General features: G+C 40.2%; 2 protein-coding genes across 2 annotated transcripts; one reads left to right on the top strand and one right to left on the bottom strand.

Annotated features, from left to right (window-relative positions):
• Positions 1–6,512: 6,512 nt before the first annotated feature.
• On the bottom strand, positions 6,513–11,030 carry LOC147619116 (pentatricopeptide repeat-containing protein At3g09040, mitochondrial-like). Its single transcript, XM_086774305.1, has one exon. The coding sequence runs from the start codon at positions 10,588–10,590 to the stop codon at positions 8,140–8,142; it is 2,451 nt and encodes an 816-aa protein (XP_086630431.1). The 5' UTR covers positions 10,591–11,030; the 3' UTR covers positions 6,513–8,139.
• Positions 11,031–49,451: 38,421 nt separating this feature from the next.
• On the top strand, positions 49,452–52,577 carry LOC147619115 (pentatricopeptide repeat-containing protein At4g13650-like). Its single transcript, XM_086774304.1, has one exon. It carries the CDS (start codon positions 49,680–49,682, stop codon positions 51,978–51,980), a length of 2,301 nt encoding a protein of 766 aa, XP_086630430.1. The 5' UTR covers positions 49,452–49,679; the 3' UTR covers positions 51,981–52,577.
• Positions 52,578–72,089: the final 19,512 nt, after the last annotated feature.

Below are 72,089 nucleotides of genomic sequence, written 5' to 3'. Positions count from 1 at the left end.
CCATCTGTTGGCCATTTACGTGTTTTTGGTTGCCTGGCATATGCATTAGTGCCTGTGCAACATCGCAGAAAATTGGATGACAAAGCTGTCAAATGTATTTTTGTTGGATATAGTGCTGAGAGCAAAGGCTATCGTTTGTATCATCCACAGACAAAGCGCATTTTGGTTAGCCGTGATGTTGTATTTGTGGAAGATGCTGTTCAGCCCTTGGTTTCATGTACTAAGGAGACAGATATCAGCTCACGTGATGTCTATGATACATTGTTGCCTCTTTTCAGTGGTGCACAGTCAAGTGCAATACCTCATGAGGCAGTTTTTCAGCCTATGCAGGTTTTAAATGATGGCACAGATCAGCCTATATCTGATGCAGATGTGCATGATGCACTTGAGGATGAGAGACAAGAGATTGAGGGCTCTAGGAATATGCCTAGATGGCTGGTGCAGACTTTGCGTGACAGCAAGTTGGATGCCCCTTTGTCTAGTCGCACTCGTTCTGGCTCTCATAGTGCCTCTTATGCGTCAGATTGTTATGCATTGGCTGTTTCTAGTATGTGCGATGAAAGTGAGCCTGTTTCATTTGATGAGGCACAAAGTTCAGAAAATTGGATGGCTGCTATGCAAGCAGAATACGATGCTATTATGAAGAATGGTACATGGTCTTTATGTGACTTGCCCCCTGGCAAGAAGGCCATTGGCACTAAGTGGGTATACAAATTGAAGCGTAAGCCTGATGGCACAGTGGATCGCCATAAGGCTAGGCTTGTTGCAAAAGGTTATGCTCAAGAGAAGGGCATTGATTTTGATGAGACTTTTGCTCCCACATGTCGTATGACCACTGTTCGTAGCATCTGTGCATTAGCAGCTCATAATGGTTGGAATGTACATCAGCTGGACATAAAGACTGCGTTCTTAAATGGAGATTTGCATGAGGAGGTGTATGTATCGCAGCCTCGTGGTTTTGTTCAAAGAGGGCAGGAAAACAAAGTGTGCAGGTTAAAAAAGGCTTTATATGGTTTAAAGCAAGCTCCACGAGCTTGGTATGAAAAAATACATGCATATTTGACTGCACATGGGTTTCAGAATAGTCCAACAGAAAGCACTTTGTATGCTAAACGTGTGGATGGTGTACATCTAATCATTGCTCTCTATGTCGATGACATGCTGCTCACAGGACCAAATGAGAGTCATATTGCTGATTTTAAGGCTGATTTGAATGCCTCTTTTGAGATGTCAGATTTGGGGCATTTGCATCATTATTTGGGGATACAATTTAAGCAGTGTGATGGAGGTATTGCTTTGTGTCAAACAAAGTATATTGAAACATTGTTGCGGAGATTTGGCCTTGAAGACTGCAAGCCTATTGCTACTCCAATGGAGACAGGTTTGAAGTTGAGTCTTCATGATGCTGGAGATCACTTTGATGTCACACTCTATCAGACAGCTGTTGGTTGCCTCATTTATGTATGCATTACGAGGCCAGACATTCAGTTTGCAGTCTCACAGGTGAGCAGATTTATGCATAGCCCAGGCATTAAGCATTGGCAGGCAGTGAAGCGTATCTTTCGCTATTTGAGTGGTACTCGGCATCTTGGGTTGTTTTATCCCAAGGGGGGATCATTGCCGCCAGATTTACATGCTTTTTCAGATTCTGACTGGGCTGGTTGTTATGACACACGCGTGTCCACGAGTGGTTTTTGCTTCATGCTTGGAAGCTCATGCATATCATGGTTGAGCAAGAAGCAGCCTACTGTGGCCACTTCTAGTTGTGAAGCTGAGTACAGGGCAGCTTTCACAGCTACGGTTGAGTGTGTGTGGCTCAGACGCCTTATGGCTGATTTGGGTGTTGGGCAGCCATCTGCCACCACCATCTTCACTGACAGTCAGAGCGCATTGGCAGTTGCGCGGAACCCAGTGTTCCATGCTCGTACGAAGCACATTGAGGTGCACTACCATTATGTCAGGGAGAGACTCTCTGCAGGAGAGATCAGTTTGGCTTATGTGCCAACACAGGATAACCTTGTAGACCTTTTCACAAAGGCTCTGCCTCGTGAGAAGTTCGAAGCTTTTCGCAAAGCTTTGGGCTTACTCCCTTTTGTGGATTCGTCCACATAGCTAGACACTTCCCTATACATGAGTGCTAGCTCTTGTTCACCGCATCACTCCAGGGGGGATTTGTTACCATATTATAGTAGTGATGTGTGTGAACACACTTAGGACCGCCGGGGCACTTTTTCCCTCACTAGGAGGTTTTTTCCCCCGTGCATTGTATATACGCCCATTATCTTCTAGGGCTTGTTATCTTTCATTTTTGGCACTCATAATACACTACTGTGTTGTGCTCAAGCTTCCTCATCTTCTTGAAGTTGTGTGTGCATTCCTGCAACCCTAATTCCAACAGTGATCCCCACCATCGCTTTCTGACCTTGCAGATTCTTTATCCGCGATATGAACTGTTTTGCAGCTTGTCCTTCATAATGGCTTTCTGTTGCTTATCCTTCAAATGCCTTTCTGTTGCAAGCTGCTCTCAAGGTTTTGAACCCTTGTCTGATTAAATTACCATGCTTTAGAAGCTATGGCAACTTGATGAGTCAAGTTCGTCATCGAATCAGTGACACTAATGACAATGGCACATATCGTATCTGCATTCCTTTTCCTCCACACCAAAGTCAGAGTAGGATCTAGCAGTATGGTCTATAGTAGATCTCCTGGATTTAGAGTAGGACCCGACTTTGCATTAATCCCTCTTATGGTTTCCCATAACTCATATAAATAAAAAAATAGACCTAATCTTAAACCTCTAAAGAGTGTAATTTTTCCATCCAACTTTCCAAGGTGGAGGACGGGCACGAGCAGCTGTGTTATTTGCAAGATGGAAATCTCTCCAAATAGGTCTTCAAATAGCAAATTGTCAACATAAGATTTGTCTAGAGCCTATGCTCGGATACCATGTAAGAATAAACAATAGCAAAATTAGGGTCAACACTATACAAAGCACTAGATTACAAAAACAAGTGGAGAGTAAACAATATTACTATTTGCAAACTTTGACTACAAAACTGATAAACCGTGTGCTCCGAGTGAGAGTTTCGAAGGAAATCTAGAGAGACTCTGGACACAGAATTCCTTGCTTACAAGAGTGCTTGAACAAAATGAAGCCAATGATGACTAGGGCTAGTAAACTAGTCTATACATAGTACCCAGGATTGGCATGGACATAGGTCGACTGCATCAACCATGGTCCAAAGTGATCAACCAACCATATCATCTGATTGGAACCACATTAGACTACAACATAGACCAAAGGTACTCCATACAGGTCCCACGGCCATCTGAGACTGTCTAGATTCTCAAATGGGCCCCATAACTCGACACTGAGGAAAGCAGATGAATGATGATTTGGCTACCCACATATATATATGCACCAACGCTCCTAGTTGCTCAGTAGTAATGATGTTGGTCAATTATACCCGACTGTCATGCCATCAATGCCACATTATCAGTGCCATGTCACCACTATCATGTCATCATTGCCACATGTCACTTGCACTATTTGAACCTACCGTTAGATATCCGATGTCTGGCTTTGTCCTGCATACTCGTCGGTCTGTCACATTCTCTACTTGTATTGTAGTTGTTCTTAGATGCATGATGTCCATATAAAGTGCCCTTCCATATAAAAGGAAAAGATCTAAGAAAATCTTATCCAAGATACTCAAGATCCCGAACACTGCGAGACCACTTTGCGTCCACTACTGTGAAGACTTATATTCCATACTTACAATGACAGCACAAAGACCTGTATAATGAAACCTATGGTGGATGACCAACTTCCACTTGATCGAGCACTCTGCGTATGTCCAACCATCCATGAAAAATGTAAACCTCTGATGAGTATCCTCCAGTATCCCAAGAGAAGGACACTCTAGATAATGGTCACGCAAAACTTTGCAATCTAAACTCCAGCCACTAATGCATCAGCTTAAATGGAGCAGTAGAATTGCTTGCATCAATTGCAATGCACCCTGAAGGAAGAAAGCAAAACCAAGAATAACACTCCTAAAAAAAGTTGCACCAAATATGTATCCATTAGCACTGCGCTCGGCAACAGTACGTCTAAACCACCCATGTCCTATTGAACATATTCCAAGTAATACAACCCTTGATACACCAAAGTTACAATCTCCAAGAAATTTATGTACTGTGAAGATACACCAACTACCCTATCCTCTTAGGACGAAGACATATCTGATGATATGTCCTTCTATGGTGTCTCCATGACATCAAACATTGAAGATACTCCACCCAATGCAAACAACAAGTGAGAAAAGTCCTGAAAACCCTCAGAAACTGAAGCAATCACCACTGGAACCAAATATTCTCCACTGAGTGCAAACGGCAACTATGTAGACTCTCTCTCAAAGACGGCTGAAAACTTCCTCTATTTATACTTGTGTCCCGATGCCATGAAGCACCCTAGGTGTGTGCTCGACTTGAGAAATGAAAAAAGCTGAGGTGCACACACATGCATCTCCTTCACACTCATCCTCCATTACTTCTCCTCTCCTTCGGTTCTAACAAAGCGTCCTCCTTGTATTGCTCATCCAAGGTCCTTAGACAATCCTTTGTGATGTACTCGGTGGAGTCACAATAAAAGTATTGTCTAGCAGCCATCTTGGCGCAACGCTCTTCAAGGGTGAGGCGAGTCACTGAGGCTCCCCCGCTTGCCTTGTACTACCCTTGTCTTTGTCTTTCTAGTACCCTAGTTGTTGAGTCCTAGAGTTGGAACTCTCCTACATCTTCAAGGTTGTAGCAAGACAAACTGCATCTGAAAGATCATGGGGTAGATGTACACGAATATCTGCATGCAAAAACGGTTTCAAACCATCCACAAATCGCTTAACATGTTCGGGCCATAATCCTTGGGAGCATTAGAAGATCTTCTAGAAATGAACGAGATAGTTGGTTATCAATTCACCACGTTTCAGTAGAAAACGCTCTCACTGTTTCTTCAATTCACACTCATAATCTAGAGGAATAAACTGCTTCAAGATCACCTTGTGATAGTTATCTCAACAAGACATGGAATGGTGCCTAAGGTGGTCTTCCCACCATAAAAGAGCCGCACCCATCAAATCCGTACATACCAAATGGAGCTGAACAATATATGAACCACATGTTGCTGCCAACGTGGCAGCCATCTCGTGGATCCAATTGGTGAAGACTGTTTTACATAAACCGCTAGTCCCCCAATGTCAAGCCAGTGAAGGCGAGCAGGAACTATCCAAAAATTCCGATGGAGAGGGACTCCATGAACGAGACTGATGGTGATGCGTATGGTGTCTCTCTTATCAACTATGCATAGCTATAGAAGAATGATTACCAAACTAGGAGCGAAGCTCATCCACTATATCCTTGCTTGCATCCAAAGGAGTGAAAAATCATGCCCTTGTATTACTAATCTGTAGATTTTAGATTAGTAATACTAGGTGCTTGAGGTGGCAACTCCATCCCGTTGAGCCAGACAGATATAGCCTCCATTTAACCGCATGCACATCTATGGATGCCTTCATGCTAAGAAACAAGTCAATGAGTTGTGAATCCATGACAAATATCAAGTGATCAAGGACCGAGTGAGGGATTTCAACCCTACACAATGAGGTAAGGGTTTGGTAGGATAGGGAAGCACAATATACCCCAATTGACTCGGGTGCCCAATTTTATTTTTGTATTAATTCATTAGTCAGGGGAGGGTTTTAATCGTATGGAGCCTTAGGAAATGGCAAGGTTTAGGTGTGAGACTGTCAACTTTAGTATTAAAAAAAAGAGAGTTTTCCATCGCCTTCGAGATTTTTCCACCGCCCTTCTTGCTGGTCGAAGGCAATTGATTAGATAATCTCTCTCTCTCTCTCATTTTCTTAGTCCTCGCTTGTAGACCAAGCCACTCTCGACCGCTTGTAGCTCAAGGGTGGGTGGCGCTCTCTCTCTCTCTCTCTCTCTCTCTCTATCTATCGGTCACTTGTAGACCAGGCCACTCTTGGTTGTTAATCATTGTAGGCTAGAGCAGCACCTCTGTCTCGCTGTAGGATGTGACCTCTCTCTCTCTCTCTCTCTCTCTCTCTCTCGGTCACTTGTAGACCAGGCCACTCTTGGTTGTTAATTGTTGTAGGCTAGAGCAGCACCTCTGTCTCTCTCCGTGGTGGTGGTCATCTCTCTCTCTCGCTAGTTGCCATCTCTGTAGTTGCAGAGCCGTACGCTGAAATATGCAACGAAGAGGCTAAAAGGTGCCTAACCTTAGCATATGTTAAGGTTAGGCATTAATTTATTAATGCCCACAAGGAATTAATAAATTAATGTCAAGCACAGACTGAATATGTCACCATAGAATATTCACTTTCCTCAAACCCAAACTTAGTGTACTCTTGGAATCTAGGTTCTCTACCCAATCCAAGTAGTCAACAAACCAAAGTGCCAAAAAAGAAAAGAAATTTGTAGGTAGGCTTTGATACCAATTGTAGAACACTTGTGCCTATGTGCAAGGGTTTTCCAAAGATAGAAAGAAGAGCTATTGCTCTATATTATGTACAAGAAAGAAGTAACACAACTGAAATTCAACTACAAGATGTAGCTAATAATAAAGGCATCAAATCACAACCTTGTGACCTACTGTACATTGTTGGTTCTAGCACTTCGCCTATAGAGAAACGCTCTATGAAGTCCAACACTTGAATATGATGTTTTGGCCACCCACATATATATATACGCACCAATGCTCCTAGTCAACTAGTAGTAATGTTATCGACCAACTGTACCCGATTACCACATCATCAATACCATGTCATCACTGCCACATCTGTACTGCCACATCATCATTGCCATGTGATAGTGCCGCTTGTCACCTGCATTGTTTGACCTTGTCTATTTGGGCTGTTATATGATGTCTAGCTCTACCCTACATAGTCATAGGTGTGTCGCATTATCTTGGGCGTAGACTCGATGAACTACAAACTACTATGCAGTTGCTCCACATTCCCCCACCTCCCATAGTTATCCAGGCTCAGCTTGGGCCTTGTTCGGATCCCGTGATGTCAGGACAAGGTGTCCAAGAGTGAAGTCTACCTATTCCATGTGTGGACCATTATGAGATAAGGGTCCAATGTAGCATCACGTAGGCGATATACATTCCTCCCTCACAACCCATGCCAGGTGACTCCCCAACAGCCAGATTTTCAATAATTCCTTCATGCAAGCACAAGCCACTTTCCTTTTGAAACAAGCTGATTGGAAACACCAAAGCTTTGCTTGGTTGTATGCTTTTTTTCTCAAGAACAAACCTTCATGCTGTTTGTTATTCCTTCGTGGATCCTGTCTACTGTTATCAGGCAGGCAAAACCCAACGACAACCGGGCTACCCCCCCTCCCCAAAAAAAAAAGAAAAATCTCCCCTCTCTGCCCCCACAGCTCATTACTTTTGAGTACAGCAGGAGCCAACTCCCAAACTACCCAATGACGCACATCAAAAACGCCAATATCCAACTACAAACCAAGTTCCCCTAACTAGCGCTAATGTGTATCACAGGACATGCAGGAAAACTGCCCCATCACCTGACACCTTTGCACACGTCACTAAGCAATGCGATGAACCACCCCATATCAGTATAAGTGAATGTTTCACCTCCAATCTGTGGAACCACGGCAATAATGAGCAGAGCGATGTGCACACATCACGACTCAATGAATCCGACTGAGCCATCTACTCAGTTATATACTGTAGTAGCATTTCTTGTGCACTATTCTGCACAACGCTCTCATGTGCTTTATTTCCACCTCCATTGGAGGTGGTTCTTATTTGATAGATCTTGAACTTTTCTCCCAATACCAGCAGCTTGCTAAACTTACATATCGAAGTGTAAGGGGACAATGGCTACTGCAGTTGCAATATCATCACCGATAGTCTCCACCACCACCCTTTCCTTGTTCAAAAACAGTTTGCATCCCTGAAAGAAATGCTTTGCTATTCTTCGATAAATGCACCGCTGCCAAATGGCTGTGCCAGCATAGCACATTCATTTAAAATGTCCCATACTGCAAACCTGGGGCATGCCATTCCTTTGACAATTTAAGCTACCTTCTGGCTGTCTTTTATTGTAAATCAAAAAGGAATGCACAACACCCCGGAGAGGCATCTGTCCACAAACTATGTCCTGGCTTGTTCCATGCTTGGTTTTCTACTCTCATTGCCTCAACTTTGATCGCTTCCTCCTGCATTGCAGCATCTGCATAGATGTTAGACATGCATACATAAGCTGCCGCATCCTTTTCATCCAATCGCACTGCATGTTCAAAGGCATATCTTCCAAACTCGACATTGCCCCACTTACGACAAGCCCCCAGCACAGTAAGCCATACCACAATACCAGGATGCATTGGCATCTTTCTGATCATCGCAACTGCCTTGTCTATATGGCCTGCACGGCCAAGAAGATCAACCATGCAAGTGTAGTGCTCAAGAGTTGGGATGACACCATATTCATTGCTTATGGCCTCAAAACACATCTGGCCCTTATCAACTAGACCTGCATGACTGCATGCATTAAGAACACTTATGAATGTGACCAGATCTGGCTTTCTGCCTTCTCCTAACATTTTGTCAAACATGCGGACAACATTTTCACTCTCTCCAAGCTGGGCATATGCCGCAATAAGTGCATTCCATGAGACCTCATCTTGAACTGGAAGCTTGTCAAACACATCTTGTGCTTCTGCAAGGGATCCACATTTAGCATATGTGTAAACCAAGGTGCTGCCGATGAGGAGGTCTCTTTCCAACCCTTTTCTAACAATCTCAGCATGCATTTCTTGGCCCTTGACAGTAGCTCCTATGCTGCCACAAGCTTTCAAGGCGCAAACAAAAGTTACAGCATTCAGATAGACACCCTCATGTTGCATCTGTTCGAAACAATTGAGTGCCTCCTCAACATGACCATGTTCCGCATATCCTGTCATTAGTGCAGTCCACAAGACCACGTCTCGAACTGGAAGCTTGTTGAACACTTCTTGTGCTTCTGCAAGTAAGCCACATTTAGCATACATGTCGGCCAAGGTGCTGCCAATGAGGAGCTCTCTTTCCACCCCTTTTCTTGCAATCTCATCATGTATTTCAAAGCCCTTCGTTGTGGCTCCTATGCTGCCACAAGCTTTCAAACTGCAAACAAATGTGACAGCATTCAGAGAAATACTGTCATGTTGCATCCGTTCAAAACAGTTGAGGGCCTCCTCAGCATGCCCGTGTTCAGCAAATCCTGCCATTAGTGCATTGCATGAGACCACACCTCGAACTGGAAGCTTGTCAAACACGTCCTGTGCTTCTGCAAGCAAGCCAGATTTAGCATACATATGAACCAAGGTGTTGCCAACAAGGAGCTCTCTTTCCAACCCTTTTCTGGCAATCTCAGAATGTATCTCTTGGCCCTTGACTTCTGCTCCTATGGTGCCGCAAGCTTTCAAGATGCAAACAAATGTGACAGCATTTAGAGAGATACCGTCATGTTGCATCTGTTGGAAACAGTCAAGTGCCTCCTCACCATGACCATGTTCAGCATATCCTGCAATTAGTGCAGTCCAAGAGACCACATCTCGAACTGGGAGCCTGTAGAAGACTTCCTGTGCTGTTGCAAGCGAGCCACACTTAGCATACATATCGACCAAGGTGTTGCCCATGAGGGGCTCTCTTTCCAACCCTTTTCTAGCAATCTCAGCGTGTATTTCTTGGCCCTTGACTAAGGATCCAACACTTCCACATGCTTTCAAGCTGCAAACAAATGTAAAAGCATCTGGAGATATGCCCTGATGTTGCATCTGTTCGACACAGTTGAGTGCTTCCTCACCATGCCCATGATCAGCATATCCTGCGATTATCGCTGTCCACAAGACCACATCTCGGACTGGGAGGTTGTCAAAAACTTCTTGTGCTTTTGCAAGGGAGCCACATTTGGCATACATATCGACCAAGGAGCTGCCGATGAAAAGGTCTCTTTCCAGCAATCCTTTTCCAGCAATGTCAGCATGTAATTTGCAGCCTTTTTCGAGATCTTTCAGTACAGCGCAAGCCTTCAGTAAGGCCACAAAAGCATGCCGACTAGGATGTAGAGCATCATTCTCCTGCATTTTCTGGTAGAGGGTGAGAGCATGCCATGGTTCTCCAAGTTTAACATAACCTGTGATGAGTAGATTCCAGGAACGCTCATCCCTATACACCAGTCTGTCAAAAACCTGCTGGGCACGGCACATGCTTCCTACTTCCGCTAGCACCGAGACGAGGTGGTTTCCGAGTGATGGATGGGCTTCCAGCCTGCTTTGGCGCATGTACGCATCATGCAAGTGCAGTGCCTGAGCTAGATTTCTGTCCTTTAAGCACTTTTGCAACAAGCCTGCAAAATCCTCAATCGAAGGTTGCAAGGGTGAGGGGGGCATCCCTGCTTCCAAAGAAGCGAGTGCCTCCTGTACGCTTAGCATCACCCAGCAACCACCATCACCACGACCAAGGGTATTGGGATGTCGTTCTCTTCTTTCTCTTGTGCCTCCATCACACATGGCTCAACTTGGATTGTACCAGCCATAGCGCCTCCCTCGTGAGCTCAACTTGGATAGCGCCTCCCTGGTGTGTTTATCTCGCCGTGGATTTTCCCATTGAGACAGAGAGAGAGGGGAAGGGAAGGGGGAAGCTTGCATTTCTTTAGAAGTCATGGTAATTTAGAAATCAGAGTATCCCTCCTTCTTCTTAGATATGGGAGAGCGTGCCCCCGCGTCGCCTTCAGAGAGTCAGCTGCACAGAGAGCCAGCGCGTGTAGAGACAGAAATCGCAGGGAGAGTAGAAATAGTTCAAAGAAAATTTTTTTTGGCAAAAAACAAAAAGAAAAAAAAGAAAAAAAAGAGAGAGAAGGGCAAGAGAGAGAGAGAGTAGAATTAGTTGCGCATTGCTCTGGCATGTAAAAGACATTAAGAAGCGAAACTCAAGAATGGAAGCCGAAATACAAAGGGTCAATGGGAAGGGATTTTTTCCTCTTTTTTAGAAATTTCTCTTTTCTCTCCTCTCCTTGTACCTTGGTTGTCCATGGTTAATATGTAATGGTTAATATGTAATAGATATAGAGAGGGAGAAGTATAACTACTCCATTCAGCTTTGCCAATGCTCAAACATGTATTCCAAGGTCTTTCTTGCCCCCCTTTTACATCAATAGGCACTCCTTTTTTATCTTGGCTTTATGTTGCTTCGTGTCAATAATATTCCACATGAGAGACATTTGTGGAGTTGTCTTTCTGGTTAGCCGTCTCCTCCTGTACCACTGGTTGTTTCTCACTTTCTTGGTCTTCACTGTTGAATCTTGTTGCCTCCTCTTGTCAAGACATGGATCTGGTATGCACTCCCATTACTTTCATGTTGCTTCCTTAGAGCTCTAGACAGACTTCCCCCAAAGAATCGTGATGAAATTCCCCTAGGACATAAAATGGATTGGCGAAAGAAATTTGCTCTAGTGTAGCAAGGCTTGGTTGACCACGGATTTATTGACTAGACACCTAATTTGTGCGAAGTAGATTAAGTAAGGCTATGCATGTAGAACAATCTTCCTAGAAGTATATTGACTTGTTGGATGTTGTTGAATTCTACGTGCATTTCCAATCAACACTATAAGCCAGTAGGATTGCCAAATGTTACCTTAGGTTTACCAATTGGTTATTACCGAGATAATCTTCCTAAGAATGGATTTATTGGATATGTAAACACTCAGTCCATTATACACCATGGGTGGAACACATATGTTGGGCTCATTACTTTTATTAACACTTGTGGTGTTCCAAGAGTTTATAAAAATTGAAAGTACATGGTGGAACTTGGTGTCAGTGAGTGTGTACAGAGGTTAACATTCATTTAATGACCCAATAATGATAACATATAATGAGACAATTGGACAAAATGGATAAAATTATATTTCTCAAAAAATAAGAGTATAAAGCGTACAAAATGATTACATAGAGCTTGAGGTTTCAAAGATTAGGAACTCCAATGATACAAGGGATTTGAGTTGAGACCTAAAGATAGATCTAAGAGTTTAAGAGTTTATGGACTAGCTTCTTAGAATTTCAAAAGTTTAGAAGTGCCAAATGAATATCGACTGGCCTATCTATAGGTTTGCCCAGTGCCATGTGATGCCATGTGGGTTTCACACTATTGCATATCTCCCAGCCACCCACTCGTCGTCCAGATCTTCTATGTTATCAATGTTTACTTTCAATATCCCTTGAAGGTTCGGTGCTCAACCTTGCCTTTTTCTTGGCCATGTCAATGCATCCTTCATCCAACTTCTTGTTTATAGCGTATTATTTGTAGCCACATGCTACAAATAAGATCTCGACCTTTTATTCTTTATGACTTCACTTGACTTTGCACAACGATCATTGGAATGGCATCATCAACCATTAGGATATACTTCCTATACAAGTTTAAGGTACCTGGGGTTCATCAAATAGCACCTTCTCATCTTCCTCAGGATCCTACCTTAGAATCTCCTTGTGGTATGATCTCTATTATTTCAGTTATCTCCCGTATCAGAAATTACGATAGGCACCATTGGTGGAGAGGTACCAAGATACACAGAGAGCTAATGTGCAAACTAGCAAAGATGAAGCAGAAGGGGGACGCAGTACATGAACACACTGATAAGATTAAGGAAACGGCAAGAAAAATACAAAAGTCACCCATGGTTTGTCACACAATCTGCAGTCATCACGGTTCCTCAATGTCCTAAGTCACCAAAGTATCAAGAAAATGGAGTAGTATAACTAATTCAACTAGTAAGGAAATTCAAAAATGATAAACCCGAGAAGATACATAGTAACTCAAAGTCTTGACTCTAGAGTTACATAAGAAAAAGAAGAAGAAGAAGTATGTCATCTTGGGAATAGTGATGACATACTTCTGACTCTGACTTGGACAGAAAGAAGAAGAAGAAGAAATATCACTAAGAGAAACAGAAGAAGGAGAAGGAGAAGTGAACCCTATCAAATTTGTGGAAGCCTCACTAACCTACCGACATGCAAAAAGGTAATCTGGAAAAGAGAAGTGGCCCCTATGAAATTTGTGGAAGTCCACAATATCGAATGAATACTTGTGCAGCACAGGTTGTCGGGGTAGTTAAAGCTAGAACTAGCATCACTAGCAAGATACTCCGAGAATTATGTAGAGCCTCACTAGCGTTACCATGGGCAAGGGCCACCTCATCTAGCGCACCAGGCCACCCAATGAGAAGAATGTGGGGGAGAGGTGAGCTTGAGATCCTTGCGAGACACATAAGAGTAGACAAGCACACAACAGATATGGATGGCTAAATTCTATTATATTCTCTTCTCTTCTCTACAACCATAACATAAAGATAAGTGTACATAAAGATAAGGGAAAGTACTCTCTTACTATAAGGAAAAGTACTCTCTTATTATAACATACAAAGGTTGGTCCATACTATGAACTCAACTACATGAGTTGGTAGTATAACTATGCCATAACTTTAATATACCAAAGTGATTGTCACACATTGTAAACCATGGCAACATATCACCTGTAATCTCTCCAACCATGTCAGTGGCATAAGTGCAAAAAGTTGTTATCCTGGCATATCGCATATCTACACTAGTTGAGCTCGATATCTCAACACTCCCCCTCAAGCTCAACTTTATACTTTGCACTACAAGTAAGCTCCTAAACTTGTAGAGCTTCTTTGTACCCAATGCCTTTATGAAGATGTCAGCTACTCTATGCCTACATACACCAAATCCACATCACCCCCGCTAGAACCTTCCCCCTTACAAGTGATAATGCACCTCAATGTGCTTCATCCTAGCATGATACACTAGCTCATGTTGTCATAGTAAAGCATAATAGCCATATCCATGGACTCACCCATATTTGACACAGTAGCTTCTATAACCAAGCTACCTTACATGTTGCCATAGCAGTGCCCTTGTACTCAACCTCTATACTCGATAAAGAAATTGTTGGTTGCTTTTTATGCTCCATCTAACATTAGCACTCAAAAAGTAAACATAAAGACACTGGTAGGTCTCCTATGTGTGAGACATAAACGAGCCCAATCTGCATCTATATCTGTTATATGCACATTATGTGTGCATATACTAGGAGGATAACCCACATTAGGCTTGTGAGCATGGGAACATGGGAGCATGGGAAAAAGCTCTGGTGGAGCATGGATTAGGACTAACCTTAAGGGTTAAGGTTAGGGTAAGGCATCCAAGGGTCACACAAGGGAAATGGAGAGTCAAGAGTTACTTGAGGGCCCTCCTATATAATAGGGGCATGGGGCACACTCAAGGGATGGAGGCTAGGTTATGTTATGTTCTCTTGTGTAGCGGATCGAACTACTCACCTACCATTTTACACTATAGCTACATGTTCTTGGATTGGAGTTATACCTCTTGATGGTATGGGACATCAAGGTAAAGGTATGATGTACTTCATTATAATTCATGTGTGCATCCCTTGGGCTCGGGGGTGGTCGGGTGGATGAGTTTATGCCTGATTTATGCATGTTTATGCATAACAATTATCTAGAGAGATCTTAGGGAACTCATCCACCCTAAGATCTCTCTAGATAATTGTTATGCATAAACATGCATAAATCAGGCATAAACTCATCCACCCGACCACCCCCGAGCCCAAGGGATGCACATATGAATTATAATGAAGTACATCATACCTTTACGTTGCTATCCCATACCATCAAGAGGTATGACTCCAATCCAGCAGCATGTAGCTATAGTGTGAAATGGTAGGTGAGTGGTAGGTGAGTAGTTACAATCCTCTACACAAGAGAACATAACATAACCTAGCCCAGCCTGGCCTCCCTTGAGTGTGCCCCATGCCCCTATTATATAGGAGGGCCCTCAAGTGACTCTCGACTCTCCATTTCCCATGTGTGAACCTTGGATGCCTGACCCTAACCTTAACCCTTAAGGTTAGTCCTAACCCATGCTCCATTAGAGCTTCTTTCCATGCTCCCATTCTCACAAGCCTAATGTGGGTTAGCCTCCTAGTAAATGCACACATAATGCGCATATAACATACTTCCCCTCTCTCAAAACATTGCACATGAAGGAGACTTGCGCTGAACAATCTCAACCGACTCCCAAGTCGAATCCTCTATATTTTCCTATCTTTCCACCTAATTTTAACTCTCAAGGATTAGTCAACTACAAAGTTGACTAATGAAAAGAAGGAGACTTGCGCTGAACAATCTCAACCGACTCCCAAGTCGAATCCTCTATATTTTCCTATCTTTCCACCTAATTTTAACCCTCAAGGATTAGTCAACTACAAAGTTTCCTTTCCCTGAATTCAAGTACCTTATGAGGTTCATGTGGAACATAGGATAATTCTTCGACTTCAACAAGTTCTTGAGGAGTAACTGTGTTATCCTCACCTCCCAGTTTCCCTTTCAATCTATTGATATGAAAGACTGGATGAACTCTAACATGTGGAGGTAATTTTAGTTCAAACGCAACCGTGCCAATCCGCAACCGTGCCAATCCGATGTATAACTCGAAATGGACCACAATATCTAGGAGATAAATTCGAGCATTTTTCTGTTGACAAAGTCTGAGAATCTTTAAATAAACCAATGCTCCTGGTTCAAAAGACCGAGATAAGCGTCCCCTATCAGCATAAAATCGTGCTCTATCCTAAGCACTCCTGATAGAATCCTGAGCTACGGTCAGCATTTCCTACATATCATGCAAGAAATCCCTCAATGCATCAAGCTCAATGTCCTTAAGACCGACATCAATAGGTGCCGTGGGTTGATACCCATACATAAGCATGAACGGACTAAAACCAGTAGCCATATATTTAGGACTTTTATAGGCAAATTCCATCATAGAAAGATACTTTTCTCAATTTGATGATTTTCCAGAGACATATGCACGAAGCATATACTCTACAATCTGATTCATATGCTATGTTTGCTATGTTTGCCCATCAGACTGCGGATGATCAAAGGAATTCATACTCAAAGTAGTTTTCTCATTGTAAATCCTTTGGAATAAAGTAGGAAAACATGGCATTATAACAACAGGAACCAGGGATCCATCGGTCGGCGCCTAGATGTACCCACATCTGCACATGGAATTATCGGCGTCCCCAATAGAGTTCTAGAAAATTTCTAATTTTTCCTGAGAATCCCATCGTTCATGAAATTTCCAATTTCGCTCGACATTTCTCAAATCCAATGAAAATTTATAATTTTAATGGATTTTCTAAATTTTTGGGTCAAAAAATATATTTTTAAAGGAATTTGAATGGTCACGGGCGCCTGAATGGACACACTACCAATCACCAATCCCACATTTTCCAAAAAGTTAAAATAACCTTTGTCTAATTTTTCACTAATTTTCAAGAATTTTTTGAAATTTTAAATTTACCTCGAACGCATTAGAATACGAACGGTCAAAAAATTTTGGAATCCCAATGGTTTTCTCGGAATACAGAAAGCCAACAGTTTCGGAAAAATGAAAAGACAAAAAAAAATTGGAATGTGAAAGGTAAAAAGTTTTCGGAATCCGAAAGGTCAAAAGATTTTCCGGAATTCGGAAAGCCAATAGGTTTCTCGGGAGATGGAAAGCTAAGAGGCACCAAAGGAAAAAATTTCCAAAAAAATTTAGGGTTTTTTTTTCTCAGATTTCAAATTTTCTCTTTTTCAAGCTTTTTTTGCATTGAAAAGCATTTTATTAAAAAAAACTCTTTTGTAATATATTTAAAAGTTTTAAATAAAACTTTTAAAGCTTAAGGTTTTAAAAACCTTTAAAAATTTTATTTTAGGGGGGTGGCGATTTTTTGCCCAGCGCTGCAGCGCGCCCTCCCCTCCCCCCCTGCACGTTTTCGTTTCGTGAAAGAGAGGAGGAGATGCCTCTCTCCTCTCTCCTTTTCTTCTCCAAATCCAAGTTCTCTCTCACCACCCCATCTTCTCTCTTCTCTGTTAATCAGAGATGATTAAGACTTAATTAAAAACTTTAATCATAATTAAAAGTTAATTATGATTAATATTTAATTAAATTGTGTCTTCTAAGAGGTGTTCACGAGGGAGAGAGAAATAGAAAGAATCTCCGGATTTTGGGGAAAGAAAAGAACTTTACGTGCACGAGAGAGAACCCAATGCATCAATTGGCTGTCCCACTCTACATTTTAGCAGAAATTTGGCAAAAAATGGATTGCATATCTACGGAAAACCCGCAACAAAAATACATTTTTGATCATAAAAATGCTCTAAAATTTTCTAAAAAGTTAGAAAAAATTCCTAAAAATTGTAGAAATTTAGGAAATTCATTAACCAAAAATATCCCAAATAAAATGTGTGGTATTTTGGTAAATAATTCCATTAATGCTTATTTTAAACCATAAAAAATAGAAAACAATAGTATTAAACTCACGAAATTCCCCCGCAACGTCGATTCATCTCCATTGAATAGAAGAAACACGTGTTCCAACCACCATATCGATGATCCACGTGATAATCATCAAAACAAATCAACAAAATAACATTTTTATCTAGTAAATATTAAAATTTACTTTAAAAAATACCAAAGATTGAAATAAGAAAGAAAAATCAACAACAATTAACTACAAATTGCTCTGATACCATTGTTAAAACCCTAAGATCTTGTTACCATATTATAGTAGTGATGTGTGTGAACACACTTAGGACCGCCGGGGCACTTTTTCCCTCACTAGGAGGTTTTTTCCCCCGTGCATTGTATATACGCCCATTATCTTCTAGGGCTTGTCATCTTTCATTTTTGGCACTCATAATACACTACTGTGTTGTGCTCAAGCTTCCTCATCTTCTTGAAGTTGTGTGTGCATTCCTGCAACCCTAATTCCAACAATTGGTATCAGAGCAGGCTTCCTCCTCCCGGGCAGCATCACCGGCACCTGTCGCTTCATCTCCTCCGATTGCGACGAGGTTTCACGAGCGTCTGCAGGTTAGTATATGCCGTGGGCGAGCCCGTAGGGCTCGGTCATTTCAGAATTTTGATCTGAGGTCATTTCGCCCTCCGTTTTTGCATTCCAAGTACTGCGCAGGCAAAATCGTCCTACTGTGCAGATTTTCTGTCAGGATTAAAATCTGCAGGACAGGTGCCCATTCGTCTGTTTTGGGCTGTGCTACATAGCACAGGTCGATTTTATACAGGTTTTCCTCTTACAGACAGCATTTACATCTAGTAGTACAGTCATTGGCCATGGCTGACAACAATGATGTATTCCGCATGTTGGCTGCTGAGGATAAGTTGGATGGCACCAACTATCCATTGTGGGCATATATGATGCGACATGTATTGGTAGCAAAGGGGTTATGGAACATTGTGCAGGGTATTGATGCACGTCCTATTGTGGCTGGGAATGCTGCAAACACATCAGAAACAGGTACTGTTGATGATGGTGCAGGCACAAGTGCTGTAGCAGCTGTTCGAGAACCACCACTTTCAGCAGAGCAGATTCGTTGGGATGGTAGAGATGCGCAGGCTCATGCCTTGATTGCGCTGTCTGTCAAACGTACCATTATCCCACATATTCGCTCCTGCAGGACTTCTAAGGATGCTTGGGATGTACTTGCCACATTGTATCAGGCAAGAAATGAGGCTCGTGTTGCTTACCTCCGAAAACAGTTGGAGAGTGAGCATATGAACGAAGGTGATTCTATGGATAGCTTTTTGACAAAGATCAAGGATTTCAAAGAGCAGCTCATTTCTGCAGATGAAATCCTGTCAGACAGTTCACTTGTGCAGACTGTTTTGAATGGTCTACCAGATTCTTATCAGGGTTTTGCTTCCACTCTTCGCTTGATGATGAAAGGCAATCCCAATGCCTTATCATTTGAGGAGTTAGTTTCTGTTTTGCTGCAAGAAGACCAGTCAAGGCAAAACAGGAATATTATGCGTGTCGCAGATCAAGCTTTTGTTGCTAGTCAGAGAAGCGGGAAAGGTAAAGCTGGCTTCTCTTCTAGTAAGCAGAAATCTGCAAATGCTGCGCAACCAAAGAAGGAAGACAAAGATGAGAAGAAGGGTGACAAACAGAAGACATTTTGCAAGTACTGTAAGGGAAATGATCATGTCATCAAAGCGTGTCCTAAGCTGGCTGCGAAAGAGGCTAGGAAGAAAGAGGCTGGTATGGCTGTTGCAGATGCCTCTCCTTCTAACAATGAATCTGCTAATGTTGTGCTAGATACAGATTGGGCATTCAATGCGCAGTGCAGTTATGACCCATCTTTGCATGACACATGTATGTCTGCAGTAGATTCAGATGTATGGTACTTTGACAGTGGTGCCACTAAGCATATCACCTCGCAGCGCAGTTTATTCACTTTCCTTGAGTCTGCTCCCACAGGGAATACTGTCACTTGTGCCAATAACTCCTCTTATCCCGTTAAAGGAGTTGGACAGATTGTGCTGAATGTTGCAAATGGCAACACCTTTACACTTTTTGATGCATTGTATGTGCCAGGGATCAAAAAGAATCTGCTGTCAGTCTCCGCATTTGCCAAAACAGGTTTGGTTGTAAAATTTGTGGATGACAGATGTACTGTTCATGATCTCTCTTGTGGTGACATCATAGTAGCATCTGGTTCACTATGTCGAGGGCTGTATAAGCTCAATATGGATGGCAAATGTGTAGAGGATTCAGCATGTGCTATTATGGATACGCAGGCTATTTCAGATGCAAAACTGTGGCATGCACGTTTTGGTCATCTGAATTTTGCAAGTTTGCTGCGCCTGCAGAAATCTGAAATGGTGTCTTCTTTGCCTAAGCTTGAGGCACCTGTCAAGCATGTTTGTGAGGGCTGCATATTGGGTAAAATGCAGCGTGCTTCCTTTCCCAAAGATGGATCAGTGAGAGCTGAACGCAGATTGCAGCTTGTTCACAGTGATGTTTGTGGTCCCATGCAAACTCCATCATTTGGAAACTACCTTTACTTCGTGACTTTCATTGATGATCTTACCAGGCATGCATGGGTATATCCTTTGAAGGCAAAGTCCGAAGTGTTTTTGTGCTTCAAACAGTTTTTGGTTATGGCTGAAAATGTGTCAGAAAGTAAGATGGGCACCCTCCGTTCAGATCGAGGGGGGGAGTATATGTCTTCAGAATTTAATGCATTTCTGGCTGAGCGTGGGATAAAACACCAATGTACAGTGCCGTATACACCACAGCAAAATGGTGTGGCTGAGAGAAAAAACAGGTCTCTCATGGAAATGGCAAGATGTATGGTTAAGAGTCAAAGTCTACCACATGGTTTTTGGCTTGAGGCTGTCATGTGTGCCACTTATGTACTAAACAGGTGTCCCACCAAAGCATTACAGGTTGTCACTCCATATGAGGCTTGGCATAGCCGCAAGCCATCTGTTGGCCATTTACGTGTTTTTGGTTGCCTGGCATATGCATTAGTGCCTGTGCAACATCGCAGAAAATTGGATGACAAAGCTGTCAAATGTATTTTTGTTGGATATAGTGCTGAGAGCAAAGGCTATCGTTTGTATCATCCACAGACAAAGCGCATTTTGGTTAGCCGTGATGTTGTATTTGTGGAAGATGCAGTTCAGCCCTTGGTTTCATGTACTAAGGAGACAAATATCAGCTCACGTGATGTCTATGATACATTGTTGCCTCTTTTCAGTGGTGCACAGTCAAGTGCAATACCTCATGAGGCAGTTTCTCAGCCTATGCAGGTTTTAAATGATGGCACAGATCAGCCTATATCTGATGCAGATGTGCATGATGCACTTGAGGATGAGAGACAAGAGATTGAGGGCTCTAGGAACATGCCTAGATGGCTGGTGCAGACTTTGCGTGACAGCAAGTTGGATGCCCCTTTGTCTAGTCGCACTCGTTCTGGCTCTCATGGTGCCTCTTATGCGTCAGATTGTTATGCATTGGCTGTTTCTAGTATGTGCGATGAAAGTGAGCCTGTTTCATTTGATGAGGCACAAAGTTCAGAAAATTGGATGGCTGCTATGCAAGCAGAATACGATGCTATTATGAAGAATAGTACATGGTCTTTATGTGACTTGCCCCCTGGCAAGAAGGCCATTGGCACTAAGTGGGTATACAAATTGAAGCGTAAGCCTGATGGCACAGTGGATCGCCATAAGGCTAGGCTTGTTGCAAAAGGTTATGCTCAAGAGAAGGGCATTGATTTTGATGAAACTTTTGCTCCCACATGTCGTATGACCACTGTTCGTAGCATCTGTGCATTAGCAGCTCATAATGGTTGGAATGTACATCAGCTGGACATAAAGACTGCGTTCTTAAATGGAGATTTGCATGAGGAGGTGTATGTATCGCAGCCTCGTGGTTTTGTTCAAAGAGGGCAGGAAAACAAAGTGTGCAGGTTAAAAAAGGCTTTATATGGTTTAAAGCAAGCTCCACGAGCTTGGTATGAAAAAATACATGCATATTTGACTGCACATGGGTTTCAGAATAGTCCAACAGAAAGCACTTTGTATGTTAAACGTGTGGATGGTGTACATCTAATCATTGCTCTCTATGTCGATGACATGCTGCTCACAGGACCAAATGAGAGTCATATTGCTGATTTTAAGGCTGATTTGAATGCCTCTTTTGAGATGTCAGATTTGGGGCATTTGCATCATTATTTGGGGATACAATTTAAGCAGTGTGATGGAGGTATTGCTTTGTGTCAGACAAAGTATATTGAAACATTGTTGCGGAGATTTGGCCTTGAAGACTGCAAGCCTATTGCTACTCCAATGGAGACAGGTTTGAAGTTGAGTCTTCATGATGCTGGAGATCACTTTGATGTCACACTCTATCAGACAGCTGTTGGTTGCCTCATTTATGTATGCATTACGAGGCCAGACATTCAGTTTGCAGTCTCACAGGTGAGCAGATTTATGCATAGCCCAGGCATTAAGCATTGGCAGGCAGTGAAGCGTATCTTTCGCTATTTGAGTGGTACTCGGCATCTTGGGTTGTTTTATCCCAAGGGGGGATCATTGCCGCCAGATTTACATGTTTTTTCAGATTCTGACTGGGCTGGTTGTTATGACACACGCGTGTCCACGAGTGGTTTTTGCTTCATGCTTGGAAGCTCATGCATATCATGGTTGAGCAAGAAGCAGCCTACTGTGGCCACTTCTAGTTGTGAAGCTGAGTACAGGGCAGCTTTCACAGCTACGGTTGAGTGTGTGTGGCTCAGACGCCTTATGGCTGATTTGGGTGTTGGGCAGCCATCTGCCACCACCATCTTCACTGACAGTCAGAGCGCATTGGCAGTTGCGCGGAACCCAGTGTTCCATGCTCGTACGAAGCACATTGAGGTGCACTACCATTATGTCAGGGAGAGACTCTCTGCAGGAGAGATCAGTTTGGCTTATGTGCCAACACAGGATAACCTTGCAGACCTTTTCACAAAGGCTCTGCCTCGTGAGAAGTTCGAAGCTTTTCGCAAAGCTTTGGGCTTACTCCCTTTTGTGGATTCGTCCACATAGCTAGACACTTCCCTATACATGAGTGCTAGCTCTTGTTCACCGCATCACTCCAGGGGGGATTTGTTACCATATTATAGTAGTGATGTGTGTGAACACACTTAGGACCGCCGGGGCACTTTTTCCCTCACTAGGAGGTTTTTTCCCCCGTGCATTGTATATACGCCCATTATCTTCTAGGGCTTGTCATCTTTCATTTTTGGCACTCATAATACACTACTGTGTTGTGCTCAAGCTTCCTCATCTTCTTGAAGTTGTGTGTGCATTCCTGCAACCCTAATTCCAACAGATCTCTCTCTCACAGTTGTGCGCGCACGCCTTCGGGGAGGGGAGGCTGCGCAGCACCCCTTAGGTGAAAAACGCCCCCCACCCTTAGAAAAAATTTGTGTAAAGCTTTGTATTAAAGCTTTTAAAAAAAGCTTCATTTTTTATAACAAATTTATAAAAAGAGTTTTTTTTTCAAAAATTTATTTTTAAAAAAAAGCTTTTCAAAGCTTGATAAAAAGGGGGAGAAAATATAAATTTTGAGAATTTCTGAAATTATTTTCTTGAAATCCTTTGGCTTTCCACATTCTCAGGAAACCTATTGGCTTTCCGAATTCTAGAAAATCTTTTGACCTTTTGGATTGTGGAAACTTTTGACCTTTCACATTTTGATTTTTTTTTTATCTTTTCATTTTTTCGAAACTGTTGGCTTTTCGTATTCCGAAAAAACCATTGGGATTTTGAAATTTTTAGACTGTTCGTATTCTAATGCGTTTGGGGTAAATTAAAAATTTTAAAAAACTTCTAAAAATTAGTGAAAAATTAGACAAAGGTTATTTTAAATTTCTGGAAAATGTGGAGTTGGTGATTGGCATGTGGTGTGTCCATTCGGGCGCTTGTGACCATTCAAATTCTTTTAAAAATATATTTTTGACCCAAAAAAATATAAAATCTATTAAAATTATAAATTTTCATTGGATTTGAAAATTATCGGGCAGAATTGAAAATTTTGTGAATGATGGGATTCTTAGGAGAAATTAGAAATATTCTAGAAATTATTTTTAGAAATCCTAGAAATTTGTATTTTCTAAAATATCAATGGTATTTTAGCAAATCTATTTATTGAATTTTTTTTAAAAAAATATAGTTTTGGAATGCCATAAGATAGGTTTGGTGAAATTCAAAATTAGCATATTTTGAGGTCCTATAGAATTAGAAAAGTTTTAGAAAAAATCATGATAATTCTTTTTCTTGAGAATTTAATATTTTCGAGGTTTATTTAATGTTGAAGTACGTTTTCTCGTGCTGACAATAGATAGATGCAGGTTATTCGCATATTATTAATACGAGTATACCTCATATTAGTAGTTATTTTTATTTGGATTAATTCTAAACGATGTTTTCATGATTTTTTACCATTGTTTAGCCATTCTTTTTTTTAGACATGTTCATTAATTTTTTTTCTCTGATGGATAAAATCTGCGTCCAAAGTGTGTCTTGCCTTTGACACTTGTCCATGATAATTTATTTTGCACTTATTTAAGTGTCGTCTATGCTTAATTTCTTAAGCCTAAGACAAATTCTATCATGGGTTAGTTGATATGTTTGTTTTGGTGGATTTTATTGGATGTTTTCCAAGTTTTATTTGGACTCATCAGGTTCTGCCTAGATCACTTGTGTCTAGGGATTTTTAATGAGTGCTACACACATGCGTTTCACTTTCTTACTTTGGAGTTTTGCTTGAACAACACCACGTTCATATAGTCCGGATTGATGAGTTGACCACCAATTATAATGCTTCTTTTGGCATGATTATTGACCATTAGATGGCATGCATTGATTTTTATGATCAACTATGGTTTTCATGGATTCGAGGAGCTTCTATGCTTTTATCCATGGTTTTATAAGGATCTTTTGATATTTTGGATAATATCATGTACTTTGAAGATAGCATTTGCCTTCATTTTTTACACATAATTTTGGACTATGTTCCTTGTACTCTTGTACATATTCCAACTTGGATACCTAGTTGCTTATGTATTCAGGTGAGTTATTTTTCTACCCCAGCTTTATTGTGTTTATTGGGTAGTTATCATTAGAAAGGCGCCATTAATTCAATTTCTTTTCTATGATGTACTCAGAAAGAGTTATTCTTTGATGTGGTCTCAGTATATAAAGACAGGTTTTAGTATGTGAAAGTCTAGGATAAGTCCATCTTATTCCTTTTATATAGGATTTTATTCATATTTCCTAGATGCCATACTAGGGAGTTTCAAATTGGTAAGGTATGTATGGGTGGTATCATGGTGGTATGGGACGCTAGCGATCCCTCACATATATTATCTTATGGGATAATTTGGACTCAAGATTAGTGCTTTGCTAACATCACTTGGCATGTTGACCTCAACATTCAAAGACAATCTCATTTTCTGAATTCATTTGAAGTTGTAGTGTAGGCATTCTCTAGATAAACTTATTTTATCAATAGCCTGCATGTTTTGATGAGTGTAATTTCATCGACATATTCATTCCTAGAATACGGAAAGCCAACAATATCGAGAAAATGAAAAGACAAAAAAAATTGGAATGTGAAAGGTCGATTCATCTCCATTGAATAGAAGAAACACGTGTTCCAACCACCATATCGATGATCCACGTGATAATCATCAAAACAAATCAACAAAATAACATTTTTATCTAGTAAATATTAAAATTTACTTTAAAAAATACCAAAGATTGAAATAAGAAAGAAAAATCAACAACAATTAACTACAAATTGCTCTGATACCATTGTTAAAACCCTAAGATCTTGTTACCATATTATAGTAGTGATGTGTGTGAACACACTTAGGACCGCCGGGGCACTTTTTCCCTCACTAGGAGGTTTTTTCCCCCGTGCATTGTATATACGCCCATTATCTTCTAGGGCTTGTCATCTTTCATTTTTGGCACTCATAATACACTACTGTGTTGTGCTCAAGCTTCCTCATCTTCTTGAAGTTGTGTGTGCATTCCTGCAACCCTAATTCCAACAATTGGTATCAGAGCAGGCTTCCACCTCCCGGGCAGCATCACCGGCACCTGCCGCTTCATCTCCTCCGATTGCGACGAGATTTCACGAGCGTCTGCAGGTTAGTATATGCCGTGGGGGAGCCCAAAGGGCTTGGTCATTTCAGAATTTTGATCTGAGGTCATTTCGCCCTCCGTTTTTGTATTCCAAGTACTGCGCAGGCAAAATCGTCCTACTGTGCAGATTTTCTGTCAGGATTAAAATCTGCAGGACAGGTGCCCATTCGTCTGTTTTGGGCTGTGCTACATAGCACAGGTCGATTTTATACAGGTTTTCCTCTTACAGACAGCATTTACATCTAGTAGTACAGTCATTGGCCATGGCTGACAACAATGATGTATTCCGCATGTTGGCTGCTGAGGATAAGTTGGATGGCACCAACTATCCATTGTGGGCATATATGATGCGACATGTATTGGTAGCAAAGGGGTTATGGAACATTGTGCAGGGTATTGATGCACGTCCTATTGTGGCTGGGAATGCTGCAAACACATCAGAAACAGGTACTGTTGATGATGGTGCAGGCACAAGTGCTGTAGCAGCTGTTCGAGAACCACCACTTTCAGCAGAGCAGATTCGTTGGGATGGTAGAGATGCGCAGGCTCATGCCTTGATTGCGCTGTCTGTCAAACGTACCATTATCCCACATATTCGCTCCTGCAGGACTTCTAAGGATGCTTGGGATGTACTTGCCACATTGTATCAGGCAAGAAATGAGGCTCGTGTTGCTTACCTCCGAAAACAGTTGGAGAGTGAGCATATGAACGAAGGTGATTCTATGGATAGCTTTTTGACAAAGATCAAGGATTTCAAAGAGCAGCTCATTTCTGCAGATGAAATCCTGTCAGACAGTTCACTTGTGCAGACTGTTTTGAATGGTCTACCAGATTCTTATCAGGGTTTTGCTTCCACTCTTCGCTTGATGATGAAAGGCAATCCCAATGCCTTATCATTTGAGGAGTTAGTTTCTGTTTTGCTGCAAGAAGACCAGTCAAGGCAAAACAGGAATATTATGCGTGTCGCAGATCAAGCTTTTGTTGCTAGTCAGAGAAGCGGGAAAGGTAAAGCTGGCTTCTCTTCTAGTAAGCAGAAATCTGCAAATGCTGCGCAACCAAAGAAGGAAGACAAAGATGAGAAGAAGGGTGACAAACAGAAGACATTTTGCAAGTACTGTAAGGGAAATGATCATGTCATCAAAGCGTGTCCTAAGCTGGCTGCGAAAGAGGCTAGGAAGAAAGAGGCTGGTATGGCTGTTGCAGATGCCTCTCCTTCTAACAATGAATCTGCTAATGTTGTGCTAGATACAGATTGGGCATTCAATGCGCAGTGCAGTTATGACCCATCTTTGCATGACACATGTATGTCTGCAGTAGATTCAGATGTATGGTACTTTGACAGTGGTGCCACTAAGCATATCACCTCGCAGCGCAGTTTATTCACTTTCCTTGAGTCTGCTCCCACAGGGAATACTGTCACTTGTGCCAATAACTCCTCTTATCCCGTTAAAGGAGTTGGACAGATTGTGCTGAATGTTGCAAATGGCAACACCTTTACACTTTTTGATGCATTGTATGTGCCAGGGATCAAAAAGAATCTGCTGTCAGTCTCCGCATTTGCCAAAACAGGTTTGGTTGTAAAATTTGTGGATGACAGATGTACTGTTCATGATCTCTCTTGTGGTGACATCATAGTAGCATCTGGTTCACTATGTCGAGGGCTGTATAAGCTCAATATGGATGGCAAATGTGTAGAGGATTCAGCATGTGCTATTATGGATACGCAGGCTATTTCAGATGCAAAACTGTGGCATGCACGTTTTGGTCATCTGAATTTTGCAAGTTTGCTGCGCCTGCAGAAATCTGAAATGGTGTCTTCTTTGCCTAAGCTTGAGGCACCTGTCAAGCATGTTTGTGAGGGCTGCATATTGGGTAAAATGCAGCGTGCTTCCTTTCCCAAAGATGGATCAGTGAGAGCTGAACGCAGATTGCAGCTTGTTCACAGTGATGTTTGTGGTCCCATGCAAACTCCATCATTTGGAAACTACCTTTACTTCGTGACTTTCATTGATGATCTTACCAGGCATGCATGGGTATATCCTTTGAAGGCAAAGTCCGAAGTGTTTTTGTGCTTCAAACAGTTTTTGGTTATGGCTGAAAATGTGTCAGAAAGTAAGATGGGCACCCTCCGTTCAGATCGAGGGGGGGAGTATATGTCTTCAGAATTTAATGCATTTCTGGCTGAGCGTGGGATAAAACACCAATGTACAGTGCCGTATACACCACAGCAAAATGGTGTGGCTGAGAGAAAAAACAGGTCTCTCATGGAAATGGCAAGATGTATGGTTAAGAGTCAAAGTCTACCACATGGTTTTTGGCTTGAGGCTGTCATGTGTGCCACTTATGTACTAAACAGGTGTCCCACCAAAGCATTACAGGTTGTCACTCCATATGAGGCTTGGCATAGCCGCAAGCCATCTGTTGGCCATTTACGTGTTTTTGGTTGCCTGGCATATGCATTAGTGCCTGTGCAACATCGCAGAAAATTGGATGACAAAGCTGTCAAATGTATTTTTGTTGGATATAGTGCTGAGAGCAAAGGCTATCGTTTGTATCATCCACAGACAAAGCGCATTTTGGTTAGCCGTGATGTTGTATTTGTGGAAGATGCAGTTCAGCCCTTGGTTTCATGTACTAAGGAGACAAATATCAGCTCACGTGATGTCTATGATACATTGTTGCCTCTTTTCAGTGGTGCACAGTCAAGTGCAATACCTCATGAGGCAGTTTCTCAGCCTATGCAGGTTTTAAATGATGGCACAGATCAGCCTATATCTGATGCAGATGTGCATGATGCACTTGAGGATGAGAGACAAGAGATTGAGGGCTCTAGGAACATGCCTAGATGGCTGGTGCAGACTTTGCGTGACAGCAAGTTGGATGCCCCTTTGTCTAGTCGCACTCGTTCTGGCTCTCATGGTGCCTCTTATGCGTCAGATTGTTATGCATTGGCTGTTTCTAGTATGTGCGATGAAAGTGAGCCTGTTTCATTTGATGAGGCACAAAGTTCAGAAAATTGGATGGCTGCTATGCAAGCAGAATACGATGCTATTATGAAGAATAGTACATGGTCTTTATGTGACTTGCCCCCTGGCAAGAAGGCCATTGGCACTAAGTGGGTATACAAATTGAAGCGTAAGCCTGATGGCACAGTGGATCGCCATAAGGCTAGGCTTGTTGCAAAAGGTTATGCTCAAGAGAAGGGCATTGATTTTGATGAAACTTTTGCTCCCACATGTCGTATGACCACTGTTCGTAGCATCTGTGCATTAGCAGCTCATAATGGTTGGAATGTACATCAGCTGGACATAAAGACTGCGTTCTTAAATGGAGATTTGCATGAGGAGGTGTATGTATCGCAGCCTCGTGGTTTTGTTCAAAGAGGGCAGGAAAACAAAGTGTGCAGGTTAAAAAAGGCTTTATATGGTTTAAAGCAAGCTCCACGAGCTTGGTATGAAAAAATACATGCATATTTGACTGCACATGGGTTTCAGAATAGTCCAACAGAAAGCACTTTGTATGTTAAACGTGTGGATGGTGTACATCTAATCATTGCTCTCTATGTCGATGACATGCTGCTCACAGGACCAAATGAGAGTCATATTGCTGATTTTAAGGCTGATTTGAATGCCTCTTTTGAGATGTCAGATTTGGGGCATTTGCATCATTATTTGGGGATACAATTTAAGCAGTGTGATGGAGGTATTGCTTTGTGTCAGACAAAGTATATTGAAACATTGTTGCGGAGATTTGGCCTTGAAGACTGCAAGCCTATTGCTACTCCAATGGAGACAGGTTTGAAGTTGAGTCTTCATGATGCTGGAGATCACTTTGATGTCACACTCTATCAGACAGCTGTTGGTTGCCTCATTTATGTATGCATTACGAGGCCAGACATTCAGTTTGCAGTCTCACAGGTGAGCAGATTTATGCATAGCCCAGGCATTAAGCATTGGCAGGCAGTGAAGCGTATCTTTCGCTATTTGAGTGGTACTCGGCATCTTGGGTTGTTTTATCCCAAGGGGGGATCATTGCCGCCAGATTTACATGTTTTTTCAGATTCTGACTGGGCTGGTTGTTATGACACACGCGTGTCCACGAGTGGTTTTTGCTTCATGCTTGGAAGCTCATGCATATCATGGTTGAGCAAGAAGCAGCCTACTGTGGCCACTTCTAGTTGTGAAGCTGAGTACAGGGCAGCTTTCACAGCTACGGTTGAGTGTGTGTGGCTCAGACGCCTTATGGCTGATTTGGGTGTTGGGCAGCCATCTGCCACCACCATCTTCACTGACAGTCAGAGCGCATTGGCAGTTGCGCGGAACCCAGTGTTCCATGCTCGTACGAAGCACATTGAGGTGCACTACCATTATGTCAGGGAGAGACTCTCTGCAGGAGAGATCAGTTTGGCTTATGTGCCAACACAGGATAACCTTGCAGACCTTTTCACAAAGGCTCTGCCTCGTGAGAAGTTCGAAGCTTTTCGCAAAGCTTTGGGCTTACTCCCTTTTGTGGATTCGTCCACATAGCTAGACACTTCCCTATACATGAGTGCTAGCTCTTGTTCACCGCATCACTCCAGGGGGGATTTGTTACCATATTATAGTAGTGATGTGTGTGAACACACTTAGGACCGCCGGGGCACTTTTTCCCTCACTAGGAGGTTTTTTCCCCCGTGCATTGTATATACGCCCATTATCTTCTAGGGCTTGTCATCTTTCATTTTTGGCACTCATAATACACTACTGTGTTGTGCTCAAGCTTCCTCATCTTCTTGAAGTTGTGTGTGCATTCCTGCAACCCTAATTCCAACAGATCTCTCTCTCACAGTTGTGCGCGCACGCCTTCGGGGAGGGGAGGCTGCGCAGCACCCCTTAGGTGAAAAACGCCCCCCACCCTTAGAAAAAATTTGTGTAAAGCTTTGTATTAAAGCTTTTAAAAAAAGCTTCATTTTTTATAACAAATTTATAAAAAGAGTTTTTTTTTCAAAAATTTATTTTAAAAAAAAAGCTTTTCAAAGCTTGATAAAAAGGGGGAGAAAATATAAATTTTGAGAATTTCTGAAATTATTTTCTTGAAATCCTTTGGCTTTCCACATTCTCAGGAAACCTATTGGCTTTCCGAATTCTAGAAAATCTTTTGACCTTTTGGATTGTGGAAACTTTTGACCTTTCACATTTTGATTTTTTTTTAATCTTTTCATTTTTTCGAAACTGTTGGCTTTTCGTATTCCGAAAAAACCATTGGGATTTTGAAATTTTTAGACTGTTCGTATTCTAATGCGTTTGGGGTAAATTAAAAATTTTAAAAAACTTCTAAAAATTAGTGAAAAATTAGACAAAGGTTATTTTAAATTTCTGGAAAATGTGGAGTTGGTGATTGGCATGTGGTGTGTCCATTCGGGCGCTTGTGACCATTCAAATTCTTTTAAAAATATATTTTTGACCCAAAAAAATATAAAATCTATTAAAATTATAAATTTTCATTGGATTTGAAAATTATCGGGCAGAATTGAAAATTTTGTGAATGATGGGATTCTTAGGAGAAATTAGAAATATTCTAGAAATTATTTTTAGAAATCCTAGAAATTTGTATTTTCTAAAATATCAATGGTATTTTAGCAAATCTATTTATTGAATTTTTTTTAAAAAAATATAGTTTTGGAATGCCATAAGATAGGTTTGGTGAAATTCAAAATTAGCATATTTTGAGGTCCTATAGAATTAGAAAAGTTTTAGAAAAAATCATGATAATTCTTTTTCTTGAGAATTTAATATTTTCGAGGTTTATTTAATGTTGAAGTACGTTTTCTCGTGCTGACAATAGATAGATGCAGGTTATTCGCATATTATTAATACGAGTATACCTCATATTAGTAGTTATTTTTATTTGGATTAATTCTAAACGATGTTTTCATGATTTTTTACCATTGTTTAGCCATTCTTTTTTTTAGACATGTTCATTAATTTTTTTTCTCTGATGGATAAAATCTGCGTCCAAAGTGTGTCTTGCCTTTGACACTTGTCCATGATAATTTATTTTGCACTTATTTAAGTGTCGTCTATGCTTAATTTCTTAAGCCTAAGACAAATTCTATCATGGGTTAGTTGATATGTTTGTTTTGGTGGATTTTATTGGATGTTTTCCAAGTTTTATTTGGACTCATCAGGTTCTGCCTAGATCACTTGTGTCTAGGGATTTTTAATGAGTGCTACACACATGCGTTTCACTTTCTTACTTTGGAGTTTTGCTTGAACAACACCACGTTCATATAGTCCGGATTGATGAGTTGACCACCAATTATAATGCTTCTTTTGGCATGATTATTGACCATTAGATGGCATGCATTGATTTTTATGATCAACTATGGTTTTCATGGATTCGAGGAGCTTCTATGCTTTTATCCATGGTTTTATAAGGATCTTTTGATATTTTGGATAATATCATGTACTTTGAAGATAGCATTTGCCTTCATTTTTTACACATAATTTTGGACTATGTTCCTTGTACTCTTGTACATATTCCAACTTGGATACCTAGTTGCTTATGTATTCAGGTGAGTTATTTTTCTACCCCAGCTTTATTGTGTTTATTGGGTAGTTATCATTAGAAAGGCGCCATTAATTCAATTTCTTTTCTATGATGTACTCAGAAAGAGTTATTCTTTGATGTGGTCTCAGTATATAAAGACAGGTTTTAGTATGTGAAAGTCTAGGATAAGTCCATCTTATTCCTTTTATATAGGATTTTATTCATATTTCCTAGATGCCATACTAGGGAGTTTCAAATTGGTAAGGTATGTATGGGTGGTATCATGGTGGTATGGGACGCTAGCGATCCCTCACATATATTATCTTATGGGATAATTTGGACTCAAGATTAGTGCTTTGCTAACATCACTTGGCATGTTGACCTCAACATTCAAAGACAATCTCATTTTCTGAATTCATTTGAAGTTGTAGTGTAGGCATTCTCTAGATAAACTTATTTTATCAATAGCCTGCATGTTTTGATGAGTGTAATTTCATCGACATATTCATTCCTAGAATACGGAAAGCCAACAATATCGAGAAAATGAAAAGACAAAAAAAATTGGAATGTGAAAGGTCAAAAGTTTCCGGAATTCAAAAGGTCAAAAGATTTCCCGGAATTTGGAAAGCCAATAGGTTTCCCGAATGCGAAAAGCCAAGAGATTCCAAGAAAAAAATTTGAGTAAAAAAGAAAATTTTTAAATAATCTCTTTTTTCCTTTTTTTCAAGCTTTTTTTATAGAAGATTTCAAAAGCTCTTTTTTTAAAAAAATTTAAAAAACTCCTTTTTTAAAAAATAAAAAAACTAATAAGCTTTTTTTTAAAAGCTTATCAAATGATTTTTTAGGGAGGGGGCGTTTTTCGCCCAACGGGCTGGAGCGCAGTCCCCCCCATACGTTTTTGAAACGGTGAGAGAGGAGGAGTCCTCTCTCCTCTCCCTTCTCTCCTCTCCTTCTTCTCCATTCCAACTCTCACAACCTCCTCCTTCTCTGTTATATCATAGGGGATTAATACTCGATTAATCTTTTGATTAAAGAATTTAATTAAACCATTCTTAATCATAATTATAAATTAATTATGATTAAAGCTTAATCAGTTTGTGCCTATTAAGAGGCATTCACACGTGTACAAGAGAGGCAAATAGAAGGAAAATTCAGAATTGAGAGGAGAAGAGAATTCCATGCACATGGGAGAGCATTCAATGCTTCAATTGGCTGCCCCACACTGCACTTCAATAGAAAATTGGCAGAAAATCGAAAGTATATTCGTAAAAAACCCACAAAAATGCATTAAAATATATTTTTAACCATAAAAATGCTCTTAAAAATTTTAATAACTAGAAAAAATTTCCAAATTTTGTAAAAATTCAGGGAATACATTCTACAAAAAATATCCACAATAAAATATGCGGTATTTTGGTAAAAATTTCCATTAATCCTTATTTTAAACTATAAAAAATAACATTAAACTCACAAAATTTTCCTGCAACGTCGATTCGTCATTGAATAGAAGAAACACGCATTCCAACCACCATATAGATGATCCACGTAATAATCATCGATATAAATCAATAAAATAATATTTTTTTAAGTAAATATTAAAATTTACTTTAAAAAATACCAAAAATTACATTAAGAGAGAAAAAATCAACAATAATGAACTAGAGATTGCTTTGATACCACTGTTAAAACCCTAAGATCTCTCTAAATATTTGTTATGCATAAGCATGCATAAATCAAGCATAAACTCATCCACCCCGACCACCCCCAAGCCCAAGGGATGCACACATGAATTATAAATCAAGCATAAACTCATCCACCCCGACCACCCCCAAGCCCAAGGGATGCACACATGAATTATAATGAAGTACATCAAACCTTTACCTTGATGTCCCATACCATCAATGGACGAATCGACATTGTGGGGGAATTTCTTGACTTTAATTCTATTTTTTATGGTTTAAAATAAGCATTTATGAAAAATGTTAACCAAAATAAGGCATATTTTACTATAGATATTTTTGGTAGAATGAATTTTCTGAATTTCTATAATTTTTAGAATTTTTTTTAATTTTTTAGAAATTTTTGAGCATTAAAAAAAAGTATTCTTAATGCATTTTGGCGGGTTTTCTGCTGCAAAGATGCTTTCGATTTTCTGCGCCAAGTTTCTGCTGAAATGCAGTGTGGGGCAGTTAATTGATGCATGGAATGCTATCCCGTGTGTGTGTGTGGGACCCTCTTCACCTCTCAATTCTGAATTTTTCTTCTTTTTTTCTCTCTCGCGTATGAATGTCTCTTGCTAGGCACAATTTAATTAAGTTTAATCATTATAATTAATTAATCTTTAATCCTCCTCTGTGTTAACACAGAAGGAGGGGGTGGAGAGAGAATGGAATGGAGAAGGAGAGGAGAGAGGGGAGAGGACTCTCTCTCTCTTGGTTTAAATCCTAAAAACTGGTATTTTTTAAAATATCAATGGTATTTTGGTAAAATTATTTGCTAAATTTTTTTTGAAAAAATATAGGTTTGGAACGCCATAAGATAGGTTTGGTGGAATTCAAATTCAAATTTTTTTTGAAAAAAATATAGGTTTGGAACGCCATAAGATAGGTTTGTTGGAATTCAAAATTATCGTATTTTGAGGCCCTATAAAATTAGGGAAAATTTGGAAAAAATCATGATATTTTTTTTTCTCGAGAATTTAATATTTTCGAGGTTTATTTAATGTTGAAGTACGTTTTCTCGTGCTGACATTAGATAGATGCAGGTTATTCGCATATTATTAATACGATTGTACCTCGTATTAGTAGTTATTTTTGTTTGGATTAATTCTAAACGATGTTTTCATAAATTTTTATCGTTATTTAGCCATTCTTTTTTGGACATTTTTTGTAATTTTTTTTCAATGATGGCTAAAATCTGCGTTCAAAGTGTGTCTTGCCTTTGACACTTATCCATGATAATTTATTTTGCACTTATTTAAGTGTGGTCTATGCTTAATTTCTTAAGCCTAAGATAAATTCTATCATGGGTTAGTTGATCTGTTTGTTTTGGTGGATTTTATTGGATATTTTCCAAGTTTTATTTGGACTCATCAGGTTCTGCCTAGATCACTTGTGTCTAGGGGTTTTTAATGAGTACTACACACATGCGTTTCACTTTCTTACTTTGGAGTTTTGCTTGAACAACACCACATTCATATAGTCCAGATTGATGAGTTGACCACCAATTTTAATGCTTCTTTTGGCATGATTAATGACCATTAGATGGCATGCATGGATTTTTATGATCAACTATGGTTTTCATGGATTTGAGGAGCTTCTATGCTTTTATCCATGGTTTTATAAGGATCTTTTGATATTTTGGATAATAGCATGTACTTTGAAGGTAGCATTTGCCTTCGTTTTTTACACATAATTTTGGACTATGTTCCTTGTACTCTTGTACATATTCCAGCTTGGATACATAGTTGCTTATGTATCTAGGTGAGTTACTTTTCTACCCCAGCTTTATTGTGTTTATTGGGTAGTTATCATTAGAAAGGTGCCATTAATTCAATTTCTTTTCTAAAATGATGTACTCGGAAAGAGTTATTCCTTGATGTGGTCTTAGGTATATAGAGACAGATTTTAGTATGTGAAAGTCTAGGATAATGCCATCTTATTCCTTTTATACAGGATTTTATTCATATTTCCTAGACAGCATACTAGGGAGTTTCAAATTGGTAAGGTATGTATGGGTGGTATCATGGTGGTATGGGACGCTAGGGATCCCTCACATATATTATCTTATGGGACAATTTGGGCTCAAGATTATTGCTTTGCTAACATCACTTGGCATGTTGATCTCAACATTTAAAGACAGCCTCATTTTTTGAATTCATTTGAAGTTGTAGTGTAGGCATTCTCTAGATAAACTTATTTTATCTATAGCCTGCATGTTTTGATGAGTGTAATCTCGTTGACACATTCATTCTCGAAATACGAAAAGCCAACAGTTTCGGGAAAATGAAAAGACAAAAAAAATCTGAACGTAAAAGGTCAAAAGTTTTCGTAATCCGAAAGGTCAAAAGATTTCTCGAAATTCGGAAAGCCAATAGGTTTCCCGGGAATGCAGAAAGCCAAGAGATTCCAAGAAAAAATTTTGAGTGAAAAAGAAAATTCCATTCCAACTCTCACAACCTCCTCCTTCTCTATTGTATCAGAGGGGATTAATACTTGATTAATCTTTTGATTAAAGAATTTAATTAAACCATTCTTAATTATAATTATCAATTAATTATGATTAAAGCTTAATCAATTTGTGCCTATTAAGAGGCATTCACACACGCGAGAGAGGAAAATACAAGGAAAATTCAAAATTGAGAGGAAAAGAGAATTCCACGCACACGGGAGAGCATTCAATGCTTCAATTGGCTGCCCCCCACACTGCATTTTAGCAGAAAATTAGTAGAAAATCGAAACCATATTCGCGACGAAAAACCTGTAAAAATGCATTAAAAATATATTTTTAACCATAAAAATGCTCTAAAATTTTTTAAATAATTAAAAAAATTTCTACAAATTGTAAAAATTTAGGGAATACATTGTACCAAAAATATGCAATAAAAAATGTGTTATTTCGGTAAATATTTCCATTAATGCTTATTTTAAACCATAAAAAATAGAAAAGAATAGCATTAAACTCATGAAATTTTCCCGTAACGTCGATTCATCCATTGAATAGAAGAAACATGCATTCCAATCACCATATTGATGATGCACGTGATAATCAACAACATATATCAATAAAATAATATATTTTTTTAGTAAATATTAAAATTTACTTTAAAAATGCTAAAAATTACAATAAGAAAGAAAAATCAACAACAATTAACTAGAGTTTGCTCTAATACCACTGTTAAAACCCTAAGATCTCTTTGGATAATTAATATGCATAAGCATGCATAAATCAGGCATAAACTCATCCACCCGACCACCCCCGAGCCCAAGGGATGCACACACCTTTACCTTGATGTCCCATATCATCAAGAGGTATGACTCCAATCCATTAGCATGTAGCTATAGTGTGAAATGGTAGGTGAGTAGTTACAATCCTCTACACAAGAGACCATAACATAACCTAGCCTAGCCTAGCCTCCCTTGAGTGTGCCCCATGTCTAGGCTAGGCTAGGCTAGGCTAGGCCTTAAGTGATTCTTGACTCTCCATTGCCCATGTGTGACCCTTGGATGCCTGACCCTAACCTTAACCCTTAAGGTTAGTCCTAACCCATGCTCCACTAGAGCTGTTCCCATGCTCCCATGCTCACAAGCCTAAACTGGGTTAGCCTCCTAGTATATGCACACATAATGTGCATATAACATACATGAGAACAAGCTCTCGTGGAGCATGGGTTAGGAATAACCTTAAGGGTTAAGGTTAGGGTCAGGCATCCAAGGGTCACACATGGGAAATGGAGAGTCAAGAGTCACTTCAGGGCCCTCCTATATAATAGGGGCATGGGGCACACTCAAGGGAGGCTAGGCTGGGCTAGGTTATGTTATGTTCTCTTGTGTAGAGGATTGTAACTACTCACCTACCATTTCACACTATGTGTGTGAATGCCTAGGCACAGTTTGATTAAGTTTAATAGATTAAGTTTAATCATAATTATAATTATGATTAATTAAAAGATTAATTAATCTTTAATCGTCCTCTCTGTTAACAGAGAAGGAGGGTGTGGAGAGAGAATGGAATAATGGAGAAGGAGAGGAGAGAGGGGAGAGGACTCCCTCTCTCTTGGTTTCAAAACGCGACACCGGGGAGGGGGGTCGCGAGCACACTGGCGAGCGAAAAAAGCCCCCCACCATGAAATTTTTAGAAATCCTAAAAACTGGTATTTTTTAAAATATCAATGGTATTTTGGTAAAATTATTTGCTAATTTTTTTTTGAAAAAAATATAGGTTTGGAACGCCATAAGATAGGTTTGGTGGAATTCAAAATTATCGTATTTTGAGGTCCTATAAAATTAGGGAAAATTTGGAAAAAATCATGATAATTTTTTTTCTCGAGAATTTAATATTTTTGAGGGTTATGTTGAAGTACGTTTTCACGTGCTAACATTAGATAGATACGGGTTATTCGCATATTATTAATACGATTATACCTCGTATTAGTAGTTATTTTTGTTTGGATTCATTCTAAATGATGTTTTTATGATTTTTTACCATTGTTTAGCCATTCTTTTTTGGACATGTTCCTCAGCTAAAATCTGCGTTCAAAGTGTGGCTTGCCTTTGACACTTGTCCATGATAATTTATTTTACACTTATTTAAGTGTGGTCTATGCTTAATTTCTTAAGCCTAAGACAAATTCTATCATGGGTTAGTTGATATGTTTGTTTTGGTGGATTTTATTGGATGTTTTCCAAGTTTTATTTAGACTCATCAGGTTCTGCCTAGATCACTTGTGTCTAGGGGTTTTTAATGAGTGCTACACACATGCGTTTCACTTTCTTACTTTGGAGTTTTGCTTGAACAACACCACGTTCATATAGCCCGGATTGATGAGTTGACCACCAATTATAATGCTTCTTTTGGCATGATTAATGACCATTAGATGGCATGCATTGATTTTTATGATCAACTATGGTTTTCATGGATTCGAGGAGCTTCTATGCTTTTATCCATGGTTTTATAAGGATTCGAGGAGCTTCTATGCTTTTATCCATGGTTTTATAAGGATCTTTTGATATTTTGGATAATATCATGTACTTTGAAGGTAGCATTTGCCTTCATTTTTTACACATAATTTTGGACTATGTTCCTTGTACTCTTGTACATATTCCAACTTGGATACCTAGTTGCTTATGTATTCAGGTGAGTTATTTTTCTACCCCAGCTTTATTGTGTTTATTGGGTAGTTATCATTAGAAAGGCGCCATTAATTCAATTTCTTTTCTAAAATGATGTACTCGGAAAGAGTTATTCCTTGATGTGGTCTCAGGTATATAGAGACAGGTTTTAGTATGTGAAAGTCTAGGATAATGCCATCTTATTCCTTTTATACAGGATTTTATTCATATTTCCTAGACGCCATACTAGGGAGTTTCAAATTGGTAAGGTATGTATGGGTGGTATCATGGTGGTATGGGACGCTAGGGATCCCTCACATATATTATCTTATGGGATAATTTGGGCCCAAGATTGTTGCTTTGCTAACATCACTTGGCATGTTGACCTTAACATTCAAAGACAATCTCATTTTCTTAATTCATTTGAAGTTGTAGTGTAGGCATTCTCTATATAAACTTATTTTATCTATAGCCTGCATGTTTTGATGAGTGTATTCTCATCGACATATTCATTTGTTGAAATCTCTTTAGCGTTGATAGTTTTGTGTGTTGTGGTTGGTAGAGGGACCAAGGTTTATGTTAGGGAAAAGTATGGGGAAACCGGCCTCTATCTAAATTTACAAAATCTTGACCATGCATGCCTACTATCCCTCTATGTCTGGCCGAGGGCACAAGCTTGGTTCTCCTCTACTCCTCCTTACTTCACAGGTGTGCAAGGGACAAGAGCTGCTTCTCTCCTCCACTCCCTACTTGCTAGTGAAAAACCTACTAAGGACCAAGCCCTTTTCTTCTTTAGGTAGGCTAGGGCACATACGTCCTTGCTAGTCAATCTCATGAGGTCAAGCCCTCCTCTATATCTTTCTTGTCTTCCCATTAGCTACCAGGGCCACAGGGGAGCCTTCTTCTTCTTTGCTATAGGCAAATCGGGGTACAATCCTTAGCTCTTTGCTACATGAAGATCGGGGCACAACACTCTTCTTCTTCTTCCATAGCACACAATTAAACATGTATTTATCTCATGCACAAAATAAAACCCTAATGATACTATAGCCCTTTACATATGAGCATTATGAGTTGCACCTAAAAATGTAGTAGCATTGTTTTAGAACATAGAAGTGTGATTGATATACATAAATAGTGAGACAACAAATGGTGCAAGATAGACACAAGTAGAAAGACAATATTTTATGAAGTAAGGACTTTGATTTTCATTAGAGAGAGTGATTGCAAAGCTTCAAACCATGTCTGTATTACAACCATGAAAAGCCAAACTCTACATGTATGTATTACAACCATAAAACCATTAAAAGGTAGTAGTCTACATAGTGTTTGGATTTAGGGACTTGTCAACTTGTAGCTATCTATGGCTAGCTAGAAGTCCTTATGCATCAGAGTTACCCACTTGGCATGTATGTCGCACAAGACGGACTCCTCAAATAGCCCAACTAATATCTCTTCGAAGGTCTCCTACAAGGCCATGATTGTGGCTGCTTGGATTCTATGGCCCTCCTCTAAACCCACCTTGTCCATAACTTCCTTGAAAACTCTTGTAAAATATGCCTTTGAAATCAAAAGCTTCGTGCTCTTTTAATACTTTTGAATCTCCTTGATGAGAGCTTTGTTTTGCTAGGGTGCAAATTGTTTTTCTTTAACCCCACGAGGAAACACTGCTTCATTTGTGCATCATTGAGCTTTCTCTCAGTCCTCACATTGTGAATTCAAGGCTTTCATGCATAAGAGGTAATCCCATAAGGTTTCCTTAGGGCTTCACTCTATCATGTAAAGATTTGGTGCCACACTCCACCTCAAAGCCTTTGAGTTAAATCCTTGCTTAGAGAGTGATTAGTGTTAATCATTTTCAGAATTGATTTTCACACAATTTTCAAATTTGCTAATTTCTTGTTTGACAAGTTTAGCAAAAATTTACGTTAATCATTTTCAAATTTGTATTAAATACTATTTTCAAAAACCTTGATCCAATTTACTATTTGATTTCTTCAACTTCTTTATCTTCTTGATTTTGATTTTCTTGATTTTTGAATTAGGGTTACATAACTTTAACTACTAAAAATGTGAGATTTTCTTCCATTATGTTGCTTAGGGAGTTTACAGTTCCAATTATTAATCCATAAAGTTTTTATTTCTATTCTATTTTCTAATATCTTGGAATTCTTGAAGCATATTTTCAAGAAGTTTGGTTGTTGAAGCAGTTTTGCAGAGATCTCATTGTAGTTTTCAAAGACTGGTGCAGACATTGCAAAATATTTAGATTGCAAAGTTTATGAAGAGTACAATTTGCTATGCAGAAATCAAGATTGTTGTGCAAAAATTTGATACAATTTCAAGAAAGTGTGCAAAATCTTGGTGTAGATTTCAAGATTATGTGCAATTGATACATATTTTCAAGGATTTCTCTCTCCCTCTATCCATATAGAAGCATATGCACTCTCTCTCTTGTTAGAGATGCGACATATAAAACCAAAGATACTCTGCTTATTGATCATAAAGGCCAAGTTCTCTTTTCCTCTCCAATGTGCCACTCAAAAAGAAGAAGGAATATTCAATTAACATAAATAATGGAGTGGTTCACCCTCCCTTATTCTACTTAAAAAGATGAAGGAATAATCTCACATAGAATTAACACAAACAATGGAGTGGTTCACCCTCTCTTGTTTTACTCAAAAAGTTATCTAAAACCAAATATTTCATAAAGCTCAAAAGCCAGATTTATCAATACCCAAGAAGAAGATACGTACACACACAAAGATGGCCACTCTCAACAACAAACAAATGATCAAGATAAGTCCTTTGGAAGAGAGCTGTGATACCATATTAAAAGCAAAAAATCCAAATTTCTCACTACCTAAGAAGGAAGATAACCACACACAAAGATTGCTACTCTTAATAAATGATCAAGAGAACTCCCATGGAAGAGAGCTCTAATACCATATTAAAGTAGGGTTTGCATAGAGCAACCCCACAAAGATACTAACAAAAAGTTAAGATTATTATTATTATTATTAAGCTAAAAGATATCTAATAAAACGATACACCTTAAGCAACACTAATCAATAGTTAAACACATAGCTTTATTATCATAAAGATGCATAGTACAAAGGTGGGAGAATGTGCTAAAAAAGAGGCCTTTAAAGGAACATGCCTAGCTTCCATGATTCTCTCCACCTCCTTCATTATCTCCACCTCCCTACATTAGGGGATGTGTGGCTTTTGATTCTAGGAGAAACCACCTAACACCAAGCTTTGGATTGAGGTTTAATAGATTCACCCTCCCCCACATTGCCATGTGGACAACGTTGTAATTAATCACAAGATTCACCCTCCCCCACATTGGCTCTGGCCCAATCAGTAGCAAGATTTATGATGCACTACCATATCTTGATCCATCAAGACAACATCCTCCTTTGATACATTACAAAGCAGGACTTGGTGACTAGACTTGATGCACAAGCTAGGGAGGAGATTGCCTTGTATATTCATAAGGAATTTACAAGGCTAGTGTTCTTACTTTTGTTTTGGTGGTGTATCATGATGAGCAAGTTTACATGGGTATGTTAGTGTTGTTATTATTGTTTTGGTGGTGCAATCAACGTTAAATAAGACCACATATTTGATGTGTTACTTAATGTTGAGTGATGATGTGGCACTCAACCTTGAGGAAGATGATGTGTCACACTCAACATTGAATAATCATGCGGTACTCAACATTGAGTAATGATGTGGCACTCAATATTGAGTCTTTGTTGGTTGAGTGCATGTGTGTAAATGATGATGTGTTCTCAATGATGATGTAATGATTTGTCACTAAATTTTGAGTGATAATATGTCACTCAATGGTGTTAAGTGATAATATGTCACTCAATGGTGTTAAGTGATAATGTGGCACTCAACCTTGAGGACGACAATGTGTCACTCATCAACATTGAGAATGATGATCTGGTACTCAAAACATTGCGTGATGATGTGGCACTTGATGTTGAGGTGGTAGGTGATGATGTTTCACTTAACATTGAGTGATGATGCAGTATTCCACGTTGAGGATCGGTGGAGTGATTACATTTCACTTAACATTAGTTAGAATGTTGCACTCAACATGAAGCTTAACATTGAGCAAGATGATGATATGGAACTCAACATTGAGTGATAATATGGCACTCAAGATTGAGCTCAATATTGAGTGATGATACGGCACTCAACATTGAGAAGATGATGATATGGCTCTCAAAATTGAGGAGTGTGTGATGATGTGTCACACCTAACAATCAATGATGTTGATATAGCATTCAACATCGAGGAGTGGTGGGAATGATGTGGCACTTAACATTGAGGAGTGTGTGTGTGTACCAAGTTTGTGTGGAGAGAAAGCAAGTCTAACACCATTAGGTGCATACAGCCCCACAAGCCATAATGTTTCATCCATAAACTCCACTTCCAAAATAATGAATTGTGACATGAAAAATTGATATCTTTCATTTTCAATTTTGTACATGTTTTGATGGTTTCTCAATGGTAATAAGGTGGAAGCTTGTCCAAGAAGATTACGGCGCCTACAATGGAATAACGGCGTGGTGATGCGGCAGCTTGGCGGCTACCCTGATAACAGCATTCTATCTTCAAATATAATGGTTTTACTTGATTTAGGGTGCACACATTGTAAATGCCACAAGTATGCTTGATAGATACTTTGGTATGGTAGATAGGCTAGTGATGTGGAAAATAAAAGTGGGACTTCATGCTCACATGGATTTTAATTATATTATTAATATAGTATTCATCATAAGGCTACAAGTTGGGGAGTGTGGAAGGCATGTGGAGGAGTGTGTATAGGTGCATAATTGGGAAAGATTCTTTTAGAATGCCTACATGGAAGAGGAGAATTCTGTCATGTGTAAGTGGGATCTCCACCTACATGCCACTTAGACTTGGCTATTATCTCATCACACTTTCAAAGTAAAAAAGTCTTCAATTTAATAATCAATAGAAGATTTAGTCTAAGGGGACAATTGATGGTGACATCTACCCTTATGTCACTGAAGGGTTGAAGATTTTTATGTTGTAATTTGTAAGAATGGAAGAGAGGGTGATTCTCTACCTATAAAAAGAGCCCTCCTTTCCCTTTCAAATGAATGAATGAAGCCTCCTCAATTGAGCATTTTGTGTCATTGCCATTCTCTTATCTTCAAACCCTTATTCAAACCACTCTCTTTACATGTGAATGTCTCATTTAGCATTAGGTCCTCATGCTTAACCCAATTTTTGACCTCTTTGATGATTCATGATAAGTGGGATAAGGAGTTATTATCTTGGTGGGCCTGTGACTTCTCAAGGTAGCCCTTGCCTTATTGCCGCCCTCCTTTGGAGGTACCAATGGTTTTAGCGGTAATGAGCATGTGGAAAGACTTTGGGGACTATAGGTAAATCTTTACGATTGTTTGCTAAGCAATGTTAACCCTTACCCTCTAGCTTGAATCATGAAGGAGACGAAAGGTAAGAGGCTATGTGAAAATTGAGGTTTCATGCCGCAAAGAGAGGGAAGTGTAGTTTTTGTGGTCTAATACCCAAATTTCAACTCATCACTCGGATATTGGTTTCGAAAATTGATCATATGGCTAGGAATCTCTTTATATGCTCTTTCCACTCATGTAACTAATTTCTTAATACTTTACTTCATTGATGATCAGAATTTCTCCCAAAGTTGCTAACTTTTAGGCGAATTTTGGCAGTTTTATGGTCTTGCAGTAAAATGCTCATAACTTTTCGCTCGATTGCCCGTTTTTGAAAGTTTTTATACAGGCGCAAAGCTCTCTTCAAGCTCTACATATCTATGTAATCCTTTTTTGTATAGTCTATATGGATTTAAAATTGAAATTTTTTGTGTATCTCTGTTTTTATAGAATTTTGGCCATTATTTCTTCTTAATAATGATTAATTTCTCTTAATCTCTTATCAAAAAGCAAATCCCATGTGTCTTATCCTCTTGTAAGTGATTGCTATATTCTTTTACTTTAAGATGCTCCATCCAAATTGCCCAATTCGAACGAATGAACCTTACCAACATTCCCCATATGTTTCCGTTCACATAATCCTGAGTTTCTTCCAACAAAGAATTGCCCTCTTGTTTGGAGCTGCAAGACTGGCAGAAATTCTTGCTTCTCCTGAGCCTTTCATCTTTCCTTCCATGAATTATGATCTCTTCTTTGATGTGTTTATCTTTATCTTAACCTAGGGAGAGAAAGGGAGGCGAGGAGGCTGTGAGGTTTCATACAAGTGTGTTTTGATTCTAAGAAGTGACCGAAGTCAAAACCCCAACTTTGTGTCACATCTTTTGGTGGAGACGGTGGGTAGGTTTTACTTAGAATTATTCTATTTTAACCTCAAGGTCCCGCATGATTAAAGAAAAGTTATTTTGAAATAAGTAAATTTTTCTTGTCGCTACTCATCTTTTGGTGCAAGATGTTCAACATTCCGGTGTTCCAAGGATTGGAACGAGAAGACCCGGGGAGTTATCTCCGAGAGTTTAACCGAGCATGCCACTTGATGTGTTGGTCTATGAAGGAGAGGGCAGAAATACTTCCAGATTTCTTGGAGGGTGTGGCCTTAGCTTGGCATGAGGCTTTGCCAGAGGAGTCCAAGAATGATTGGGAAAGGTTGACGAAAGCAATGAAGGAGAGATTTGGGACAGTGGAGTCACCAAATGCTTACTATTGCAATTGGATCAGATTTTCCAAAAGGAAGGAGAGTCAATTTCTACCTTTTCAGTGAGGTATGAAGCCTCGTTCATCAAATATCAACAAGTTGCTTTACATGTTGTTGCTTCTTCTTTTTCACCTTCTATGGGAGATTCAAAGAGTTCTTTAGCAATGGAGCACCTTAAGATGAGCAAGTTTATCATGGCTTTGGATCCCCGCTTGTATGGAAAAGTTCTTAGCAAAGATCCCACTAATTTTAAAGAGGCTCTTCGTATTGCTTTAAAGAAGGAGGCCACTCTTCATATTGAGTCCACATTCCAATCTTCTCCAAGTGTGTTGACCCCACCACGAGTAGAGATAGCCTCAACATCTCAGGTACAAGCTCCATCCTTGGATCATAACATTGCACAACTTATGGCAGAATTTACTGATTTGAAGTTACACTTAGTCAATGCAAGGGCACCTAGGGTTCCACGAGTTGAGGATAAACCTAGGGATAGAAGTAGTGTCACATGCTATGAATGTCAAGAGAAGGGACACTATCGCACTGAGTGTCCAAAATTGAGGAAAAGAGAGGTTAAAAGTTTAACACTTTTAGAGGAAACATGCTCATAAGAAGAAGAGGAAACATTGATGCCATTAATGGCAAAAAGGGGTCGTAAAACTAGGAGCCAAGAAGAAGAAGAATAAGAAGATAAATCTGAAGAAGAGGAGAAAAATAAGAAGAAGAAGAAGTCATCTAGGAGAAAAATTAGACAATCTAACTTTCCTCTTGGATAAGGATCTCTTAGTTATGACCTCTTAATAGATCTTAGGGAGAAAATGGCACAAATCACATTTGGGCAGCTTTTGGCACTCTCTCCAAAGCTCAGAAAGGAATGGGGTAAGCTAGCTAGCACAAGGGAATCTAAGAAAAGAAGAAGAGGGATAATGGGACTCCTATGGCTCAAAAGGTGGATATTGATGTAGGAGATGATGTGCTTGTGATTAATGTCATCATTGAGGGGCAAATAATTTCTAATGCATACATTGATGGAGGTGCGTCAATCAATGTCATGAGTGAAAAAATAATGAAAGATGTCGATTTAAAGTTGTCTTCTACTAACTCTCCCTATCGCATTAAACTTGCTGATAATACTAGGGTGAAAACCTTAGGAATTGTCATGAATTTGGGAGTGGATGTATGTTAATTTCTGTGCCTACAACTTTCCAGGTCATTCCTACAAAGCCTGATGCTAGGGCTTACCCATTGATAATGGGTAGGCCATGGCTTCGCCAAGTGAAGGCAATTCAAAAGTGGGAGACAAGTGATCTTATTCTACAAGGTGAGAATAAGAAGGTCCACTACAACATTAAGAGTTGTCGCAAGAAAGTGGTAAGAGGTGAACCTTCAACTTCCAAAAGTTCAGAGTCAGAGTCATCCGATGAAGAGGAGACAAGTGGTAGCTCCGAGGATTCCATCTAGGGGAGGTGGAGGGAGTTGCATTTAGTATTTTCCTGGGAAGGGATTAAGGGGATACTGAAGACAATGGAGCCTTGGAAGGGGAAGCGTCTTCAACCATGTTCAAGAAAGGAGATGGATACTATGAAGAGAAAGTGGGATGTGCATTTGCCAGAGGTCCTATGGGCCTATAGGACAACTCACAAAATCTCTCTTGGTTTCATACCTTTTCAGTTAGTTTATGGAATGGACGCTATTTTGCTAATAGAATTGGAAATCACAAGCCTTCGCACATCTTTTGCACACTTGAATAAGAAGAAACACATGCCCAACACCTAGTACAACTGGAGACCTTGGATGAGAGGCGACTTCAGGCACTTCAAAATTTGGAGGCTGCACAACAATGGCGCAAGGCAAGGCATGACACTCTCACGAAGAAGAAGAAGAAGCCATAACTCAAGCAAGGAAGCTTAGTCTCATGAGGTATGATGGCCGTGTGGAGAAACGGCTAGATAAGAAGCTTCTTCGATGCTGGGAAGACCTCTTCAGGATAAAGCAAAAGTTCAAAAATAACACCTATCTTCTAGAGGATGCAAGTGGCCAGGAGGTTCCCGGACGTGCCAATGAGTACCGGCTAAAGATATTTTACCCTTGAGCACCATGGCCAGCAGACCCCCAAGACAAGCATGGAGGATCTGCTGGGAGGAAAGATGTGACATGAAAAATTGATATCTTTCATTTTCAATTTTGTACATATTTTGATGGTTTCTCAATGGTAATAAGGTGGAAGCTTGTCCAAGAAGATTGCGGCGCCCACAATGGAATAATGGCATGGTGATGTGGCGGCTTGGTAGCTACCCTGATAACAGCATTCTATCTTCAAATATAATGGTTTTACTTGATTTAGGGTGCACACATTGTAAATGCCACAAGTATGCTTGATAAATACTTTGGTATGGTAGATAGGCTAGTGATGTGGAAAATAAAAGTGGGCCTTCATGCTCACATGGATTTTAATTGTATTATTAATATAGTATTCACCATAAGGCTATAAGTTGGGGAGTGTGGAAGGCATGTGGAGGAGTGTGTGTAGGTGTATAATTGGGAAAGATTCTTCTAGAATGCCTACATGGAAGAGGAGAATTCCGCCATGTGTAAGTGGGATCTCCACCTACATGCCACTTAGACTTGGCTATTATCTCATCACACATTCAAAGTCAAAAAGTCTTCAATTTAATAATCAATAGAAGACTTAGACTAAGAGGACAATTGATGGTGACATCTACCCTTATGTCACTGAAGGGTTGAAGATTTTTATGTTGTAATTTGTAACAATGGAAAAGAGGGTGATTCTCCACCTATAAAAGGAGCCTTCCTTTCCCTTTCATCAAATGAATGAATGAAGCCTCCTCAATTGAGCATTTTGTGTCATTGCCATTCTCTTATCTCTTCAAACCCTTATTCAAACCACTCTCTTTACATGTGAATGTCTCATTTAGCATTAGCTCATATGCTTAACCCAATTTTGGACCTCTTTGATGATTCATGATAAGTGGGATAAGGAGTTATTATCTTGGTGGGCCTGTGACTTCTCAAGGTAGCCCTTGCCTTATTGCCGCCCTCCTTTAGAGGTACCAATGGTTTTAGCGGTAATGAGCATGTGGAAAGACTTTGGGGACCATAGGTAAATCTTTACGATTGTCCCCGCTGAGCAATGTTAACCCTTACCCTCTAGCTTGAATCATGAAAGAGATGAAAGGCAAGAGGCTATGTGAAAATTGAGGTTTCATGCAAAGAGAGGGAAGTGCAGTTTTTGTGGTCTAATACCCAAATTTCAACCGCATCACTTGGGTATTGGTTTCTAAAATTGATTATATGGCTAGGAAGCTCTTTATATGCTCTTTCCACTCATGTAACTAATTTCTTAATCCTTTACTTCATTGATGATCAGAATTTCTCCCAAAGTTGCTAACTTTTAGGCGAATTTTGGCAGTTTTATAGTCTCGTAGTAAAATGCTTATAACTTTTCACTCGGTTGTCCGTTTTCGAGAGTTAATATAGGCGCGAAGCTCTCTTCAAATTCTACATACCTATGTAATCCTCTTTTGTACAGTCTATATGGATTTAAAACTGCAATTCTCTGTGTATCTCTGTTTTTATAGACTTTTGACCATGGACTTTCATATCCGACGAAGTGTGGCACGTTTTTTTTTAACCACCGATCGAAATTTTTTAAAGATCATGTGCGAGATGCCACTCCGTCCGCCGCCGACGAGGTCCGATTTGCGAAACAAGCCCACCGACCGGTCGGAGACATGTGCTAACGCTAACAGTAATATACACTTCCAAGTTTTTACATAGAAATGGAGGTTTGATGGTGCTCTTTCCGAGTCGCCTCTTCAAAAATTCAACGATTGCACACATGTACAGAGAGAGGCGCAGTTCTGGCTCAGAGCATGGTGCTGGGGAGATGAGGAGGCACGCGCTTGTTCGGAAGAAGGCATGCCGCCTTCGGTTGAGGACTTTGCCTGCATTTTGCATAAGTGCAGAAAGGAGAGAAACCTAGCGGAGGCGCTGCGCTTGCATGACTTCATACGCCAAAGCGGGCTAGAAGCCCATTCATCACTCGGAAACCACCTTGTCTCTGTGCTGGTGGAAGTGGGAAGCATGTGCCATGCCCAGCAGGTTTTCGACAGGCTCGTGTATCGGCATGAATGCTCATGGAATTCTCTCATCTCAGGCTATGTTAAACGCAGAGAGTCACAACAAGCTCTCACCCTCTACCAGAAAATGCAGGAGAAAGATTCTCTGCATCCTAGTGGGTACACTTTTGTTGCCCTCCTCAAGACTTGCACATTGCTGCAAGATCTGGAAAGAGGACAACAATTACATTCTGAAATTACTAGAAAAGGGTTGCTGGAAACAGACGTTTTTGTGGGCAGCACCTTAGTCAATATGTATGCTAAATGTGGCTGCCTTCCTAAAGCACAGGAAGTGTTTGACAAGCTCCCGGTTCGAGATGTGGTCTCTTGGACTGCCCTAGTTGCAGGATATGCAGAACATGGGCATGGTGAGGAAGCACTCAACTGTGTCGAACAGATGCAACATGTGGGCATCTCTCAGGACGCTGTCACACTTATTTGCAGCTTGAAAGCTTGTGGTAGCATAGGAGCGACAGAAAAGGGCCGAGAAATGCATGCTGAGATTGCCAGAAAAGGGTTGGAGAAAGAGCTTCTCACTGGCAGCACCTTGGTCTATATGTATGCTAAATGTGGCTTGCTTGGAGAAGCACAAGAAGTGTTCACCAGGCTTCCGGTTAGAGATGTGGTCTCGTGGAATGCGCTTATGGCAGGATATGCCGAACATGGGCGTGCTGATGAGGCAATTGCCTGTTTCAAACAGATGCAAGATGAGGGCATCTTTCCAGATGCTGTCACATTTGTTTGCAGTTTAAAAGCTTGTGGCAGCATAGGGGCCACAGACAAGGGCCGAGAAATTCATACTGAGATTGCTAGAAAGGGGTTGGAAAGAGAGCTTATTGTTGGAAACACCTTGGTTGATATGTATGCTAAATGTGGCTTGCTTGCAACAGCACAGGAAGTATTTGACAAGCTTCCAGTTCGAGATGTGATCTCGTGGACTGCACTAATTGCAGGATATGCTGAACAGGGGTGTGGTAAGGAGGCACTTGACTGTTTCGAACAGATGCAACATGACGGTATCCTTATGAATGCTGTCACTTTTGTTTGCATCTTGAAAGCTTGTTGTAACATGGGAGCTACGGTTCAAGGTCAAGAAATACATGCCGAGATTACTAGAAAAGGGTTGGAAACAGAGCTTCCTGTTGGCAACACCTTGGTTGATATGTATGCTAAATTTGGCTTGCTTGCAACGGCACAGGAAGTTTTTGATAAGCTTCCAGTTCGAGAGGTGGTCTCGTGGAATGCACTAATGGCAGGATATGCAGAACATGGACGTGGTGAGGAGGCACTTTACTGTTTCGAACAGATGCAACAAGAGGGTGTTTATCTGAGTGCTGTCACATTTGTTTGCAGCTTGAAAGCTTGTGGCAGCATAGAAGCCACTGTCAAGGGCCGAGAGACGCATGCTGAGATTGTCAGAAAAGGCTTAGAGAGGGAGCTCCTTGTTGGCAGCACCTTGGTCGACATGTATGCTAAATGTGGCTCGCTTGCAGATGCACAAGATATGTTTGACAAGCTTCTGGTTCGAGATGGAGTCGTGTGGAATGCACTAATGGCAGCATATGCCCAGCTTGGAGAGAGTGAAAATGTTTTTCAGATCTTTGACAGAATGCTAGGAGAAGGTATAAAGCCAGATCTGGTCACATTTGTTAGTGTTCTTAATGCATGCAGCCACACAGGTCATGTGGATAAGGGCCACATGTACTTTGAGGCCATTAGCAACAAATATGGGTTTATCCCAACTCTTGAGCATTACACTTGCATGGTTGATCTCCTTGGGCGTGCAGGTCATATTGATAAGGCTATAGCAATGATCAGGAAAATGCCCTTGCATCCTGATATTGCGATGTGGCATACTGTATTGGGAGCTTGTCGAAAGTGGGGCAATGTGGAACTAGGAAGACATGCTTTTGAACATGCATTGCGGTTAGATGAAAAGGGTGCGGCAGCTTATTTATGTATGTATAACATTTATGCAGATGCTGCCATGCAGGAAGAAGCAAACAAGGTTGAGGCAATGAGAGTAGAAAATCAAGCATGTGAGAAGCCAGGACATAGTTGGTGTCTGGATGGGTGCAAAGTTATGTTTGGTTGGGGGTAAAAGACATTCAGAAAGAGAAAACATTTATGCAAAGTTAGACGATCCTTCACTTAAAATATCGAAGGAAGACATTGTCCTTGGCTTGCATTGGGCATCATGGGACACTTCAATTGATGCAAAGGAATAGTATATTGACTGAAGGGTTGCATTGAGTGTTACGGGACATTTCAGTTCATGCAATGTGCCTTAATTCAATGCATCCAAGGGGACAAATATACATTATTGTCGAAAATCTCCTGGTCTCAGAATGACAGTTCCACGCTTACTCCCCTCTAGTTGTATGAGATTGGTGGCCAGGCTACTTTGACTCATTCGACGAGTCCAGCATTGACAATCTACTCTGACATACTTTTGTTTGGGTAACTTGTCTTCATGCTTGCATTGCATTGGATTATCTGGCATGCAAGCCCTCGGAACTTTGTACAAATTAAAATACTCCAATAATATACTCAGTATTGATGGGGGGGGGCGGCCCGTTTGCGGCCCCAGTGGTGGTGTCGTGCAGTTCTACTTTTAGCTTTGTTATTTAGTGTCCATTGCTTAAGTGTTGATGTGCTATCTATTTCACAAGACAATATCCAGAAACGTTCACACTTAGCCGGGTGTGTTACATGTTTACACACATAGAAGGGCTGTTCACACACAGACAAACATGGGTACACATACATGATGGATACACACATAGGGACTCCGAAATACCCAACAACCCCCTCTTCGGAGTGAAGGTGGAGATGTCCCGAGATAGACCTTCAATAGCCGTTGTGATTTAGGCTCAACACTACACTCTAATGCTCTATCTAAGACATGTTCTCTGCTTTAGACTCAGAGGCTAGTAAGCGTGGTTTAGAGGCTAGTGAGCTTGGCATAAAAGGCTTAGAGGCTCAACAAACATGGCTCAGAGGCTTGACAAGCATGGGCGTGTAGAGACTCAGAGGTCTAGGGAACATGTGCCAAAAGAGCTTAACCACTTATGACTTTCACGTACAACAGTCTACTCAAAAATCAAACCTCCCTTGATCAAAACAAGGGTAGATTGGAATAGTGGAGCCTTTTATAACACCAACATTTAAAAACTGACAGACATGATGAACCCTTATTACAAATCTATTTTGGGGGACGACCCGTGTAGACACTCACACACAAATATTCATGGAAAAATAAATCTTCTTGGTGGGAGAAAATCCTTTGGTAGGTAGAGTCCGCCGACGAAGTCAACGTCGGTGGAGCCGCATGCTGGTAAGTACTGGCAAGGCTCTCCTAAACTTCCCCCTTCTAGACCAGCGGACCACAAAATTGAGCTCCTCCTTGGTTTCAAACCCCCAAGTAAGTTTCCATATCGCCTAAGCAAGGCCATGGAGACATATATGAATCGTTAACTCCTCAAATTGCGCCAATCCGGTTTCATATGCTCTAGTGTGTCTCCATTCGTAGCCCCGATCCTCTTTGTAAAAAAGAAGGATGGATCCTTTCGACTCTGCATAGATTATTAGGCGCTCAATAAGCTGATGTTTAAGAGTAAGTTCCCTATGCCTCGGATTGATTACATCTTAGAGTGGTTGAATGGAGTGAAGGTGTTTTCGTCAGCCAAGCTTCCACTGTAAGCGTCCATAGTTAGGTGTACAAGTCCCATCCATGGTCTTAGTCAGGTGTGCAAGTCCCAGCCACGGTTCCACTCTACGCGTCCGAGGTTAGGTGTGCATTGTCCTGCACATGAAGCAGTGCTAGTTCGTATTGTGAGTCTCCCTTTGGAATGATGTTAGATGATCTATGTATCTTGTTTGCAACCGGATGCTGGATATCTGCAGAGCATGTAGGATTTGCATGCAGAAAAGGGAGCTAGGCACTTCATGGCCATGTAAGATGTAGTAGTTGTCTCATAATCCTCTCTCTCTTCTGCACTATGCCTGTATCATCCATGTACTATGGCAAATCAACGCTGAGATCGATGGCGCCAACAAGCTTGGATTTGGGGTGGGGCACTAACAAGACCTGTTCTAGGAGTCGTTAATCTCAAGTGGCCTTGGGAAGAAATGGCATTAGGATTGCAGAAAAACATAATAAGAGTTGTAGGTGTCAAGAAGGGATGTATAGAGATGTGCAGGAAATATTTCCATAAGTGTAACTCTTCAGAAGGAAGGGGAGGGGGGTCTACCAACAAATGCATAGTGTACATACCACATGCATAGTGCTAGGGATAATGAGATCATACATAAATAATAGGAGACTAGAGCCATTATCATCCCTTCTCCACTAATTTTCGTGGCTTGGAAGGGATTAGAATGGTAGAGGTTAAGCGCATAGTGACGTGAACACTATTGGGATGGGGGTGACCTCCTGGGAAGTGTCTCCCAACTTTCAACATGGTTTCAGAGCCAGTGAGGGCATGTTGGGATGTTGTTAGTAGAGCTGGTTGACTTGCCAATTCCTATGAGTGGAGTTGAACGAAGGCCAAATGAGTGTATGACTATTGCTTAAGCACGCAGTAGCAAGAACACTACTAGGATGGGTGACCTCCCATAAAGTGGCCCCCAATTTTCAACAAAAAAGGCCCAGGAGATTGGAAGAAGCTACTAGAGCTCAAAAGAACTACTAAGGACTCATCCCCTTAGTGTAATTATAGATTATTATTAAGGAGGTTTAGAGTCAATAATGAGAGAATCAAACTGTATGAGGATGTCCCAAGAAACCTCTACACAATCACTACTAGTAGGGACTTGCATGGATCTTTTTGATTCCTTTGAAGCATCCCTAGTAAGCCAGCCCACCACATAGATCAAATGATGTATGTTGATGAAGAAAGTAACACCTATATCTCGAGACTTGATGAGGAGGCAAGAAATACAAAAAGGCCTTGGCAAGGGGGAGTCACACCACCCTTAGCCTACTAGAGTGAAAGGATAGAAAAAGGAAGCGATGGAACAATCTCTCATGAGGAAACCACTTCAAGATGAGGTAGTCCAATGGGAGGAGCAAGAATTTCATTCTGTAGCCACAAACAAGATGCCATTAGGATCCAATCAAGGAAGAAAGGAATAAGAGAAAATAGTACCGTCCGAAGAGAGGCAATACCCCTCAAAAAAAGAACAAGGGTAGACACCCCCTTAGAGCAAAGAGTACTAGCTCAAGGAGCATTGTTAACCACATATTGGTTAACACATTCTTATGACAACTATGTCCGCATACTTATGTAATGGGTGCCTGTGCTATATTGTAAATCCCATCATTTGATGAGGGAAACACCCTAAAGACGCTCCCAACAAGTATTGAGCTTCAAAGGACAGACAAGAGGATCTTGGTGAGTTGGCCAAACCATAGAGAAAAGCCTTATAACTATGTTTTGGGCGCCCTGGTCACTCCCGCAAGCGGCCTAGCGGGTTAAGGCTTGGAACTATAAAAGCCAATTTATCTTGTTTGTAACTCATTCTCCCATTTGTGCAATAGAAGTGGAGTTTTTTCTCTCTCCTCTCTCTTGCAACTCTATTTGCAACTCTAATCTAGCATGTGTAGTGTGCTTAGGGTTAGGGTTTAGGAGTGATTAGTGCTAATCACTTGTTTCCTCTTGCTTCTCCTCTCTCTCTCTCTCTCTCTCTCTCTCTCTCTCGATCCTTTTCTGTCGCGGATACTATCTTTGTTGGTACAAAGTACATTTTGCTTGCAAGATAATGGGCCTAGGGAACACAAGATAATCTAGCTTGGCCCTAGGGCCAAGCTACCATGAACAAATCTACATTGTCTTTGCTAGTAGATTGGTCATAAGGCCAAGCTATCATCAAAAAAGCAACACCATATTTGTTGGTAGATTGGCCTTACGGCCAAGCTACTAGCAAAGATGATGTAGATTTGTTCTTGGTAGCTTGGCCCTAGGGCCAAAGCTAAATTCTCGCATGTGTGTGGTAGCTTGGTCCAAGGGCCATGCTAGATTCTCACATGTGTGTGGTAACTTGGTCCAAGGGTCATTCTCTCAAGATTGCATGGTATAATGGTCCTTGGGCCATTATTGCAAGCACAAGGTACTTTAAAATGGCCCTACGGTCATTCTACCTACACAATGTGCTTGAGAATGATCCTAGGGCCATTCTCCACTCCCTTGTATTAACTGTTGGTAAATTTTAGAATGGTCCTTGGAAAAATCTCTACATGTGCTTGCATGAATTGTAGACTGGTCCTTGGACCAAGCTACCATCAACAAAGCAACACCATCTTTGTTGGTAGATTGATCCTAGGGCGGCCAATCTACCAACAAATACATAGTGTACATACCACATGCATAGTGCTAGGGATAATGAGATCATACATAAATAATAGGAGACTAGAGCCATTTTCATCCCTTCTCCACACTAATTTTTGTGGCTTGGAAGGTTTTAGAGTGGTATAGGTTAAGCGTGCAGTGACGTGAACACTACTGGGATGGGGGTGACCTCCTAGGAAGTGCCCCCCAACCTCCAACATGGTATCAGAGAAGCCAGGGAGAGCATGTTGATAGTAGAGTTGGTTGACTTGCCAATTCCTCTCGGTGGAGCTAAACAAAGGCCAAATGAGTGTATGACTATTGCTTAATCATGTAGTAGCGTGAACACTACTAGGATGGGTGACCTCCCAGAAAGTGGCCCCCAATTTCCAACAAAAAAGACCCAGGAGATTGGAAGTAGCTACTAGAGATCAAAAGAGTTGCTAAGGACTCATCCCCCTAGTGTAATTGATAGATTATTATTAAGGAGGCTTAGAGTCAATAATGAGGAAATCAAGCTGTATGAGGATGCCCCAAGAAACCTCTACACAATCACTACTAGGGACTTGCATGGATCTTTTCGATTCCTTGAAGCACCCCTAGTAAGCTAGCCCACAACATAGATCAAATGATGTATGTTGATGAAGAAAGTAACACCTATATCTTGAGACCTGATGAGGAGGTAAGAAATACAAAAATGTCTTGGCAAGGGGGAGTCACATCACCCTTAGTCTATCAGAGTGAAACCTGATAGCAAAAGGAAGAGAAGGAAGAATCTCTCATGAGGAAATCACTTCAAGACAAGGCAGTCCAAGTGTGTATAGTCACAAATGGAGAGCTACAAACTAACCAGCCAGTGGTATACTGGTAGTGGGATACCCAATGACTTAAGAATGAATCAATATACCATGCATAGCATGAATTAGCCACACATGTGATAAAAAACACCATGATAAGTTAGAACATAGAAAAGAATGGACAATTTTTTCATCCATTAAGGAAACTCTTCCTCTTGGAAAACATAGAGGAGCCTTGTATCCTTGACTAAATGGCCATACATATAAATAAAATTTAAGTCCACTGAGAGTGTATCCAATCCCAGATCTAGTATTGATGACTTTGGATTGACTTTAGAAGGTAATGATTTTTTGTTATGGTTTCAAATGCTCGAACACTAACAAAAAGGGACCATGGAGGATCTTGATATAGCATCTACACGACGAGACTCTCGAAATGCAAGTGTGTCAAGCACAACTCTATTACACAGTTATCAATTCAAGAATATTGAGCTGAGTTGGTAAGGGATTGTATCAATTGTCTTAAGAGCCTGAACAGCAGATGCTGTGCTGGAGGAAAAACTTGGCCAAACTAGGCTAATCTCATTGTTCTTACATGATGCATGGTATTCCAAAAGGCATAGGACATTAGTGGAGTATTACCTAGGTGTGATATATTTTGATGTAACTTTATAGGGATCCCTCCATGAAAAGCAAAAAACCACTCATTGGTCAAAACATAACCTAGTGTCAAAAGCTAGGACACTAGAAAAATAGAAGAGCCCAAGTGCACACGAGACATTGCTAAGGCAGTAATCAAAGGGATGGAAAAGTGTGGAAATCTTCTCCCACAAGGAGATAAGCCACTTGCCTTTAGCTCCAAGATGGAAAATGAATTGGTGTGTAGTTTGCAAAAGCAACCATGTAGTGCATAAGTGCCCAATCTTGATAGCAAAGGGGAGTCACTAGTGTGGGTATTATTAGGAGGTATGGAAATCATGAACCATATAACTGCTACCACACACAATGAATGGCTAGAATGATAAAAGTTCCTACATTATCATTGATAGCTCCTCAACCATTACCTTTACTAGCCCCACATATAGCTAGACCAAATGTAGCAATGAACCCAATGTTGGCAAGAAATCTATATAGAATATCAGATGTACCTTCTCTAGTGTTACCATAACGGCTAAGAATCACGTCGAGGAGGCTAACACTGCCAAGAATCACGTCGAGGAGGCTAGATGAACCCCCTCGCACATCAAAATTCTATGTTGACTATCGAGACTTGACCCCAAGAAGCCCACCCTAAAGTGAATACCTTTTTGGATAACTAGGACCAATGATGTTGGGATACACAACAGTTGACTACCTTAATGCAAATAGCATTGAGAGCTTACATAACCACATGACATTAATGGCCTAAGGAGAGACCCTTTTTCTTATTTTAGATGTCAAGGCTTCCATAGAGTGGCTGAATGCCCCATCAAGGAAAATCCAAAAGCGGTAATAACAAATCTTTCTTTGTTGGGATAGATGGTGTATTAGGTGCAGCATAGATGACTTGATGGTGTATCAGGTGCAACATAGATCACTTGATCAGTGAGACTGTCTACACAAGCCTACCATTCCAAATCCACCTACCATCACAACGTAACCACCTCCAACAAGTTTTGGGATAGTGAGTGTTGTATGCTAGAAAGAAGAACATGAAGTACCAATGAGGATTGTGACTAGGGCACATGCCTAACAAAAGTAGGATCAGGCTAGCCCTCCCAAAAGTACCAAAAACTTCCAAGACCATTAAAACAAGAAATGAGGGAAGGACTGAAGCAAGGGAAAAGCTACATTGCCTTCCTCAAGACCCAATCAACGAGGGACCTCAAAAGTCCTAGTGGTAATGAGACAAGGGAAAGAAACCCAAAAGACCATTTTCATATTCAGTAAAATAACTCTGGATGAAGAGAAGGGATTAAACGATCTTGATGGACCAGTCTTGATAGAAAGAACCCCAAAACTCTTGGAGAAAGCTAGAACAGCCTCACAAGCTTTTAGAGAGAAATGAAAAACTTTGGGATTAAACCCAATTGATTATTCGAGCTATGTGAAAATAGCAATTATCCCTAAACTGCTAGTTTACTAATCACTCTCAATGAAGAATGGGGCAAGGAAAGTGAAGTTGGATCGATCATAATGGACCGAAAGGATGAACTTCTTGAAATGGCCAAGAAAGTTGTGGAAGGGAAGTATAAATTTAGAGAAGTAGAAGAACCTCTTCCTAAGAAGAAGTTACAAGCTACACATTGCTTGGGCTCATGGACTCAATGATGGCTTTTGTTCTTCTTCTACTAGGAGGAACCATTTACAAGCTTCTATGACAATGTATGGGTGATGTAGATATAGAAGGGTTAGATATAGGGTGCTACAAAGCCTAGGATGTGATACGAAAGGTTGAACTAGAATTTAGATGTGGTGGAAGATGAGAGAGAGGTGGAAAATGGCAGGGAGGAGCTTAAGGGAAGAGAGGTCTTGTTGTGAGAAAAACACATGTGAGTAGGGGAGGAGTTGGATAATGGAGCTTGGGAGAGGTGGAGTGGAGCTTGGGAGGTGGAGTGGAGCTTGGGAGGCTGAGGGGAAGGGAGAGAAGGAGAGGTAGGGAGGGCAACTATGGGAGGAGGTATGAAGGAAGAGGGAGGGAGGAGGGAGGGAGGTGTTCAAAGGAGGAAAAGTGAGTTATGCGTATACAAAAGAGGAAAAGTGAGATATACAAGAAAGGAAAATTTTCAAATTTGGAAAGTGATATGTGTAATACTGATACTTTAAAAGAGACATTTAGTTGCATTCACAAAAGTGACATCCTAGTCTTAAAAAGTGACACTAGTAGCTTTCAAAAGTGACATTTCAGCCTTTTAAAAGTGACATTTTATAGGACTCAAATCTTTGACCATACCTTTTTAAGGTAAGGGACCACCAAACATTTTTTCCAAGTTGGCATCCTCCCATTGGACCTTTTACTAGTCCTATTTTTTATTCACGTGTGCTCTTAAAGGCCCCCTAGAATATCTCAACTTTTTCCTAATGATTAGTCGCACTTTTAGGGAAAAAGAGCATTATTCGGACAATGTATTTGTACTCTATATAGCAAGCTAATGTGGGTTACCATGAAACCGTCTATGAAAGGGATTCAGAAGATTCCAAGAAGGTTTATCTCATCTCCTAGCCACCATCGGAAAGGTAGAATTCTAGATTTTCAAATAAGTAAAGAATGGCAAACGTCTTGTGAAAGTTCAACATGTCTATCCCCACCATCACTAATGAAGTCCGAGCTAATAAATTTGGAGCAAACTGTAAGTACAAACTTGTTGACTCATTGCTTGCTTCCTTGAGTTGTTATTGGTTGGTTTGATGTTTTTGGTGTTGGCTTTTGTATATATGTTGCATATATTTTTTAATCAAATTGTGTTGAGTGTCAGCCCCTAGAATGTTTAACAGGGTCTTTCAAAGCACTTCATGTATACCTTGGAGAGATCTTATATGAAAGAGAGAAAGCATCTATGCTTGGTGATGGGGTTTTCTTCTACAATGCCTCCTACATTGTCCCATCATCTCAACATGACTATGGGAGACTTGAATCTCTCTCTCTTCCATCCCTAAATAGCCAAGAATGGCCTCTCCTTGATAACTTCACCATTAAAAGCTTTTAATGAAGGCTACATGTTGACGCCCATGCCTCTATGAAGCTGTTATATGCACATTATGTGTGCATATACTAGGAGGCTAACCCACATTAGGCTTGTGAGCATGGGAGCATGGGAACAAGCTCTAGTGGAGCATGGGTTAGGACTAACCTTAAGGGTTAAGGTTAGGGTCAGGAATCCAAGGGTCACACATAGGAAATGGAGAGTCAAGAGTCACTCGAGGGCCCTCCTATATAATAAGGGCATGGGGTACACTCAAGGGAGGCTTGGAGGCTTGGAGACTTAGGCTATGGTCTCTTTGAAAAGATGCAGGGGAGAAGGGAGCTTGAGCTCTTGCAAGCACACACACACTCACAAAACACTAAAAGAGAACACACAAGGTAAGAGGTTGAAAATCTTCTTCTTCTTCACACAACACTCAACACACCATATACAAAGATAAGAGTACACACTATATGAAAAGTTACTCAACCAAATACATACTAGGGTTCTCTATAGTGTGAACCCAACTAAATGAGCTGACGCTATAACTATGCCAGTCTCTAGAATGGCTGTCACACAGCCTGTCATCCCACTGGCCGCATATCACCCATGATCTCACCAACCATGCCAGTGGTATAAGTGTGGGGCCTATCCCCCAGGCGGGTCATCAGTGTCCACCGCCTCACTAGATGAGCTCGATATCTCAACACTCCCCCCCGAGCTCAACTCCATCTCATGTACACCAAGCGAAGCCCTGAATTTGCGGAGCTTCTCTATACCCAATGCTTGTCAGCGATCTGATCTTGTGTGCTAATATAAACAAGGTCAACGTCTCCTGCCAAAACCTTCTCCCTGACAAAATGGTAGTGGACCTCTATATGCTTCGTGCGAGCATGAAAAGTTGGGTTATTGGCCAACTGTATACTACTAATGTTGTCACAGAAAATGACAACTTGTCTATCCACTGATAGACCCAAATCTGCAAGTAGCTTTCTCAACCAAGCTACCTCACATGCTGCCATAGTAGCGCCTTTGTACTCGGCCTCTGTACTGGATAGAGCAATCGTAGGCTGCTTCTTGCTGCTCCAAGTCATAGCAGCACTCCCCAAAGAAAACATGAAGCCACTAGTAGATCTTCTATCTAAGATACTACCAGCCCAATCAGCATCTGTGTACCCATGTACACATATCTCTGTCCCAGTTTCATAAAATAGTCCACAATGCAAAGTAGACCTCACATACCTCAATATGCATCTCAATGCATCCAAATGCGTTTTTCGAGGAACCTACATAAACTCACTCACCAGCCCAACATCATAGCTCAAATCTGGCTTGGTGATCTTCATGTAGATCAAGCTTCCTACTATGCACCTATACATAGTAGGATCCTCTAAAATCTCTCTTGAATCTGCACTCAGCTTGCCATTCTGATCCAATGGCACTGAGATAGGCTTACAGCTTGTCATACCATACTTGGACAACATGTCCAAGCCATACTGTCTCTGCAGTAATCCAATACCATGTGGTGACCCAATCACCTCACAGCACTCACTTTAGGCATGTTTACATTCAATGTAAACATTCTGCCCACTCTGTTGCCTTTTGCAACCAACCTACACTTGTCTTTAAAGTCTTCAACATAACAACAGGGTTAAATCGAACCTGCAAACCCTGCTCAATCATCTGGCCAACTGAAACCAGATTCTTTGTTATGTTCGAAACATGAAGTACATTTGTAAGATACTTCACTTTGCCATCCTGCAGCGCATAGACAATGGCACATCTCCAACATGGGCAATTAGATGAACAGTGTCATCCCTTGTTTCCACAAAACCTGGTCTTTCAAGGTTTTTCATCTCCTTGAACCACTCCCCATGACTTGTCATGTGGTTCGAAGCACCTTAATCAACATACCACACATCATTTTTATGTGCTGCTTCAACATTTTCAGACATGGAATTAACAACATGCTACATAACAAACAACCTTTCATTATCCTCATTGTTTTTGCTCTAGGATGCATAGTTGTTTTTGCTTGAGGATGCATAGTTGTTTTGCTGCAATTTTTTATTTTGCATGTCAGTCTGCTTCTTATAAACAATTTGCCTGCACATGTCCAAGCTTACCACAATAAAAGCATCCATGTGTATTATTATAGGGAAGAGTAGATGAAGCTCTTATCCTCGTACCGCTTCCTGTGCTTCTCTTGCTTGCAGCTCAGCCCTTAGCATGAACCAGGCTGTGATACCATGAAAAGATGCAGGGGAGAAGGGAGCTTGAGCTCTTGCAGGCACACACACACTCACAAAACCCTAAAAGAGAACACACAAGGTGAGAGGCTGAAAATCTTCTTCTTCTTCTTCACACAACACTTAACACACCATGTACAAAGATAAGAGTATACACTATATGAAAAGGTACTCAACCAAATACATACTAGGGTTCTCTATAGTGTGAACTCAGCTAAATGAGCTGGTGTTATAACTATGGTAGTCTCTAGAATGGCTGTCACCACACATAGCCTGTCATCCCACTAGCCGCATATCACCCATGATCTCACCAATCATGCCAGTGGTGTAAGTGTGGGGCCTATCCCCCACGCGGGTTATCAGTGTCCACCGCCTCACTAGATGAGCTCGATATCTCAACACTCTTGATGTTATCTTGAGGCTAGGTTATGTTATGTTCTCTTGTATAGAGGATCATAACTACTCACCTACTATTTCACACTATAGCTACTTGCTGATGGATTGGAGTTATACCACTTGATGGTATGGGACATCAAGGTAAAGGTATAATATGTACTTCATTATAATTCATGTGTGCGTTCCCCTTGGGCTCGGGGGTGGTCGGGTGGATGAGTTTATGCCTGATTTATGCATGTTTATGCATAACAATTATCTAGAGAGATACTAGGGTTTTAACAGTGGTATCAGAGCAATCTCTAGTTAATTGTTGTTGATTTTTCTTTCTTATTGTAATTTTTGATATTTTTTTTGAAGTAAATTTTAATGTTTACTAATCAAAATATTATTTTGTGTTGATGATTTGCATGTGGATCGTTGATGATATGGCGATTGGAACGCGTGTTCCTACTATTCAATGGACGAATCGATGTTGCGGGAGAATTTCGTGAGTTTAATACTATTTTTTTCTATTTTTTGTGGTTTAAAATAAGCATTAATGGAAATTTTTATGAAAATACCACATATTATATTATGGATATTTTTGGTAGAATGGATTTCCTAAATTTTTAGAAATTTTTTCTTAATTGTTTAAAAAAACTTTGAGCATTTTTATGGTTAAAAACATATTTTTAATACATTTTGCGGGTTTTTTCGTGGGTATGCTATCAAATTTCTGTCGATTTTTTGTTGAAATGTAGTAGGGGATAACATGTTGATGCATGAAATGCTCTCCCGTGTGCGTGGGACCCTCTCCGCCTCTCAAATCTGATTTTTTTCGTCTATTTTTCTCCCGCTCGTGTGAACTCCTTTTAAAAGAGATTTTTTAATTAAACATTAATCATAATTAATATTTAATTATAATTAAGTAACATTTTAATTAAAGATTAAGGCTCCTCTCTGTTAACAGAGGAGAGAGGGAAGAGAAGGAAAGTGAGTTGAATGGAGAAGGAGAGGAGAGAGGGGAGAGGAGAGAAGAGGACTCCCTCTCCCTCATCTTCAACAGTTGCACGTGACCGTGGCGGTGCGCTGCAGCCCGTCGGGCAAAAATTACCTTCCTCCCCAAAAAAAAAATTCATAAGCTTTTGAATAAAGCTTATTAAGGTTGGTTTTTTTTAATTTTTTTAAAAAAAGAGTTTTTTGTTTAATTTACAAAAAAGCTTCTGAATTTTTTTTCAAAAAAGCTTGGAGAAAAAGCCTAAAAAAGGGAGAAAATTGAAAATCTGAGAAAAGAAAATTCTTTGAAAATTTTTGAAAATTTTTTCTTGGTGCCTTTTAGCTTTTCATCTTTTGGGAAACCTTTTGGCTTTTCGCTTTCCCGAAATCTTTTGGCTTTCTGAATTTCAGAAAATCTTTTGACCTTTTGGATTCTGGGAACTTTTGATCTTTCACATTTCGATTTTTTTGTCTTTTCATTTTCTCGAAACTGTTGGCTTTTCGTATTCTGTGAAAACCGTTGGGATTCTAAAATTCTTTGATCATTCGTATTTTGAATGCGTTCGGGATAAATTCGTATTCTAAATGCGTTCGGGATAAATTAAAAATTTTAAATTTTTTTTAAAAATTAGACAAAGGTTATTTTATTTTTTTTGAAAATGTGGGGTTGGTGTTTGACATGTGGTGTGTCCATTTGGGCGCCTGTGACCATTCGAATTCCTTTAAAAATATATATTTTTGATCTAAAAAAATAAAAAATCCATTAAAATTAAAAGTTTTCATTGGATTTGAGAATTGTCGTGCGGAATTGGAAATTTCGTGAGCGATAGGATTCTCAGAAAAAATTAGGAATTTTTTAGAAATGATTTTTTAGAAATCTTAAAAAATTAGTATTTATAAAATATCAATGGTATTTTGGCAAATTAAATTATAAAATATTTTTTGAAAAAATATAGGTTTTGAATGCCATAAGATAGATTTGGTGGAATTCAAAATTATCATATTTTGAGGTCCTAGAAAATTAGAAAAAATCATGATATTTTTTTTTGAGAATTTAATATTTTCAAGGGTTATTTAATGTTGAAGTACGTTTTCTTATGCTGTTGACATTAGATAGATGTGGGTTATTTGCATATTATTAATACGATTGTACCTCGTATTAGTAGTTATTTTTGTTTAGATTGTTTAGCTATTCTTGTTGGACATGATCCTTAATTTTTTCAATGATGCTAGAATCTGCGTTCAAAGTGTGTCTCACCTTTGACACTTGTACATGATAATTTATTTTGCACTTGTTTAAGTGTGGTCTATGCTTACTTTCTTAAGCCTAAGATAAATTCTATCATCAGTTCATTGATTGGTTTGTTTTGGTGGATTTTATTGGATGTTTTTCAAGTTTTTTAATGAGTGCTATACACACATGTGTTTCACTTACTTACTTTGGAGTTTTGCTTGAACAACACCACGTTCATATACTCCGGATTGTTAGCCACTAATTTTAATGCTTCTTTTGGCATGATTAATGTTCATTAGATAGTATGCATTGATTTTTTTGATTAAATATAATTTTCATGGATTCGAGGAGCTTCTATGCTTTTATCCATGGTTTTATAAGGATCTTTTGATCCTTTGGAAAATTTCATGTGCTTTGAGGGTAGCATTTGCCTTCATTTTTTGCACATAATTTTGAAATATATTGCTTGTACTCTTGTACATATTCCAACTTGGATACCTAGTTGCTTATGTATCTAGGTGAATTATTTTCTATCCCAGCTTTATTATGTTTATAATGATGTATTCAGAAAGAGTTATTTCTTGATGTGGTCTCAGGAATATAGAGACATGTTTTAGTATTTGAAAGTCTGGGATAAGGCCATCTTATTCCTTTTATACAAGATTTTATTTATATTTCCTAGACGACATACTAGGGAGTTTCAAATTGTTAAGGTATATATGGGTGGTATCATGGTGGTATGGGATGCTAGCAATCCCTCACATATATTATCTTATGGGATAATTTGGACTGAAGTTTGTTGCTTTGCTTACATCACTTATAGCATGTTGACCTCAACATTCAAAGATAATCTCATTTTCTAAATTCATTTAAAGTTATAGTGTGGGCATTCTCTGTGGGCATTCTCTAGATAAACTTCTTTTATCTATAGCTTGCATGTATTGATGAGTGTAATCTCGTCGGCATTTTCAGTTGTTGAAATCTCTTTCTTTAGAGTTCAACAAGTTATCTTATTGTATTTGGATTAAGAAAATTTAAATTTTTCCTTTGTTGACATTTCTTTCTCTAGTTCCGTACTTTAGGTGATTTATACAGTCAACCTGATGGTTTACGGTGGATGGACATATGTGACTCATTGAGACGCTGATGACTCTCTATGTTGATATGGGTAAACTGGGGATGTCGATTATTCCATGTGCAGATGTGGGTACGTCGGGGCACCGATGAATCCCTGGTTCCTGTTGTTATAATGCCATGTTTTTCTACTTTATTTCGAATGGTTTACAACGAGCAAATTACTTTGGGTATGAATTCTTATGATTATTCGCAGTCTGCTGATGGGTAAATAGAGCGTATGAATTAGATTGTAGAGGATATGCTTCGTGCATATGTCTCTGGAAAAGCATCAAATTGAAAAAAATATCTTCCAAGATGGAATTTGCTTATAACAGTTTTAAACATATAAAGCTATTGGTTTTAGTCCGTTCATGCTTATGTATGGGTATCAACCCCCCAGGGCACCTATTGATGTTGGTCTTAAGGACATCGAGCTTGATGCATCGAGGGATTTCTTGTGTGATATGCAGGAAATGCTGATCAAAGCTTGGGATTCTATCAGGAGTGCTCAGGATAGGGCACAGTTCTATGCTAATAGAGGACGCTCAACTTGGTCTTTTGAACCAGGAGCGTTGATTTATTTAAATGTTCCTAAAGATTCTGAGACTTTGTCTCTAGGAAAATGCTCGAATTTATCTCCTAGATATTGTGGTCCATTTCGATTTATACATCGGATTAGCATGGTTGCGTATGAACTTAAACTACCTCCACATGTTAGAGTTCATCCAGTCTTTCATATCAATAGATTGAAAGGGAAACTGAGAGGTGAGGATAACATAGTTACTCCTCAAGAACTCGTTGAAGTTAAAGAATTATCCTATGTTCTACATGAACCTAATAAGGTACTTGAATTCAGGGGAAGGAAACTTTGTAGTTGACTAATCCTTGAGGTTAAAATTAGGTGGAAAGATAGGGAAATAAAATATTCTACTTGGGAGTCGGTTGAGATTGTTCAGCGCAGTTCTCCTTCTTTTCATTGCAAGAGTGCAATGTTTTAAGAGAGGGGAAGTATGTTATACGCACATTATGTGTGCATATACTAGGAGGCTAACCCACATTAAGCTTGTGAGCATGGGAACAAGCTCTAGTGGAGCATGGGTTAGGACTAACCTTAAGGGTTAAGGTTAGGGTCAAGCATCCAAGGGTCACACATGGGAAATGGAGAGTCAAGAGTCACTTGAGGGCCCTCCTATATAATAGGGGCATGGGGCACACTCAAGGGAGGCTTGGGGGGCTTGGAGGGCTTGGAGGCTTAGGCTATGGTCTCTTGATGTTATCTTGAGGCTAGGTTATGTTATGTTCTCTTGTATAGAGGATCATAACTACTCACCTACCATTTCACACTATAGCTACTTGCTGATGGATTGAAGTTATACCTCTTGATGGTATGGGACATCAAGGTAAAGATATGATGTACTTCATTATAATTCATGTGTACGTCCCTTGGGCTCGGGGGTGGTCGGGTGGATGAGTTTATGCCTGATTTATGCATGTTTATGCATAACAATTATCTAGAGAGATCTTAGGGTTTTAACATAAGTGCACATATAGGCTTATATAGAGACAACTTGGCTTGGTTCATGCAACTTTATGTTTTTATCTTCATTTTTCTTAAGTGTGGAGTGCATAGGACATCCATTATGTATGTTTGCAAGTAAAGTCCCAGAGAGACACTTGATATGTTGCTTCTTCCCAGAGGTTGGGGTAACATTAAGGGGACTTGATTAAATGTTCAATGGTCAAGGAGAAAACCATTGTGAGGTTTCACATTGGCAAGAAAAATCTCACAATTATGTTTTCAGTAGTCAGGGGAAGACAATTGTGAGGTTTCACATAGGCAAGAAAAATCTCTTACAATTGTGTTCCCTTATACAGACGGTGGAAGAATACTAAGAATGAGTGGGAGCCCTTAGATTTAGATACCATGACTAGGCAAGAAGTTGAGCTTCCAATAATGGTGCATGAAAATGACATGCACCACATTATAGTAAATGATGATTGGAACTTGTCAAACATGAAAGAGTACCTGGCTTTGGATTTTGGGCTAGATGGTATCTTCACTTTTGTGGGTGAACATTAGGGAGATACAGTGTACGAAAAAGAAATTGGTGGTTTGCATTGACTTATAGCCTCCCCGTTTATCTCAATCAAGTATACATAAGGATGTACAAGATCTCCTTCTCAACAAATTTGTACAAATTTTCTATACATTTTTGTGCATGTAAAATTTATTCGCATGAAATTGTAAGATTATTATGTTTGTCCATGTAAAATTGGTTTATTTGTGTGCATAAGCTTTTTTTTTTAAATTATGTTTGGTTAAAGTTATTCTATTTAAGTAGGTTCTCTGCACGGTATACTTAAAAAAATACAAGTTTTACGTGTAAACATTTTTTGTTAAATTAAAGTTAACCACATTAAATGCATATGTAAGACATTGTCTTCATAGTATTTTCATTATAAGTCTTTCAAGTTTTGAAAGCTCTTCTCCTAGCCCACTCTCTAGCATACAAGATTTTTTTAGTAATGGTAGCTATCAACCCTAGCTTATTGGAGTTCCTTGAAAAGGTAGCCACGTGCGAGTCATCAAATTGCATGATGCCCGTGGCTTCAATCACTTTCGTCTGGATATGGCATTGGTGGTAAAGGATCACTGGCAGAGTAAGGTGGAAGCTCATCTCGGAGGGAGCGGTAGGTGGCATTCACAATCTGCCAACCCTTGCAATGGAGATAACGAAGAGCTTCTGTGGTCTTTGATGAGGGGTATGTGTATGGACACAAGTTGTCCAGGACACAAAGAGATCAATTAAGTCATTCGGGTGTCCCAAAGCATCCCAAAGCAGAGCAGATGTGACCAACCCATCAGGTTTTCTTGGAGAGGGTGGATAGGATGGTCGAAGAAGCTCTGGGGGGCGCGGGTGAAGGAGATGAGACCTTGGAAAAAGAATCGGGGGAGGAGGGTGATGTTGTGGATGGGGAGTTTGGTGAGGATGTAAGCATAGGTGTTACGGGAGATTGGCTCTTCGATGAAGATATTTTGCTACAACAGGCTGAGACGGACCGTCTTGTAGTGGAGGTTGAGGAGCTACAATAGGTTTTAGGTAGGGATGGCAAGGTCTGGGAGATCCATCGCAATGTCCATCAGGGAATCGACCTTTCTATCAATGGCACTAAAGGAGGGGATAGAGGGTGTGTTAAGTATATGTTCAATGCCCGCCTCTTAGCATGTATCTCACATTGATGTGTGGTGCACATTTGTACGGTCCCCATTATGAGAGGAGAAGTCATTGGTGCATATATCTTTAGTGGGAACCCCATCTTAGATGCTGGAAGGGGTCCTAGTTTTGTGACCATTGATGGTTAGGAGATAATGAGGGGTACAAGCATTAGCTAGGGTCCGAGGAATATTCCTTGGGAACGATTCCCTCAGGAACTAAGTTCATTATAGTGGTCGGTGGTCGGTGGGGATGCGTTATGAATATGCAGGCAATGAGCCACGTCAATGCAACGTAGCCGCCCACATCTTGGACGCATCCACCGCACTACCTGTAGAACTATAAATGAACATAGTTGGCACAAGCAAAGGTATCTAATGTTTTGTGAGCATATATTCCGTATACTCTCAGTACGCCCTCCATCTAGAGTCTATCTAGATCGCCATCTAAACTCTACACTAGAGTGCATGGGTGGACAACACCATCATACTGTACCTATCTCTTGTTTGGTATAATCATAATTTTAAAATTCTCTCCATTCTCTCTATTGCATTGTCTAGTGTAATTTCTCTTGCTATATCTGTTTTCATTGTGCCATATTCTTACATGGTATCAAAGAACTAGGTGCTCTTAGCAATAATAGTACACAAAGTCTAGTTTTTCTTTGCATAGAAGTAGCTTGGAGTGATGTCTGTTTCAGGGTTCGGTGCTACTGCTGCTATTCTAGTGGTGCGCATCCGTCCACCTGCCTTCACTGAAGGAAAATTAGATGGGACAAATTACACTCTTTAAAATTTATGGCATCCTTGATTCCTATGAGGTACTGGAGACCGTTCTGGGAACGGACCAAGAACCAGTGGAAACCATTGACCCCAGCGATAACACAAGAATGATTCCACCAGATGTTGCTCTTCTTTGGGCATGGAAGCCGCGTAATGCAAATGCACTTTGTGCCATTGTTACCAGTGTAAGTGATTCTGTTCTTACTTTGATTCAACACACAACCAAGGCATCCATGGCTTGGACCATACTGAGAAATTAGTATGAGACCCAAAATCAAACTAGGATTCAAAATCTAGAGAATCAGCTTGCTACTGAAAAGTTTGCTCAAGGAGAGGCTCCAGAAGTGTTTATCTCTCGGATCAAAAATTTGCGAGACCAGATGGCTGATGTGGGAATCATAAAGACTAGCGCGAGAGTTGGCTCGGAGATGCATCCGAATTCTACCACCAAAGTATGATGGCTTGGTTACCGTACTAAATACTAGGTTAGAGTACCGCCTCTTTCTTTTGAATAATTTAGTGCTATGCTATTTGAGGAGGAGATGCAGTTCAAGACCCATGATGGTGGCGACGCCGCATTTACGGCCAATGCAAAAGGCAAAGGTGGGGCAACTTCTGAAGATAAGAAGAAAAAGCCCAAGAAGAAGAATTTTTCTGGTACGTGCTATTACTGTGACAAGAAGGGTCATGCCGTCAAAGACTGAAAGAAGCAGGTTGATGAGAAGAACGGCACCATGAAGACTTCATGGAAGGGAAAGGAGTTAGCCAATAACGCCCAAGCTGAGTTGGAACTCTGGGCCTCCATAGGAAGAGGTATGCTCATCTACTCAGGCTCTAGTTGTTAATTGTTCATGGATTTTGGATAGTGGGGCATCCGGACATATGACCAACAAAAAGGACTAGTATAGTTCCTAGTAACCTTTACATGAATCCATCAATGTTATTGTCAATAACAATGTTAAATGTCTAGTCGAAGGGTCTTGAACCATCTCATTTGTGGCAGCTACATGTGAAGAAAACAAGCTATTTGATGTGCTCTATGTGCCTCAAATAAAGAGAAACTTGCTCTCAATTGCTACAATAATAGATCGTAGCCTTGAAGTACACTTCAAGAAAATAGGATAAGAGATTCTAGATGCTAAGGGGAAGACAGTTGGCAAAGCTATGAGGAATAACAATTTGTACGAGTTGAGTGCTCTTAGAGCTATGCAGACAAGGGCACAAGAAAACTTTGGCATGAACGATTTGGTCACATCGGATTTGTTGTGCTAAAGGAGATGTAGAAAATGGGGATGGTGGAAAATTTACTTGCATTTGCAGAATTGCAAGAACCATATGAGGCTTGTATGATAGGCAAGCAACAATGGAAGGCATTTCCATAAGACAAAACAATCAGGCAAAGTCTCCTCTAGAACTGGTACATGCTGATCTTTGTGGTAAGATGTCTACTGTTGC

The sequence above is a fragment of the Cibotium barometz genome, chromosome 34 (genome assembly GCF_041138505.1).
Source record: "Cibotium barometz isolate CiBa-2024 chromosome 34, ASM4113850v1, whole genome shotgun sequence".
NCBI classification, from domain to species: Eukaryota; Viridiplantae; Streptophyta; class Polypodiopsida; order Cyatheales; family Cibotiaceae; genus Cibotium; species Cibotium barometz.
The sequence above is the reverse complement of the archived record's forward strand: the minus strand, read 5'-3'. Positions and strand labels throughout refer to the sequence as shown.

What these genes read in the sequence shown, in the direction of transcription:
- LOC147619116 (XM_086774305.1), bottom strand. Translation starts at nt 10,590, where the DNA reads ATGTGTGATGGAGGCACAAGAGAAAGAAGAGAACGACATCCCAATACC.
- LOC147619115 (XM_086774304.1), top strand. Translation starts at nt 49,680, where the DNA reads ATGCCGCCTTCGGTTGAGGACTTTGCCTGCATTTTGCATAAGTGCAGA.